General features: G+C 30.8%; 5 protein-coding genes and 1 long non-coding RNA gene across 8 annotated transcripts; 5 read left to right on the top strand and 1 right to left on the bottom strand.

The window, feature by feature from the left end:
* Positions 1-2,484: 2,484 nt before the first annotated feature.
* Positions 2,485-4,453, top strand: LOC130670563 (uncharacterized). Its single transcript, XM_057473983.1, has 6 exons — positions 2,485-2,633; positions 2,704-2,901; positions 2,984-3,305; positions 3,373-3,585; positions 3,681-3,749; positions 3,810-4,453. The coding sequence occupies exons 3-6, from the start codon at positions 3,269-3,271 to the stop codon at positions 3,983-3,985; spliced, it is 495 nt and encodes a 164-aa protein (XP_057329966.1). The 5' UTR covers positions 2,485-2,633; positions 2,704-2,901; positions 2,984-3,268; the 3' UTR covers positions 3,986-4,453.
* A 131-nt stretch (positions 4,454-4,584) lies between these two features.
* On the bottom strand, positions 4,585-12,398 carry LOC130669408 (uncharacterized). 2 transcript variants are annotated; one of them, XM_057472306.1, is made up of 6 exons: positions 11,911-12,398; positions 9,470-9,695; positions 9,228-9,382; positions 8,653-8,940; positions 6,406-6,606; positions 4,586-6,337 (listed from the first exon to the last, which is right to left on the bottom strand). In XM_057472306.1, the coding sequence occupies exons 1-6, from the start codon at positions 11,975-11,977 to the stop codon at positions 5,538-5,540; spliced, it is 1,737 nt and encodes a 578-aa protein (XP_057328289.1). In that variant the 5' UTR covers positions 11,978-12,398; the 3' UTR covers positions 4,586-5,537. The 2 variants fall into 2 exon arrangements, with proteins under 2 accessions (XP_057328297.1, XP_057328289.1); XM_057472314.1 differs by lacking the exon at positions 11,911-12,398 and having other exon boundaries at positions 4,585-6,337; positions 9,228-9,377; positions 9,470-9,685.
* Positions 12,399-18,194: 5,796 nt separating this feature from the next.
* On the top strand, positions 18,195-20,737 carry LOC130669418 (uncharacterized). Its single transcript, XM_057472327.1, has 3 exons — positions 18,195-18,711; positions 19,178-19,242; positions 19,325-20,737. The coding sequence occupies exons 1-3, from the start codon at positions 18,691-18,693 to the stop codon at positions 20,574-20,576; spliced, it is 1,338 nt and encodes a 445-aa protein (XP_057328310.1). The 5' UTR covers positions 18,195-18,690; the 3' UTR covers positions 20,577-20,737.
* A 9,469-nt stretch (positions 20,738-30,206) lies between these two features.
* On the top strand, positions 30,207-32,415 carry LOC130669428 (uncharacterized). Its single transcript, XM_057472336.1, has 3 exons — positions 30,207-30,362; positions 30,438-30,538; positions 30,621-32,415. Exons 1-3 carry the CDS (start codon positions 30,339-30,341, stop codon positions 31,819-31,821), a joined length of 1,326 nt encoding a protein of 441 aa, XP_057328319.1. The 5' UTR covers positions 30,207-30,338; the 3' UTR covers positions 31,822-32,415.
* Positions 32,416-53,836: 21,421 nt separating this feature from the next.
* Positions 53,837-60,631, top strand: LOC130664970 (methyl farnesoate epoxidase-like). Of its 2 annotated transcripts, XM_057465192.1 has the most exons (8): positions 53,837-54,269; positions 54,362-54,517; positions 54,629-54,908; positions 55,151-55,386; positions 59,732-59,940; positions 60,022-60,108; positions 60,194-60,335; positions 60,405-60,631. In XM_057465192.1, the coding sequence occupies exons 1-8, from the start codon at positions 54,182-54,184 to the stop codon at positions 60,584-60,586; spliced, it is 1,380 nt and encodes a 459-aa protein (XP_057321175.1). In that variant the 5' UTR covers positions 53,837-54,181; the 3' UTR covers positions 60,587-60,631. The 2 variants fall into 2 exon arrangements, with proteins under 2 accessions (XP_057321175.1, XP_057321166.1); XM_057465183.1 differs by having other exon boundaries at positions 53,838-54,269; positions 54,362-54,908; positions 60,405-60,629.
* A 3,052-nt stretch (positions 60,632-63,683) lies between these two features.
* On the top strand, positions 63,684-67,084 carry LOC130675007 (uncharacterized). The gene is made up of 3 exons (XR_008991194.1): positions 63,684-63,997; positions 64,545-65,386; positions 65,448-67,084. It is a non-coding gene; the product is annotated as an uncharacterized LOC130675007 (long non-coding RNA).
* Positions 67,085-72,089: the final 5,005 nt, after the last annotated feature.

Here is a 72,089-nt window from a genome sequence, read left to right as displayed (position 1 = left end):
AAAACAAAAATGATTCCATCAACATTTCAGAATATTTCGATCGGCACTTAGGCAGTGAAATGGGATCGTTGTCACCTAATATTTTTCAATTTTCAGGTAAATGAACGTTAATTAAGTAAATCGGTGAAATATTAACTTGACAGTAAATAATTTTGTAATTATTCAATTAATTTTGTGGATTATACCCACATAACAATCTTTTTCGATTCTTGAGCAAGTCTGCTCTCAAAATCGATAAGTGCTAATGTCTACGTATGTGTTTTGCTGCAGATACTTGTGACCAAATTTAAATTGCAAGCCTAGTGTAAGCCTTACATAAGAAATTCGTGACAGATTATAACTCAATTCTGGAGGAAGACTATAGTTGAAAATACTTGTGCATGGATTGCTCAAGATCTGCTCAAAGCTAAAAATTTATCTTGAGCCTTGAGCAGATCTTGAGTAAGCCATGCGTAAGTACGTACTATAAATAACTGGTGCAAGAAATGCGTCAGACATTTTTCATTGCACCGTGTTCAAGATATCTTTCATATTCTTCCGTACGATAACATGAGCAAGTCATACACAAATCTTGATATAGGTTTCTTGATACATAATCTTGCGAAAGATACATACGTAGAAAAAGATACTAGCAGCTACCCAGATAGCAAAATGACGTCTTGATGAGTTCTGAATGAATTCCTATTTATGATTTGGACGTCTCATCAACGTCTTAAAGAAGTCTTTAAGAAGTTCTCAAGATGTCGAATGAGCCACCTAGCGAACTCAGTAAGACGTCTTTAAAAAGAGTTCTCAAAGAGTTATTTTTTCTAAATTCGCAAATAAGACTTCAGTATGAATTTACCATGACGTCTTTAAGGAGCTCCTAATGTTGACTTCATAAAGAAGTTTAAAAAAGAATACATTTAGTCGTCACAAAACTGACGTCTTATTTATGGAGTCTTCAAGAACTCTCAATTAAGAGTTCTTAAAAATTACACCTTTAAGAAGTCATTATAAGACTGCTTGAATACGCCTTCAAAAAGACGTCGTAAAGCAGTCATTCCGACTTGAATGCTGTCTGGGTAGGGGTCTTGCTCAAGATACTTACTCCAAAATCTTGCTCAAACACGGGTTACAAGGGTACAAATTGAGAAGTTCCTTGTTTGATGTACTGTACTTTTTTAAAGTTCTAATTTTTATAAAAAAAAAAAGGTTTGAGCTAGACGATAAATTTTTAATTGATTATCGAGTATAATATTTATAAAGATAACAATATTGGTAATGTTTTAACAGAACGATTAAAAAGAATTTGCAATGAATCACTGGATATGTATTCAAAATTAGAAAAAGGTTTCAAGTTTGAATTTTATGAAAAAAATTCTTTAATAAAAATTAATAGTAAGATTTCAAAACGTTTGGAGTTACTGGCAGATGGAAAAATTTCGTTAATTGATTATCTTGAAAGTGCAATCGATGAAGACATGTTTAATAATATCATGTACATGTTAGAAGCACCTCAATGTAAGTATCTAAATTATTAAAATTAATTTTCAAGTTATTGTAAATTTAGCTGGTTCGATTTTTTTTATTTTGTAAAGATAATTTTTTTTTTTAATTACTTTCTTTACTCAAAATTAAAATTCCTAAATTATATTTTATTGATTTTTTTTTAATTATAAAATTATGTATTTAGTTAATGGAGACGATGGCAAGTAACATGAATTATAAATCGGATGACGGATCAATTGAGGTAGATAATGAAAATCACAACCACCCAAAACCAGAAAAAAAATTACAGGATGTAATCAGAAATGAACTGAAACGAAGAGCAGTAGAAGACCTACATCCTTTAAACAGTATTGCTAAGAAAGTATTGAAAAGGTAAAAGTATCTTCACTGAAACAGTAACTTTGTAACTTTTTTTTGTATTAAAAATATTATTAAGTATGGAAATGATGCTGAGGAGGAGTTAAACCTATTTTATACCATAAAAATTAAAAAATTAATATTCATTTACACCTTTTTTTAAATTCTCTTTAATTTGATGACAAATTTGTAAATATTTTATCGAAAGGCAAAAAATATCAAACGAAAATGTTCGGAATTTTAAAAGAAATATTAATAAGTGTAACTCAGCAAATAACAAAATAAAAATTTAAAAAATGGATTTTTTATGGTTGAAAATAGGTAGAGATCCACTTTGGGCATAATTATCGATGCAGTGATTATAATAATAAAAATAATAATAATAACATTGTTAGTTACAAAAACTCACCGATATCCTTGAATGCAGCAAGAAAAATTATTGATTTAACTATCAAACAACATCAAGTTTACGAACCTGCAACATCATTACAATTAATGCAAATGCTTGATATTAATATTTTATATAAAAATATTTACCTTGGGTTTGCGACAGCATGCGATGAAATGAAATCTATTTCTTTTTTTTTTGGATCGACCACCCTCCACAATATTCTTAAAAATGCGGAAGACATCACCATCGAAGGATCTTTCAAAGTAGTTCATATTTCAATAATATAAATGATGAATTTCTAAATAAAATGATTTCTTATTTTCATTTGTAGTGTCTACCACAAATACCAGTATTTAGCCAATTGCTATCATTTCACCTGAAAAAATTTGACAAGGTTAATTGAAATTTAACTATATTAAATTCTAAGCAATAGTTTAACTTAATCTTATAAAAATATTAAACAGGGAATCGCTTCATTATTTGTTCTCTGTGGTGAAAGAAGCGAAGCAGTATATGAAAGTGTTTTCAAATTCCTAATTACGGATCTTGAAATCAAGAATTTAAAGTGCATAACATGCCACTACGACGCAATATTAATAAATGGTATAAGACGAGTTCTTCCAAACGTCGTTATTAGAGGCTCTCTTTACCATTATGTTAAAGTAAGTATTGATAAAATTTAAGTATTAGATGGTACTAAAAAAGCATGTTATAATTTTCAAAATATATAATAAATTTATTTAGTTTCTTAACCGAAAATGGAATAATCTTAATCTGCCTGCTAAAGATGAAGATGAAGTGTTTGACCTGAGCTCAATTCTAAAATTGATACCAAAAGAACTGATTAAAAGTGGCATTGATCTCCTCATATCAAAAGGAGAAGCGTTATCGAAAATTAATGAAGACTATATAGCATATTGTAAATTCGTGGAGAAAAGTGAAGTATTCATTAGTCATGAAACTTTCATTGATGAGAACGTTAAAAATGCGATTCATTACTCTGAAAGTTTTATCCTCAATGAAAGAAGAATGCTTGGCACTCACCCAACGTTGCATGTATTTTTACGTAAGTTTGTGGGCTATTAAGAAAAAAAAAATAAGTTAGAAAATATTAATGATATTACTGCTTTCAGAATCAATTAAAAAATGCATTTATGAAAGTGAAGTAGAATTTCGGACAGTCACAAAAGAAACTAAAATTTCACATGAAGTTAAAATTACTTCATCGTTAATACAAATACAAAATAAATTGAAGAAAAAAAAAATAACGATTGAAGAATTTACAAATAACTTAGCTATAAACAATTTAAAAATAAAAATTGGAGTTTCGTTGAACTGGCCTCAATGTAAGTAAGATGTTCATAAAATTTATAACGTAATTAATAATGATTATTTTTTATTAATAATAATAAATTAATGTTATGGCACACTTCTTTTTTAGACCGCAATGATGATTGTAAATTAGATTCTTTCCCGAATCCCAGATTATATTTCTCAAAGGATGAAAATGGTGAAGTACAAAAGAAAATTAAAAATATTAATATTAATTAATTGAATTTTATACTTACAGAAGAAGAACTCGAAAATCCATGCTGCTATTGTTTCAATGAGGAAGCTTCCATCCAGGTAAGAGGCTGCAATCATTTCATTGGATGCTATGCGTGCTGGTTTGAAGCTTCAATTCGGTACAAAAAAAAAACGTGTCCCAAGTGCAGAGCCAATTACCAAAAAGTCAACATTTATTAATTGTTTGCATTGTTTTTGTTTTTTTTTGTTATTAAATTAATTGCAAAAAAAGTTGTAATGGAGATTATAATAATGTTCAAATTTATAATTAATTATTTAAAATTAATTAATGTTTATTGTAAAATAATTAATTTACTAGAGTATATTTTAAATATAAGTTTTGTTAATTATTATTTAATGTAACAATTATTAATAATGAAAAAGATATATGTATAGTTACCTGGTAGCGTAAATAATTAATTTAAAAATGTAAATGTAACTCTTTATTTATAATTTATTAAAAATATCTTAATGATAAATAACAATAATAGTAAACAACCACACTGTCCTGTGACTGTGCTGTTGATCAATCAACGCAAGTCAACGGCACATTGTCATGGAGAAAACTTTCAGTAAGCGTAATAAAGCAGTCCCGTAATAAAAATAATTTTGTAAATTTCAAATATTTATAAAATAAAATCATTCATTTGCTGTTACTTACATTTTTTTTATTTACATTCCTAATTAATACATCAAACGATATATATATATATATATATATATTTATTATTATTAATGTAATATGCTTAAAATTTTTTTTATTAGTATAAAATAATAAATTATAGATCATGATTGCTTGACAATGAAATAAAAGTAATTTTAAAATTAAAATGATCATAATTACTATTTATTAAATTTTAAATCGCTTTCAAAAGTTTATTATAACATATTTCAACGGTGAAAAAAAAATAATCGATGAATTTTATGAAGCGATAAATTTAGAAATAGCAAATTTTTTAAATCACTGGGTTTAGAAACGGCGAAATTTGATAAATTTTCAGGTTTACAGGCCGTAATTTTTATAATTCTCAAGGTTTACACACGGCTAAATTTATGAATTTCCAAGTTTAGAATTAGCTGAATTCACGTGGCTAGGTTTTAGATTCGCTACATTTATGATTTTCCAAGTTTTATAGTTCATTTATTTCAATCCTACTATTTTTTAATTGTTTGTATTTTAATTTGAATAAATTTCCAGGATTCTCTCTTTTTAATTAAGCTATTCTACGATTAGCGTTATTTTGTTTATGTCAACTTTTTAAATTGCTCATTTTCCAGATGACTTTATTTTAGAATTTCTCTTTTTACCGTTGAATTTTTTTTTCTTTGTCATATTTTACTATTAGCTGAATTTACTTTTTACAATATTTCAATTTCGTCAAATTTAGGGGCGGAATTTTTTAAATTTAGATAATTTTACAAATATTACAATTTCCAAATTTTTAAATTTAAAGTTTAGAAACCGCCAAATTTACAAGTGGCGAAAAAACTATGAACATGGAAACCTGCCCGAATTAATGCACGCGATTGTATATACATGTATTATATTTATAAAATTTTTATTGTTGTTGAGTTTAATGTTTCAAAAAGTAGAGTCTTGTGTTTAAATTAAATAAAGCATTCAAAAGTATGGAGATCAACTGCATCCTTGACCTTTGATTAAAAGTAACTAGTAAATATTAATGTTTTCGGAAACTGGAAAGGGAGACGTATTTGCTAGTTTCAAACTTAATTATTCAGTTGTTTTATTATTATTCGAATCATTAACAAAAATTACAGGAGAATTAAGATTTACATCATTTTCAATTTGTAAAGAACTTGGACCCGCTATTTCGCAACTTGAATCAGGTGAAACTGACGAACAAGTATCAAGCTTATGAGAAGAAATAATCAAAGAATTAGAATGTAATTTTCGTTGATCAGATTTCGAAATCAATCCCTCATTTCTAACATCTCCTAATGAAAAGCTCTTGACTTCCAATGGAGAACGCTGATTAGTTTGATTATTTTCGTGATTTAACCAAACGTTATCGCTTATCGCATCACTAAAATTTTTTACTAGCCATTCAGTTTTAAACTTTTCGTGTCGATTAGATGCATTCCATACTGTTTCTTTGGAAATCGACATTTCATTGTTTTCCGTTAAAAGTGCGTCTGTGTCTGCATACTCTGGCTCAAGATCTTTAATTTTTTCAGCAATATCATCATTTAAATTATCATGACTCTGTGTACCTGTTGATGATAAAGATACTGGCATGCATAGCGGAACTTGTCCTGAACTAGGCGTGTCTGTTGTGTCACTACGGTATGAATTGCGATTATTGATGATTGCTGGAAGAGTGGTCGATTGACAAATGTTACGAAGATCATATACTCTTGAAGCTAAATTTTCGTTAAGATCCTCGCATGATACATAAAGTGGTGGAGGCTCTTCTCGTGATGGTAAAGCTATTACTTCTGAATATGACGGAGGTCCCATGGGTCGATCCACGAATGATCTTACGCCATTTATATTATGCATAATATTTCGCTCTAAAAAAGTTATAAATTAGTATGTCATTAAAGTATTGTAGATTTCGAGAGTATTGACAGTATATTACCTCGTTGAAGATCATCTGTCGTCATATTTGTAGCATTAATATCAGAATAACGTATATTTTCTGACAAAGAACGTCTTGTTTGATGATACATACCACGATTTTGTTGAGTGTGTCTTGTTGTGATCATTGCACGTTTGAATTGTACACGACAAACAGCTATTGCTAATATTGTAACTATGAACATAAACGCCATTGCGCAACCTGTAATCAAGTTGATATAAATATTTTTTATAACTCAACTATTGGTTAAATTGAATTTTAATATCTGGTGCCGGTGAACTTTTAGATGGATTAATTTCTGTGGGATGATAAAAAGTTACATGTTGGGTATCATGAAATGGGGATATAGAAAAATTATAATCATAATAAAATCCTTGAGGATTATTTAATATCATTGAACGGTATTGTAGAATTGCTAGTTTATTTTGTGATAGAAGAAGACTGGACGGTAGGGTGTAAAAAAAAACAAGAAAAAGAACATTTTTTTCTTAATACCGCGAGGTGTTTCATTAAAATTTAGAAATAAAAAATCATTTCTTGCTTGGAAATGAGTAATATTCCTGATTAAAAACTCCAATTGAATGCGATTGAAAAATTCGAATCGGAAAGTTCCTACCCTAGCAGACCTGATTTACCGTAAATTTACGGTATTTTTACCGCAATATACCGTTAATAGGTAAATTACCGCAAAATCGAGCGGTGAATGGGTAAATTACGGTGGATTTGCCGTAAATTACGCGGTGTTTAGCACAAACTACGGTATTTTTACCGTAAATTTATCACAGGATACGGTAAATCTATCGTAAAAATTCGGATGGATTACCGAATTACCGTTATTTACGGTGAATTACCGTAAATTACAGCAAACCCACCGCAAATTAAGGTAAACCCACCGTAATTACGGTAAATCGGTATTTTACGTTGGATTGCCGCAATTTACCGTAATTTACGGTGGGTTTACCGTAATCTACGGTCAACCCACCGTAATTTGGGCCCGTTAGAGTAGTAAATATGATTTAAAGTTAGTCGGAAAAAAAATGATTGTATTCCAATTGAATCTGATTACAAAATTTCAATCGGATTAAATTGGAAAATAATTGAAAAAAAAAAATTATTTTCCAATTAAATCTGATTAAAATATTTCTATAGGATTCTATTTGAAAAGAATCGAAATCCTGATTAAAAACTCCTATTAAATCGGATTGAATCTGATTGAAACTCAACCGGATTTTTTTCAGATTCTGATAAAAGAAGATAATAAATTTATTTTTCGCTTATTTTCCGATTAAATTCGATAGAAATATTTTTATTGGATTTTATTGAAAGATAATAATGGCCCGAAAAAACCGACTATTTTTTTTTTGAATCTATTATGAAAATTTGTTGATTTAAGATATTTTAAGAAGCTTCTCCAAAAATCAGCTCGATGAAAAATTTTCAAGAGGTCACTCACGAATTTTGAATATAAAAAAAATGATCGAAATTCGGATTTTTTTGTTCTAAATTTCTTCTTTCTCGCGGCAGCTATAGTTTATATTTAATGAAATTATGACTACACCAAAAATTTCAGCCCAAAATTAAAATATTTAAACGTCGCTCAAGAATTTTGAATGTTTCCGAGTACTGTCTCTTGGACGTTTTCGAGCGACACTTAAATATTAATAATAAAGTTTCTCAATTCTTTCACCATCAATTTGTATCATAATGAATAAATAAAAATACAACCCGATAAATAGAAATAATAAGTTATTTACATACTTTTTTATTTTTTAATTCAATTTTTAGGTTTTTTTGCTTATTCAAAACTTACCCAATTTTATTTTTTAAGACTGTCCTGTATATTTTCAGTTATGCAAAAGTTATATTTAAGTGAAATGACAATAATTGAGTTATAAAAAAATACAAAAACTAATTCAAACTATTAGTTACATATATCAGTTAATATTCAAAATTCTTGAGCGCCGTTTAAATATTTAAATATTGAACTGAAATTTTCAGCATAGTCATCATTTTACAGATATAAAATATTGCTGCTACGAGGAAGAAAAAATTTAGAAACAAAAAATCCGAATTTCGATCATCTTTGATATTTTCAAAATTCGTGAGCGACCTCTTCAAAATGCTGATTTTTAGAGAGGCCTCTTAAAACATCTTAAAACAACAAATTTTCATAAGAAACTCGAAAAAAAAAAAGTTGTTTTTTTTGGGCCACCCTAGTATACATACAATAAAACTGATTGTACTTACCAATCACAACGTAAAATGCTGTTTGTATGTAACTTATTTCATGAGATTCTGTTGGCCATGACCGTAATCCAAAATTTGTACTACAGCTGCGACGATTACAACACCATTCCGGTGGTACACAACGATCTTCACAAAGTATTTTACCATAACAGGGATCATCTCCACATCCAGCCGCTTGGCTCTCATCTTCTCCTTCTTCACAGTCGTCTTTACCATCACAAAGGTATCTCTCCATAATACAATTATTAGAGTAACATCTAAACCATTGCGCCCCGCAGAACGTTGGTTCTGAAATATAAAATATACAATTATTGTTTCCGTTATCAACTTATTTTGCGACCCCAACGGACCTGAGTCTTTGTAGATTACGGTAGTGAAGTAGTGTACCGTAAGTACAATAGCGTGCCGTTGAAGAGCTGTAATTACCGCATTATACGGTATAATTGCCGTGTTTTACGGTAGCGTACAGTAAAGTCCAGTCAAGCGTACCAATAAATATGGTGGTGTGCTTATAAGTTTAATTAATATTAGAACAGGATTAAAGCAATATAATCATCACATATTTACATACTTACTTTTTTTAACAGACAGATGAATATTAACAGAAAGATGTGGTTGGACAAAATGTTTGAAAGTAATAGCTATGCACGTGTAATTGCCGTCATGTTTTTCAGATAATTTTTCGAACCAAAGCCAAGCTACATTTTGCCTTTGTCCTCTTTCAACTTTGCTAAGCCGAAAAAAATCACATATTTTGAATAAGAATAATCTCTTAAAAATAATAATAAGTTTTTATTAAATTTGTTGTCAAACTTACAGAGTATGATTTTCATGAAATGGTGTTTTCCAATCAACAATGTAATCATGTAACAAATCATTTTTTTCTCCATTAGGTTTCACCACAGTACAAGTTAAGTTTAACGACTCTTTGTCTCGTTTTAAAATGAATTTTCGCCCCATTCCTATCGTAAATTGTGGTTGTATCTCTATCTTGGCTCTTGAATCCATTGGTAAAGTGGCTATCGTCCCATTTACTTCTTCAGCTTTTAACAAATAGAATATGTAATGAAACATGCGAAATTATAATGAAAAAGAACATTTTGATAAACAAATTTGAATCAAAATTATCTAGTATCATCAGTTTAAAGTTTTGAAATCGAGTTTTTTTTAGTTCAGTAAAACAATAGTTACTATACAATTTATCAAATCATTTCTTCTTAAGTTGTTTAAGTTTTATTTAAAATTATATACACTGTAAAAAGAGCGGTGTTAAAAATGGACTCGTTTTAACTCCGCCCGGTGTAAAAATGAAATTACACCGGTGTAGGAAAAGTAATATACCGGTGTTAAAAAATACCGGTGTAAAAGCGGGGTAAATTGCGTCCGCTTGGAGTATTAACTTTAAAAATTATAAAACACAAAAAACGTCAGTTCTTTATAAAAATTAATAAAAAATATCATTTATTAACAAGTATAGTGATCGAGTAAGTAAAAATATTCACAAAGTAAAATATTTCAACACCGGTCTAGAATATTTACACTGGTGGCGGCGTTATTTTCACACCGCTTTCGGGGGTAAATTTAACACCGATAATTTTAACACCTACACCGCTTGGACTTACCCCGGTGATTTTTTACAGTATATAAGAATTCGTTTTATAGATTTATGCAGATTTATGGAAAAATATCTACGTTTCTATAAATCGATTGCTAAAGCAATTGATACACTGTTAGAAGTATTTATTTGAGCCAAATAAGATTTATTAATAGTTAATAAATGATTTATTAAATGAGATTTATTTGAGCCGAATAAGCCATTTCTTAATAGTTAATAAATGGCTTATTTGAATAGAAAGAAATGACACATGAAGTTCAGGTTATAACTTTGAATGGAATGAGTGTGATTGTTAGTAAAAATTTATTATAATATTTCATTTTTTTTATATCTTTTGTATAATAATTTTTATCTTCAATTAACATTAATTGTGTGCATTATTTTCTTTAAAAAAATAAAATTAAACAGTCCTATAAATTATTTGTCATAACCTTACTTAATTAACATCACGTGTCATTTCTTTCTATTCAAATAAGCCATTTATTAACTATTAAGAAATGGCTTATTTGGCCCAAATAAATCTCATTTAATAAATCATTTATTAACTATTAACAAATATTTATTTGGCTCAAATAAATACTTCTAACAGTGTATATTGCAACCCTAGTGGATGCGAATTATGGTAATTACTGCAATTTACAGTATCCAGCAGAATTACCGTAATTTACAGCAAAAATGCGGCAATTTACCGCAATTTGTGGTATTTTGTCGTAAATTGTCGCAATTGCGTTAAGTTACGGCAAGATGCGGCGAAATACCGTAATTTACCGCAGATTGCGGTAAATAACCGCATTTTTACCTTAAATTGCGGTAATGCTGCTGGATACCGTAATTCCGATCCGCTAGGGAAGATAATAAAATAGCCTAATACAAATATTTACTACCCACTTTATTGACTATTTGACAATTAAATTTAATATCAAAAAATAATTTTTTGGTTCGCTTGATATCATTGAATAAATGTTCATTATTTATAAGAACTAGTTTTCAATCCCCAATACATTTATGCTCTAAAATTAACCTATCTAACTCACATTTGAATTTCCGCGCGTAAGTATTCTAATTTTTTCATTCAACAGTGTATAAGTTTTAAAAAAAAATGGTAAGAACCGTTTTCGCGATGTACAGGAAAGTTTGCGTTTCTTTCATACTTGATAAACCTCCAGCATGTTAACATAATCAATTAATTATGCACTTTTTGATTGTTAATATTTCGTTTCACAATCGGCGAAAAAATTTCGTTTTCGTTCATTAAATTCATTATTAGATATTTTTGTTAATCACATATTTTAATTTCATCACATTTTTAAGAACAGTCGTTTTGCGAGTGAAATATCTTAAGGACTCAGTGAACTTGACTCACATAATAACAGACGACGAATAGAAATGTAAAACGCGCAGTTTAAATCGAAGAACACATCGCGCCAAGTGCATTCAAGACTCAAAGGCAGTATTATCATTGGCTGTACGAGAGCGCTCCCTTAGGCCAGCTGAGGAACCAGCAGAAGGAAAAAAAAACAAATGAGAGATACTGAAAGTTTCATTCCCATATACGAATATACAAAATAAATATTCTTTATAAGACTGTGTAAATACTTTACTAACATATTAATCATCATTACTATTTAATAATATTAACTTACTTGGTAAATTCGTGACAGCTTCCGAGACCACAAATAAAAGTACAACTTGGACGTAATTATGCATCATAATACCATAATTTTTTAATTAAAAATACTAATGTATAATAAGGATTTTAATATCAATGTAAAATTTTATAATTGATCAAAAAGCTCGATGTGATAACTTTATTAAAGATTATTAAAAAAAAAGTTTTAGTAGTTGAAATCAACTTTACTTGTTATATTTAACATAACCAAATTCTATCACTGTTTGATGTACCCGAGACAGTAAAGTTTTCTTGTGGAGTTGGCTCACTGTTGTTACCGACTGTTGTAGTTTTTCAATAAAAATTATAAACATTTTTTACTTCCCGCTAAGAAAATCGACGATTTTTGAAAAATTCGGTAAGTTATTGTTTTCACCCCGATTTTCGAAAATCGAGTTTCCATCAGATGTCGACGTTTTGAGGTCGCAGGAAGCTATTCTGACTATTTTCAGATTGATGTCCGAGTGTCTGTACGTATGTATGTATGTGTGTGTGTGTGTGTGTGTGTGTGTGTGTGTGTGTGTGTGTTGTGTGTATATGTATGTAAACTCTTTGTAACTTTTTAACTAATGGACCGATTTGGATGGTTAAGGCGGCAATCTAAAAAGCTTGTTGGCCATCAACTTTCTTGAAAATTTCAGATCATTTGATCAAGTAGATTCGAAAATATTGGTGAATTACGAAAACAAAAATTATTTTTTTTTTTTTTAGTTTTTTACTGATTTCTTAGAAACGACTCGAACGATTGACTCCAAAATCCGATCAGTTCTAAAACTCAATAAAACACGCCGATTGCCGCTTCAACCATCAAAATCGAGAAATAAATGCTAAAAAACGGTTTTTTTCGAAAACAATGGCATACAAAAGTATTTTCGAGTTCGAAAATTTATTCACAACAATGTTTTTAAGCTCAAGGAACTCGAAAACAGCGGGAAGTTTTAGGGCTGGCCCGCAGGGTCAACCGATAGACAGATTTTTTATTGTTGCTTAATAAAAAAAATTGTCTTTAATTCAGAGAAACGCTGATAATATTTATTTCATTCATTAAATATTAAAATTATATTTGTAGATGGATTGGGTATTTTTAGTCACGTGACTTAATTAAGTAGTGCTTTTTTTTGCCACTTGCCAGAACTTCGTTCATAAAAATGGCTGAGTATCAGAAAAAGATAAGATTTATTTCTTTTAACATGAAAATTTGTATTTTGCGATCTTACTTTACAGAGTGATTTTCTCATCTACATAGTAACGTAGATATGCGTATAGTCCCGAATAGCCACTTTGACTGCAAATTGTCGTCAACTTGAAAATTCAACTTGCCAAAATCTACAACCGGTATTAGAGAGAAAAATACCGGTCGTAGGTTTTAGTGAAGGGTAGAGATACCTCTAGCCTTCATATGCTTCAGGTGAGTTGACCCTATCCAAAAATTTCAATCGAATTCACTCAAATATGGGTCAAAACCCACATAGAATCTAATAAAATAGCATTGGTTTCTATGCGGTTTTTGAACAATTTAAGTAGATTCTATGGGAACTTTTGGATCGAGAAATTTCAAATTTTTGAGCAAATTCTCTCCCACAATTTAACGGCAAATATACGTCAACTTAAGATTTGTTAATTTTTTACTACAACATGCAGTAAAAATTGACAGAATGTAATATTTTGTTCTTAATTGTTTATTCATATTTTTGCTGATAAAGACAAAATATAATTGACAAAACGTCCAAATAACTAATGGTTTAATTCTGTTACCTAAACTCGTTCGAATTCCTGAAATTTATAATTATCTATTGACAGAAAGTTGGGCGCAAATCATGCTCTTTAATTTTTACATTCAATTTAACGTCCAGTATTAGCCATAGTTCCCGGGCTAGTTGAATTTTCAAGTTGACGACAATTTGCAGTCAAAGTGGCTATTAGCCTTTTTCTCAATCGCACTTACAACGAAATCCGCCAGGAGTAGTAGGGTAGGAAAGGACGGGACCAGAAAGCTCGAAATAAAACAAAACAAAGTCTAAAACTTTAAACTGTTACTGGAGCGTGGCCCGATCGGGGCGATAGCCAAAAAGGAAAAAAAACCTTAAACTGTTACACTTGTCATTAAGACTGAGCTGTACTTTTTTGAGCTGAATTTTATATTTCTATAAATTTCTATAAAATTTCTATTAATTGATTGTAATCACAGCGATTTTTTTAGCTTGACAGAAATTTGCCGCCGGAATCTCACGTTAACTGCAAAAATTTTATTTCTATGAGTTGACGCCTACTTCCCCTCAAATTTCTGTTAAATTTAAAGTGCAGTCCGACCCCGTTATAAAACTCCCCGTCATAAGACTCTTAATTTTTTGAAAAATGTCTCGAACGCTGTCCCTCCTAGCCACTTTATTTAAATTTTTTCATTCAATCCTTGTTTATTCCAGTCAAAGTAAAGGTTTATTTACCTGGCAAAAATTCTTGGCAAGCTAGTTTTTTCACATAACTTTTCTAAATTTACCGGAACTACGACAACTGGAAAAATCCAACAAAATAATGCGTCGCAAATATTTTTTTTTTTTTTTTTTTATGAAAAAAAGGCCCAAGTCTAAATTTGTACAAAAACATGTAACGTACTACAGTTGTTGAATAAAAGAAACGGTAATAATATTAAAAAAAAAAAAAATCATGTATAAAAGAGTCTAATTTTAGGTTCCCACGAGCTGCAGTTTGAAAATTATTCATATATCTATCAATTTTCTCATTGATTCAATGTTTTGTTTTTTTATAAATATCAGCTGGCTCCACACTGGAATTTACAATGCGCATGTCAGAGCTGCCCGCGCAATCATTCGATACGTTCAAAGCCTGGAAATTATTTTAATTTCAACACAGAAAAAATTTTTTATTTTATTATAACAAAACAATATACCAGCTAATTAATTTTTAACTTACATTAAATAATTGAATGAATCAATTTTTACTTTAATGTTAAGTTTAGCAAATGGATTCATATATACTCATTTGTGTAGCAAAAAAAGATAGACGAAGAAATTATTCTTGTTTGAAATGTTATGGTGGCATAGTAAAGCCGAGTCATATCGGCCATCTGCAGAAACTAAAATACACTTGGAAAAATTACTATGTACATAGTAAAGTAGACAACGATTGCACAACAAACTACTCTGTAATCATTGGAAATTTTACTATGACCAGCTTAAAAAATCCAATAGATTCTTATATAGCTGCATGTATGTTCTATTAGGGTGTCCCAAAAAAAAAATAATTTTTTTTTTAACGCCTTATGGACTCAAAAGTTACTTCATATCATAAAAAGAATCCTCACAAAATTTCAGCCAGATATCTTTAAAATTGAGCTATCACAAAGGAGGGAGTCCCCTTTCCCATTTAAAATACACGCGAAAATTATTCATTTTAGTTATTCGTTATTAAGACTATGAAAAACATTTTTTTTTAAATTCCGCCTGGTATAGTTTTGTAGGGAATTAAATTCTCTACAAAAAAGTGCTGATGCATTATGTACGTCAAACGAACTGGGAAAAAGTTATGGGGCTTGAAAAATCAACGAAAATTTAGTTTACTCAGTGTTAAATTTTTTTTTAACTTCCCGCTAAGAAAATCGACGATTTTCGAAAAATTGGGAAGTTATTGTTTTCACCCCAATTTTCGAAAGTCGAGTTTTCATCAGATGTCGACGTTTTGAGGTCCTAGGAAGCTATTCTGACTATTTTCAGAATGATGTCCGAGTGTCTGTATGTGTGTGTGTGTGTAAACTCTTTGTAACTTTTTAACTAATGAATCGATTTAGATGGTTAAGGTGGCAATCGAAAGAGCTTGTTAGCCCTCAACTTTTCTGAAAATTTCAGATCATTTGATCAAGTAGATTTGAAAATATTGGCGAATTACGGAAAAAAATTTTTTTTTTTTTAGTTTTTTATTGATTTCTCAGAAACGGCTTGAACGATCGACTTCAAAATCTAATCAGCTCTAGAACTCAATAAAACACGTCGATTGCCGCCTCAACCATTGAAATCGGTCGATTCGTTCGTGAGATATCGTGGGAGAAAGAAATGCTAAAAACGGTTTTTTTCGAAAAGAATGGGATACAATAGTATTTTCGAGCTCGAAGAGCTCGAAAATGTACTCACAACAATGTTTTCGAGGTCAAGGAGCTCGAAAACAGCGGGAAGTTATGGGGCTGGCCCGCAGGGTCAACCGATAGACAGATTTTTTTATTATTTTTCATTCTTATTGCATCAAAAATTTTCTTTTTCAAATTTTGACGAGCATGCTTGTGTAGGAAATTGAATTTCCTACAAAAAGTATCTGATATCATATATACGACAAATGAATGAGAAAATAGTTACAGGGCTTTGAATATCAACGAAAAGTGAAGTTTAAAAAATATTAATTTTTTGAACTTATATGTCAACGGGAAGTGAACTTAATTTTTTGGCGGAAAAAAGAAATGAACTTTGAATCCCGACTTAATTCTACACCATGTCACTAAACTAGTCAAGTCTTCTGTTGGGAGATAATATTCTCTCTCTCCCACTCTCTCTTTTTTCTCGAGAAGTATAGCTTACTAATTCTTTATTATGCTGGCATTATAAATAATAAAAACAGATTGATAGAAAATGTTACGCAAGAATGTAAAAAATAAAATTAACCACTACAATAGAAGTTTATCTATCGAGTGCGATCGTGTTTAAGACGCGAGGTGTGAAGATTGGTGCCCGAGCCGAAGGTGATTGAAATCGGTACCGGCTATCGAGTGGTAATCTTTATAACTATTTTACCCTGTGACGTTTTGTTTATTTTTGAAATGAACGTCCATTTTATTTTATATTTTTTCTAAAAAAAAATTCTTCCTTTAGCTGCGACAGGATTATTCCTGAGGCTGCAATAGGACTAGTCCTGTTGCAGCCACAGGACTAGACCTTTAAATATTACAGGACATTCCTGTTACAGCTACATGCTTGGTCATGTAGCTGTAACAAGAATATCCTGTTGCAGCAACAAACTCATGCAGCGACATTTGTTTTTTTTCCATGTAGACTACAAATATTATAAGTACAGATTACACTAATTAATTTACAAATTACACTATTAGTATTTCATGCATTTTTTTCCGCGTGGCCAATATAGTCCGGCTTTACTATGACACCATAGCATTTAAAACAAAAATAACTTCTCCGTGTGAAGGAGAGAAGTTCAAAAGTTATTGCGATACTCTGGCGCAACTTACGGAAGTAAAAATCCGTAGCAATAATTATTCAATTCTTGTGCAAAAAATCTATTCCAAGGCTCTTGTACAAAAGCATTGACTAAACTTTTAAGTTATAGACTTATAGTTAAAAAAAGCGTTTGATGCCCGAAACTTACATCCAGTGAAGCGTGCGGGTAACCACTACTATGTTCATATATTTAAACATTTTATGTACACACAAATTAATATAATCAGTATTTTTTAACAAGCAGAAGAGTTCAGGATTAATTGATTTAGCAATATGTATTTTGTGTGTTTTTTTTTGTTGGTTCGAAAATTCTTTTTCAAATACTATCTACACATTTAATTTTTCATGTAAATTGTTAAGTCAAACAGCTAATAAACTAGCTATTCAAATCAATAACAACAGCACAGACTTAGATGGCTTGTGTATCCAGTGAAGAATGGAGAAAGTATTTGGAGATACTTTAATATATTTCGGATCGACCTTCAGATTCATTACATACTTTTTTCCCACTTATGATAATAATTTTAATAATTGAGTTGACGGAATCTGTTTTTATTCGCTCAATGTTTAAATAGCTAATTCAACTTTCTCCTCTTGCCAAATTATGTCTACACACATATATTTATATACATGTATATATATAAACTTTGACATTTGTAAAAATACCTAAATTTAAAAATCTAAATTATTCAACTATTGTCTTAAACTCTTCATTTACGGTTCGATAAGAAAGTGCTTTAATATATTATATAACCGTCTAGCCAACATAATTATATCGAGAAAAAGTAAATTTCTTCCTAAATTATTTTTGCTTTGATTGTTATTTTCTATTAAATAATTTTTTTTAATTGTCTTTAGCTGCATACCCGCAGTTCAAGCAAGAATGATAAGATGAGTCCTTAATTGCATGTTGTAAGTCTTTCTTTGTCGCTAATGCTCTGAATCCAACTTTCTCCATGCGCAGATGGTGATAATTTAGTTTTTAATTCTGTAAACTGCATTGAACTTTAGTTCTGTTATTCAATTTCCTGAAATTGAAGTACTTTTTCAGTTGCATATTTACAGAAATGCACTATATTTCAATCAACAATGCAAGGAAATATATTAGTTATCATTGACAGTGGCTTGAATAAATTGATTTAATTATTTTTGTCATAGCATTAATGATGTTATTATGTTTCGCTCAACGTTTTTGTCTCTACCGGTCAGGCCCAGCCGGGCGTGTATTGTGTACCCCTACCTCACCCAAAGAGAAGTGCCATCAATTAGCCCGCGAGTGTCTCGTAGCCATGGGCGCTCTCTTCCCTAGATTTAACCAACATGCATGTTCAAACGATTAGTCCCTCCTTAGTATAAAAGCTACGTCAAAGACATCGAAATTTACCAGAAGAGGATTCACTGATTTCACAGTAAGACGCGATCGCGTCATTTTTTGGTGATAAACAAAAATTACATACATGTATATACATATATATTTTTGTATGCCGGTGAAAAATTAACAAAAAAAGAATAAAAGTTTGATGATGGGTTATTCTAAGCAGGTTGGTGTTGGTGATTTTTGTCTGTGATAAAAATTAATTCTTAACGTTACAATAAAATTGCTGTTTTTTTATAGCAATAATTTTGAAAATTTACCGCTAATTTAGATAAAATTATTTCATTTCTTCTAAATTGTGAAAGTGTCTGATTTATTTTTTCCTATTACACATCCGAGTTTTATTTTTTAATTTCATTTACGAGATAAAAAATTTGCCGATATCAAAGGAACATTATCGTAACTTAAACATTACGACCAAAAATTATACTCCTAGTATATTTTGTTTCGAAAATTTTCGAACTTACGAAAATAATGTATCTGATTATAAACAAATAACTTAAATAGATTTTTGAATCGAGAAACTATTTTTTTTATAAAAAAGCTATTGAAAATAATCGAAAAAAAATTAAGATAAGTCATTGAAACTATTTTCAGTATAAAACTTGATGGATTATTTATGGTGATTTCAGGTAGTGTTGCAGTTACTTCTTCTTTTTGCATACTCGATTAATGCTGAACCGATCGGTAAAAGAGAGTCAGTAATTAAACCATTAATATTTCGTACATCAATTAAAAATTGTACTCAACTAATATGTGTTATTTTTTTTTACTTCTAGAGCACCTTCATTAGATTACGGACCTCCACCACCACCACCACCACCACCATCATCGTCGTATAATTCTCCACCATCGTCGTATGGCCCTCCAGCACCTTCATATGGGCCACCAGAACCTTCATACAGACCACCTGCACCTTCATACGGACCACCTGCACCTTCATACGGACCGCCTGCACCTTCATATGGACCACCAGCACCTTCATATGAACCACCAGCACCTTCCTATGGGCCACCAGCACCTTCATATGAACCACCAGCATCTTCCTATGGACCCCCAGAACTTTCGTATGAATCCTCAGCACCTTCAGCTCCGGCTGGTGAATGGAAAAAAAAGCTGACATGGAAAGAAGAATGGAAACAAGTCTGGCTAACTAAAAAAAAATTAGAGTGGAAGCAGGAATGGAAAAAAATTAAAGTACCTGCCTGGAAAGAAATTAAAGTCCCAGTATGGAAAGAAGTTAAAGTCGAAGCTTGGAAAAAAGTTCAAAAGCCTGTTTGGGAGAATATACAAATTCCCGCTTGGAAAGAAGTTCAAGTTCCAGACTGGAAAAAAATATGGAAGCCAGTTTGGAATGTTGTTCAAGTGCCAGTATGGAAAGAAGTTCAAGTAGCCGATTGGAAACAAATTTGGATACCTGAATGGGTTGAAACTCATGAGAATACGGTTCAAAGCTACGAACCATCGATTTCAAGCCACAGTTCTCCAACACAAAGTTACGGTCCTCCAGCTCAAAGTTATGGCCCTCCAGCACAAAGTTACGGTCCTCCAGCCCAAAGTTATGGTACTCCAGCATCAAGTTATGGAGTTCCTTCTCATGATTCTGGAAATGGATATCACTATGATGCTCCAATTCAATCTGCTCCCCAAAAAAAACTTATTTGGAAACCAATTTGGAAAAAAGTATGGAGAACGGAAAAAAAGCAAGCTTGGGAATCTCAGAAAAAAATGGAATGGAAAGCTGAATGGAAAAAAGTTTGGAAAACTGAAAAGAAACAAATTTGGCAAACTGATAAGAAACTTACCTGGAAAAGTGAAGATGTAAAGGTATGGGTACCGTCAAAAAAACAGGTGTGGATACCACAAAATGTCAAGGTATGGAAAGATGAGTGGAAGAGTAAGAATGTACCCGTATGGAAGAATGTGCAGGTGCCAACATGGAAGAAAGTCTGGAAACCTGTATGGGAGAAAGTTTGGGTACCAGCAGATTCGCATCAGCATCAAGAAGAACATCCTGGATATCAACGATGAGCTCGCTTTTATTTCTTATTTTGAGAGAAGGTAGAACAGGAGAAAAAATTTTATTTCCCCTGGATATTTATTGTTATAAATAGAAGATTTTTTTCTTCTTAGTTATAAGTTGTAAATATTATTATATATATAAAAATAAAATAAAAATATATTTCTACATATTTCTTTTTCTCTTTCTCTCTCTTTCTCGCTCTATATATACATACAGATGTATAGAGAGAGAGAGAGAAATTTATTTTATTTTTGGATTGTAAAGTAAAATGATTTTTTTTCATAAATTTTATATTTTATTACGAATATCAATTAAACTTTTATGATAATATTTCCGTTAAGAGGTATGGTATAATATATCAAAGTAGGAAGAGAAAAGAGATAAAAAAGAAAAAAACAGAGGTCTCGGAGGTCGCGAAACTAACTCACGGCCTTTAATGCGAAACTTTCTCCACGACTTTAAGTGGGAGAAGTTATGACTTTCCCATTCGGAAGTTGTCCCGTAAGCACGTGGTCATCATTTGCCTCGAGCTATAGTAGTTTTTCGCATTAAACAACAAAGGTATGCTCAAGTTGATCATACAGTTTCTCTGTACATCCTTTCCTTTGGTTTAAAATAATTTATTTTTTATCATCATTTATTGAATTTTAAAAAGATGCCACGAGGTCTTCTTGGAATATCACTTCCGGGTGAAGGACACGCATGTAGACCTGAGGTGTAAAATGGCCTGGGGACTTCCTTGGCAGTAAGAGAGAGTGAAAGTTGTGTTCAAGGCTACACAAGAATAATCCGATCTTCTTTCTCGTTGGTCGTTTATTTTTTATTTTATTTCCACACACTCCTGTTGTATTCTTGCTAAATACACTAAATTAAAGTTGAAAGTGGATTGAGAGTGAGAGTATTCATATACAAGTTATGTGTATATATTAAAGAAGGTCTAGGCATATTCGACATACATATTGAGTATACGTATCACGTAACGGAGAGACTGCAGCTTTTACTAAGATACTTTTGCTTTTCTTTTTTCAATGATAACAAATAATGGTGATGATGTGAGCGTGTTATACTTACATCATAATATAGATCGAAACTTTGCTCAATGAGCTAATTATTTCAAATAAATTATATTATAATTTTTGAATTTCAAAAATTTCAATGAAAAGTGTTATACACTGAACTAAATTATTCACGAATTCAAATAAATCATGGATTTTATCAACAGTATTTTGAATTAATAAAATGTTTGTTGGATTAAATGCGTATTTATGTAATTTAACTAAATATATTTAAACAGGAATGGAAATTTACTTGAATCAACGATATGTCATTGTCTCAATAAAAGTATACGACAATGAAATCTATACATCGAGAAAACGAATTCGAAAATATTATAATATTTAATATATTTTAGTAAAAAATACTGATGCGAATCAATGATTGCATTATTTTTATTATTTGTTCCCAAATATATAGTAAAAATCACAAAATGCTAATTGATACATATTTATCTGAAAAATTGCTACATCATTACTTTTATTAATATTTTTCATTAATGACATTAATAACATTGAGTAATATTCATTATACGATTTAACGATTTTTATTTTGTAAAAATATAAAAATTAACTGAAAATGTGGATTAAATACTATACAATGTCATAAGGTTACAATCCGTATAGTAACTTCTGTAAATCAGATGAATAGTGGAGTATTGAGTATTATATAGCAACTAACAAATTACTAAACGATTTGTAATTTTCTGAAAGTAGATCGATAAAATTAACAATTGGTAGCGATTGCGTACATGAATATCTATTACAAGTTCAGAGACTTTCGTTCAAAAGAGACATTGGTCCGTCAGACTGAGAACGGGATCCGCATGCGGGAGATCGAGGTACGAATCTCGGTCTAGTCAAGTGATTTATAAATATAAAAATTGACGCCGACACTATTACACATATGCCATGAATAATAATAAAAAATTGATTTTATCTATTTCCATTCTAATATAATAAAATTTACTAAATTGGATACTAAAATTTAATATATTGGACAGTAAATGTCACTATAAACATATAGTCAAGTTTACTAATGAGTTGATATTTATTTGCATACTTAAATAATAAAAACTACTAAATTTAATTCTTAAGGAGTAAAAATTACACTTTTTCAAAAGCGTTTTAAGCTTACAATATAAGTTTAGTGATTTTGACTTGTATTTTTATTAAAGTTTCCTATATTTTTTTCTCTGTGTACCATTTAAAATTTTTATAATCTAAAATTGTCTATGTATTCACCATTCTGAACCTTCTCTGTTAGAAATTTTGTAGTGTTTATTCTTAGTAGTGAAGTTTTTAAGTAGATATGTCGTAGCAGTTAATTTTTGGTAGAGTTCTTCTACTGGTAGGGTTATGGCAAAGTCGTAAATTGCCGTTTTGGATGAAAAACAAAAGTTCCCTTATAGGAAAAAACAATAGGCCCAAGCTTGGCCGAGGCTTGGCGCGACTTATTAACTCTAGGAGAAACTTGAAATCCAAGCTTGGTCCAAGTCTGTCTAAGCATCGGAATGATAACACCGAGCCAAGCTTGAGTGACAGTGTTGTGCCAAGACTGCATCTTAGTATTGGCTCAATTTCGAGAGCCAGTATTTTGCCAAGACTGTTGCTAAATAAGCACCTATACTTATTAAAAATAGATTAAAAAAAAAAAAAATATTAGTATAGACATGTGCATGATGGTAACATGGAGATTAATTTGTACACAGAGAAATCAGGTAGATCGATGAAACTAATTTTTTTTGCATTTGCTGGGTCTCGAACCTGGTCCTTCATGGCTGCTAGTCAAGTGTCTTATCCACTAGGGTGTTACGCTATTCATGGAAGCCAGAGGTTTTTAGGTACCATTTGTTATTTAGACTGGTAAACCAAGGCTTGTTACTTGAGTAGTGGCTGAATCTTGGCCCACGATCGGCAAACCGAGGCTCGTCACTTGAACGTTGGTCGGATCTCGGACTAACCTTTGGAACCCGAGCCTGGGTAGCCCAGCGTTGTGCCGAGACCGGCCCCGTTTTCAATATTTTTTTCCTACAAGGGTTGTTGACAATAGAGCAAAACTACACTGATAGGAGGATTTCTTAGCATTTAAAAAGATTTCTTAGTATTTAAGAAATCATTTCTTAAACATCATTTTTTTGTATTTATCAAATATTTCTTACTATTTAAGAAATGATTTCTTAATAGTTATGAAATTATTCCTTAAATCGTATTTTGACGTCTACCAAACATTGCGATGTTATACAATTTCTTTGAATACCTATTTTTATTGAATGCAGGTATAGGAATAGGAATATGACTTTATACTTGAAATTTCAGAAGTTAAAAGCCGCGTGCTGTATGATTGAAAAAAAAAATCTGGGCAACGGTTGGCCCTGCCCGGGTCAAAAATAAAACTTGATTCAGGCTCGCTTCGCCTTATTTTCTTTTGAAGTTATCGATTTGCCGACGATTTTTTGATAAGATCTCGACTTTTTCGACTTAAATTTAATTTTTTTAAGCTTTTTGAACTTTTTTAATCTTAGATTCAACTTATTCGTCTTTACTTTAAGCACGATAGTCATTCACATTACTTTTGACTTGCTAAACCAAGTTGAAAAAAAGTCATTTATTCGCCTTACTTTCGCCCTAATATATAAAAATTATTTCACCTTAGTACTGACTTTTTCGACTTATAATTGAAGTTGAATAAGTCTACATCAAGTCAGCTTCGACTTGATTTAGACTTTTTCGCCTTACATTTTAAGTCGAATAAGTCTAAACCAAGTCAATTTCGACTTGATCTTGTCTTCAACGTCTTAAAATTTAAGTCGAATAAGTCTAAACCAAGTCAATTTCGACTTGATTTCAACTTTTTCGTCTTAAATCGTGACTAAGTAAGCCAGTTAAGTCTAAACCAAGGCGAAAACTTAATATATTTCATACCTCCGTAAAAAAAGTCGAGTTTGTCTTGTGAAAAACGGCTCCAAATTTCGACTTGATAAACCAAGTCTAAATCAAGTTTTATTTTTGATCCGGGTGCGGGACAGTTCCAAAACTTCCCGCTGTTTTCGAAAATATTCTTGACAGCATTTGTTTTTTATGAACTTTTCAAGCTCAAACAAGTCACCTTTTATGTTAAAGTTTGAAAATTTAAGAATGAGAGTAATTAATGAACAAGCGTTTTTTAAATGTTTATTTCCGATTATGTTGAATAAAACAAATGTATTCAAGCAGAAACCAATGTAAGCGATCAAAATAAGGATTTAAACGGGTTTTGACGTGGATCAGAGCGTTAACATATGAAATACCCGAAAAAAATGTTAAACGTGCTGTTTTTTCATTTTTTTTTTTGATAATATTATTTCAATTGAAGAACGAGTTCAATTTTATTATTTGGTAATCGAGATAGACGACAAAGACAGAGAGTTGGTATAATTTTGAACACATTTTAGTATATTATATGATTATTTATCCGGGAAAAATTATATAAAATGTCATTTTTTAAACTTTTCGTCGTCGGTATCTTTTGAACTAATTAACTGATTTTGATATTCGATGTGGCAATCGGTGCGTTTTATTGAGATCTAGAGTTTTTCTGCAAATCTGAGTTCAGAAGAAATCTTTTAAATGCCGTAAGAACCGTCTAAATCGGTTCATTCATTAAAAAGATATGAGAGGTTTACACCCACCCATGGGTGCACTGACACACACACACACACACACACACACACACACACACACACACACACACCTACACACACACACACACACACATACACACACATACAGACATTTCTCTGAAAACCCGACTAGAATTTCTTCCTGATTTGCCTGAAGTACCATAAGGACCTTATCAGGTAAATATAAGGTTTGCCATATTAGGGCAAGCCTGACAAGTTCCTTGTCAGGACCTCATCAGGATATCCTTATTAAAAAAAAAGTCATTTGCCATCGGGTCAACCTGACAAATTCCTGATCAGGACCTCATCAGGATATCCTTATTCAAAAAAAATTTATTTGCCATCAGGTCAACCTGACAAGTTCCTGATCAGGACCTCGACAGGATATCTCTTTTAAAAAAAAAGTTATTTGTCATCGGGACAACCTGACGAGTTCCTGATCAGGACCATATCTGGATATCCTTATTTTAAAAAAAGTTATCCCATCCCTTCAAATATTTCATTTACAGGCTAGAAATTAAAAAAAGTACCAAAGAATATTATAGAAAAATCACGTCAATCATTGTAGCACAGATTTTTTACTTCTTCATCAGTTATTCTTTGACATCATAATGAATATTATATTTACACTTTCAAGATCACTTGTGTATGTCAGCTCAGTGGATAGCATTGAGGACTTTGAATTGGAAGGACGCAGGTTCGAGCCCAGCAGTTATCGGGATTTTTTCATCAATAAAAAATATGTTTACTTCCTCTAATTAATGCTCTCAATACAATAGATAACATTCTCGATCGAATTAAAATTCTCTCATTTTTTTTTGCAATTTAATATTAATTTAAAAATAATTACTAATAAGGTAATCCTGATAAGGATTTGATGAGGATATCCTGGTAAGGACCTGATACGGCAATCCTGATAAGGACATGATGAGGATATCCTGGTAAGGTCCTGATAAGGCAATCCCGATAAGGACCTAATGGGTCTTAAGCGTTACATACATATCAGGATCCTTGTCAGGACACCCTGATCGGGACCTTATTTGAAATAAAGTTAACCCGATAAGGACCTCGTCAGGCCCTTATGAAAAATTCTAGTCGGGAATATCAGAATAGCATTCTAGCACCTTCAAACGTCGATATATGATGACAAATTTTTAAAAATCGGGGTGAAACCAATAACTTCCCAAATTTTTTGAAAATTGTCGATTATCTTAGCGGGAAGTTAAAAACTCAAAGAATTAAAATTCGGAATTATATAAAATCTAAAAATCTCGGTATTTTACCAAAGTATTTATAACATTAATTTAAATATAATATTATAAACAAACACACTTATCATAATAGTTGGCAACTTTCTTTATCCGAAAGTAATATCCCGCAGGCATTGAATGACATCTTTTTAAAATTCATTATATCATAATAAGGAAATTATTTTGAAATCAGAAGAAATAATGTGCAGAGAAATTTTATGATACATAAATAAACGCATGCACACAAATACACACTATTTTAAAGAAATCTTTAAACTCAAAATGTGTATAACGAAGTTAATAGTTTTGACTTTTGAGAATTAATTTGTAACTGTCGAAGTATCCCGTAAAAAAAGTTGATTTCGGTTATTCGTAATTATTTTGGATGACTATCATCAATATCCATCAAAATCATATTATAGTTAATAGACCAATTACGATGATTATTGCTGCAATCAATCCCGATTACCAAAATAGAAAGCCCACGTTTAGTTTATATTTTAGGCTACTTTGGTCAAGACAGTAAATTGATCAATGAAAAATTTTAAAAAACTATTTTTTTCTAAGCATTCCCTACATGATCTCTCGTGGACGAATGAACAGATTAAGACAAGATTGTAGGCCTTCAAAAGCTTTTTTTGTTTTGGAGCTGAACAGATATTGAAGTTAGTCGATTAGGTTTTCATAATATCTAAAGAAAACTGAAAAAAAAAAAAAAATTTTTTCGAATTTCTGTAGTTACTCAAAACGTGCGTGACTGATCGATTTCAAATTTAGAGAAATTGCGATGGCTCTTTCGATTACCGTATAAACAATCTCAATTGGGGAAGCCGTTCCCCGCTTAAAAATAGTCAGGATATATATTTTCCTAGGGCTTCCAAACACCGAGACTTGCAAAAACTTGAATTTCTAAAACTAGACTGGAAGCAATATCTTTTCTATACTTTAAAAATTTTGAATATTTTAAATCTTAGAAAAGCTGTACGTTATATTATATTAAATAGGAAGAATTAAATAAATAGTTGGATTCAAAGATGTTTAATTATTTTGCTTGAAATTGCTCATGTGTACTTCTTATACTAACAATAATCTATACATTAATATTGAAATTAGATATTTTTGAAAGTTATTCTGATAATTTAATTTATGAGAATATAACAATATGTAAAATTACCCGCAATAGTAATTTGTACACTTGGTATAATATCGTATGTTATTAATTTCTCGCACGACTAGTGCGTTTCACTTTTTCTCGTGAGTAATATCAAGCCCTTGACACTCTCTCCCTCAAACTCAATTTACTTGAACCTTTTAATGCACTATTACGCTGTAAGCCTGTCGTAAAAAAAATTATTGACCGCTGTACGAACAAGTTATGTTACTAGACAAGACTAGTTACTTTCACATACATAGTCACTAAAAAAGGCTTGTTATTTACGTTTTCTTTTGATTTTTCAAATTTGAGAAGTAATGAGATTTATAGAGTTGAATCTCAGATTAAAATAAAAATTCCTATATAATCCTTCTGTTCGAAATGTGAATGACATTATTGCGATGATAATGAATGATTGTAGCTTATCAGATTAACTCTCCACTTGGAATTTTCATGTCTCACTACTAAAAATTTTTCTCATAATGAAAAAGACTTTTTTTTTTTCTTGCAATTATAAAATTTTTTACCAAGAAGAAATATTTATCTTTCTTTTTTTTTCATAAATACAAAATAGACTCTCGCATTAGAATATGTGTAAACGCACTTTCATTTCTTTTTCCATAATTGGACATCGTAGTTCACTTATGATTAGCGATTAGTGTTGCGTATTTTGTATGCCACAATCAGAGCGAACACCGAATATCAATTTTTATTTCGTCCATCACTCTTTACTCAAATTACTAATTGAAATACTCGTTATACAGGGAATTTTTAGATATTCTATTACTTATGCGTGTTGATTATAGAACCACATGATACTAAAACGATAAATAAATCAATGATGATCTTCCTTTTTTTAATTTCCCGCTAAGAGAATTGAAAATTTTCAAAAAAAAGGGAAGTTATTGGTTTCGGTCCGATTTTAAAAAACCGAGTTTCGACCAGATCTTGACGTTTCAGGGTCCTAGGCAGCCATTCTGACTATTTTCAAGAGGATGTCCGAGTGTATGTATGTGTGTACGTACGTACGTACGCATGTACGTCCGTCTGTATGTAAATATTCCGTAAAAATGTTTTTTTTTTGATAACTTGTAATGTACTCAATGGGTTGATTCCAAAATGTAATCAGCTCTAAAACTTCATAAGCCGCGTCGAATGCACCCTCAAAATTCACCATCGAAATCGGTTGATTAGTTTAAGAGAAATCGTTAACGAAAGAGAAAAAAAAACTATTTTTTAGTTTTTTTGGAATTTCTCAAAAACGACAAGATCAATCAATTCCAAAATCTAATCAGCTCTAGAACTCAATAAAACGCGTCGTTTGCCAACTTAGCGTCTTAATCGGTCAATTCGTTCGAGAGATATCGTCGGAGAAAGAAATGGTAAAAAAAGGTTTTTCACGAATATCTTTAAAACGACTGCACTAATTCTTTCCAAAATTTAATTAGCCCAAAAACTCAATAAAACGCGCTGATTGCTATATTGAACATCAAAATTCGTCTATTAGTTTAAAAGATATCGACGACGAAGAGTTGAAAAAATAACATTTATATCATTTTCCCCGGATAAATCATGATATAATGTACTATAATGTGTTCGAGTTTGAAAAGCTCATAAGAAAACAATGGCATCCAAAAGTATTTTCGAGCTCGAAAATGTATCCACAACAATGTTTTCGAGTTCATGGAGCGGGAAGTTTTGGGGCTGGCCCGCAGGGCCAACCGATGCCCAGATTTTTTTTTTTTAAGTTGGAGGAAGATATTAAGAAAAGAAAGTAGAACAGATGAAGGACTGACCGATTCTGAATAAACGTAATAAGTTCTGTAAATTATGTAATAAAAATTATAAGACAGTTGTGACATGATGATACGCTTATTAATTTTCACTTTATTCCATCACTATTGTGTTTATTGATAAATATAATATCTGGGAAAAAGAAATGTCGAATTCGATCTGTTGCGAAAGCTACCTTTCCGTATACTACTTTACCTTCCAGAATTCACTTTCAACTTGTTTTTATATTTCTGTCTCCTTTTTTTTTCGAGAGAGTTCCATTATTTACGATTTATCGATATTTTGATAGCTGAAAATTTATTGTAAAGAAATAAAATAATATAAAAAACTACAATAGAAAAGACAAAAGCTGTAACCTTGCTGCATAACCTTGTCGTTGACTTCCAAAGTCGCATTCCAGAGTAGCAAACATAGTCACGCAAAGCCAGGGAACAAATTTAAAATCGTTTAATGAGTCGGTGGTAGCGCTGAAGAGGTAAGTGGGGAAGTACGACGTCGATCACTTTCTCCGTACGACATCAAAGAAAGATAGAGTGTACTTCTACTTAAAGAAAAAAGAAGAAAAAAATAATTTCTTTCCTTCTTTGCTAATTCCTTTCTTCTTCAGGATCCTTTATACCTACTTTTCTGCCACCACTACATCAGACATCCCCGCCAGCAAAACTGCAATGATGTTTGCTTTCGTTGAGCGATTCCAATTCGCCTCAAGTTTACCCAGACCTGCATTTACTTTCATGGGGGAAGATACATGCCTATATAACCACGGTGTTCCGCTTATTGGACCAAGTAAAGCGAGTTTTCCTACAACAAGGGAACAAGAGTTTGCGCCCGGTCCCCACACGGGTGGCGTTCGAAAATCATGAAATTTCGCCCGAGATGCACAGTGAGTCGCGTTAATTTTTTCATTGTGTTGTCACATATTATTAACAATTAATTTTTGTTTATTTATTGATTATAGATTGCACTTGTGGCGCTACTGCTTCAAGTTGCCCTTGTTAGCAGTAAGGCGCTTCAACAAAATGCCGGGATTATACAGAACCAATGGCAGAATCAACAAGGGTATACTAATAATTATTTTATAAAAATGGATTAGTATAATACTTTTAACTTCCATTAATAGTAATAACTGTTTTATTTATAGGAACACAGAGGGAATCCAAAAAAGATATGATCCGGGAGCAGGTTCAGGACATGACGATCATCATGATCATGGATACTGGAAGAAAAAGTTAATCTGGAAACCTGGCTGGAAGAAAATTTGGAAGCCAGCTCAAAAACAAATTTGGAAACCCGCATGGAAAAAAATCTGGAAACCTGTTTGGGAGCCAACGCAACGAGCGATTTGGAAAGAAATTCAAGTGCCGGCTTGGAAAAAAATTTGGAAACCAGTTTGGAAAGAAATTCAAGTGCCTGTGTGGAAAGAAATTCAAGTGCCTGCATGGAAAAAAGTTTGGAAACCTGTGTGGAAACCAATTAAGGTGCCTGGATGGAAAGAAATTCAAGTTCCAGACTGGAAAAAAGTGTGGAAGCCAATTTGGAAAGAAATCCAAGTGCCTGCATGGAAAGAAATTCAAGTGCCTGCATGGAAAAAAATCTGGGTTCCTGAGTGGATTAAAGTTGGAGTTCCTGGAGAGCATAACGTTGGGACAGATCATAATGGATGGCAATATACAAGTCATGATCTTTGGAAGAAAAAACTAATTTGGAAACCCCTTTGGAAAAAATACTGGAAGCCAGCAAAAAAACAAATTTGGGTGCCAGACAAGAAACTCGAATGGAAAGAAGAATGGAAACAAATATGGAAACCGGCAAAAAAACAAATTTGGTTGGACGATAAAAAACTTGTTTGGAAAGAAGAATGGAAACAAATTTGGAAGCCTGACAAGAAACTTATTTGGGTCCCAGACAAAAAACTTGAGTGGAAAGAAGCCTGGAAACAAATCTGGAAAACAGAAAAAAAACAGGAATGGATACCAGATAAAAAACTAGCTTGGAAAGAAGCCTGGAAGCAAATTTGGGTGCCTGCATGGAAAGAGATTTGGGTACCAGATTGGAAAAAAATTTGGAAACCAGTTTGGATCTCAGAATGGTTTCCAGCAGAAGATCATCATCATCCTCATCATGGTAGTGGATGGGAAGATCGTAAGGATAATGTAGCTGAAGATCAAAGACAACGATTAGCTAGACAAAGTCAGCAATTCGAGTCACAGCAGCAACAGGGTGTTCAGCAAACTCAACAAGTACAATCACAACAAGGCTCTATTCCGCTTGCGTCTATTACCGCTGACTTGGTTCCTCCACCATCGAATCAACAAACAACTTGGAAATTTCCAAGTCGTTAATAATTAGTACTTCTTTTATTCCTCAAGCAGGAAATGTAATATAAGCCAATGTACATATAATTACTGAGATTTGATAGCGAGAAGAAGTATAAGAGCAGAAGAAACGAAACTTCTGCTTTGTTCATTCCTTTCAAATCAGTTATTAATGTTATTATTATTATTATTATTATTGTTATTATTATTACTATTAATTTTTTATTGTTTTTTTTTAATTTACAAAAACACGTTATTTGTTATCACGATTGTTAATTAATTATCTGTTATACGAATAAATTTAAATAACGTTCCGTTTATAAATATTTTAGTATCTATTTAAACCATCATTATCCAGTCTTTCAAAATATTATGTGATATTAATTATTATTATTATGAATTCACGGATGGGAAATTGCTCGTGAACTCGAGAGAAAGTGCAACACTCGTACATTAATCGTTTAAACTAGGGAACTGTATAAGACAAGTTTTTATAAGAGAAAGTATGAGTATATTAAACCACCTACACTATCAATCATTTCACATATTAACAATGCACAGGAAATATAATAAAATAATCAAAACTACATGAAATAATTCAAAAAATAGTAAATAGTAAATGAGCAAAAAAAAAATATAAATATATAACTTTTTAAAATATCGTATTCGTTCATTCATAATATACTTGTAAAAGTGAATTAAGAATAACTCATGAATTCATTATTTTTTAATTTAGTAGTATTTAATTTTATCAACATAAAAGAATATATATCTTTCAGTTAGTATTATACTTCGATTATGCTTTAAATAGAATGAAGTAGTTACGTTACTGATTAAATCCTTCGACTAAATCCAATTGAATCATTTGCAATCGGAAAGCAATCGAAAAAATTTATATTATCCGATTGCCCTAATTAAAAACTCAGGTTAAAATCTTTCAATCAGATTTAATCAAAAGAGAATATTTTTATTTTTTAACTTACCGCTAAGAAAATTGTAAATATTCAAAAATTCGGGAAGTTATTGGTTTCGGTCCGATTTTCGGAAATCGAATTTCTAAGAGTTTTTGACGTTTTGAGGTTCTAGCAAGCTATTCTGACGCATTTCAAGATGATGCCTGAGTGTATGTATGACGCGTGCTTAAAGGTAAAGGGAAAGGGCTTAGAACAATTTATGCGCCCTATTACCTTTGCAAAGGTAAAAGGGCGCATATTTTTTTTTTTTTATTGCCAATCGAGTAGTAGACTTTATTATTACTTATGTTATTATTTATTTATTACCAATCAATGTAAAAATGTTGAAAATATTAAAATCTATGAAAAAAACGAAAAAAAAAAATTTTTTTGTTATACGCCCTTTTGGTTTTAAGAAAAAATTTTTTTAAAGTCATAAGGGCGTATCCTGTTTTATCGATTTAGAATCAGTTATAGGTCAGAGTAAGAAAAAAAATTGCCACTCCAATCAAAATTACCACTCCACAATTTAATTTATAAGAACAAATATTTATTGAAGTGAAAAAACAAATGAAAAATGAAAAAAAAATGAATTCATCACACGGAAAGAAAATTATGGCAGCGGTTCCCATAATTTTGTGAAATTTTTTCCTATACCATCATAGGAATTACGACCATAAATTATGGGAGCGGTTCCTATAATTATAGGAATGTTTCCCATAATTATAGGGATAGTTCCTATAATTATGGGAATGATACCCATAACACTATAGGAATGGTTCCTATAATTATAGGAATGGTTCCTATAATTTATAGGAATACTTTCTATAATATTATAGGAACCATTCCCATAAATTCTAGGAATGATTCCCATAATATTATAGAAAGTATTCCTATAAATTATAGGAACCATTTCCATAATTGTAACAGGGTAAAATAGATCCCAATAACTATTTAATTATTTCTAAAATTGGATTTGTCCACGGTCGATAACGGGCCCTAATTATAATTCGGTTTATTAAATTGAGTGATTCGACATGTCACCGGGTGTCGCTAATCAGTGAGACCCGAACATCCGCCCCTCTCTTTTGCTAATTAATTTAGTAGGGATGAGTTTTCCGGGGGTGAATCGAAGAGACAGGGATCGGCGTTATCGATATTTTCGGTAATTTAATTACCACTAATTACTCTATGTTTGAAAATTTGATAATTTTCAAGTCAATATTACTCATTATTAAGATACTCAATAATTAGGCGCTAAGAAATTTGTAATTATCAAAAATTTGAAAATTTATATTCGATTACTATCCAATATTTTGATAACTTATGATACAGATGAAATAATTTCTGAATATCCTAGCAATTTATATTTTGCTCCTGCATATTATTGATTTTTCATTTAGTTAGGAAATTATTCATTTCAATTATCAATTATTTGTATAATTACATAATTAATTGATTTAATTACTGATTGTTCAAAAAATTAGTTAATTATTTTTTTCAATTATTGATTATTCGAATAATTAGTTAATTATTTTTTTCAATTATTAATTATTCGAATAATTAGAAAAATTATTTTTATAATTATCGAAGACCCTAGTATTTATTCGTAAAATTACATTGTAAAAATTCTTATTCAATGATTCTCAATCAATTTGATTATCCTGGAATGACATAGGGGAGAGAGGGGCAAAATGGGGTACCCCAAAAATTTCGTAAAAATGTATTTTTTTTTTAAAATCGTTTTAAAAATGTTTACAGACAAATTTCAATATCGTTCGACAGTCCTCGAAGCGAAAAAATATTTTTGTTTCAGATAATGCGACTGCATTTATAGTATGTTACGCATCTAGGGAGGAAAGTGGGATATTTCAACCCGCGCGGTATTGTCACCCGAGCTGAAGGCGAGACAATACCGCTCGGGTGATAATACTGCGCGGGTTGAGATGTCCTATTTTCCTCACTAGGTGCGTATACAATTTGTTATCATACTAGGACCGAAAGTTTGACAATAATTAAGATAAAATTGAAAAAAGCATGGCTATGACGAATAAACAGACTATTAAACTTCATTTGTTTTGTATTCACAATGAAATCTGCAGTAAAAAAATAAATAATTTGAAGAAAAAATTTAAATTAAAAAAAAAATGATAAATACTCAAACAAAATGCATACTTTTTTTTATTTAAAGAGTCTTGTAAATAACATGTGAAATTTAAATTAAAAAAAAAACGATTGATAAGTTTTTATTTTGACTGAAATTCTTTTTTTTTAAAGATAAATTACTATAAGTATGACAATTAAGGGAAAATACGACTGAGATGGCTGAAAAAAAGATGATTTCCGGAAGCTGATTTTTTTAACAGGGAAAATGATGGAATTTGGGGGTCGTTTTTTTTTATTTTATTGTAGGGGAGACCGAAGTGAATTGTGACAGAGATTTTTTGGAACCTATTAACTGATAGCGAGCTCGCAATAGCGCATATTTGTTAGTTCAAGTCTCGAGCTAGCAAACGCGTACTATTACAAATTCGCTAACAATTAATAGGTTCCAAAAAATCGGCGATGTCACAACTCACGTCGGTCTCCCCTATCCATGTGTGATAAAATATAAATATTGATACCTTATCTCCTATAAATTTTCTAATATATTAAAAGAATATTCATTACATTTTTTGCTTGAGATAATACTTCAGATGAGATCGAAGATCAGAGAAATCGGTCGAATAGTTTAGAAACAGTGGCCATTTTAAATTTTCAAAATCGAAAAATGAAGTAAGTTTGGTGGTTTAAGGACTGAATAACTTTTAAATGAGAGGTGATAGTAAAATTTTGGAAGATTCATGTTAGAGCTCATGAAATTTTCTTTAATTTGACTGATAAGTCATTGGAATTTTCAATATAATTACTGAAATTGTTAGCTTAGTCACTTCCTTTCAACCGATAAGTTTTCCTTTTACGAAAAATTAATACATACTTAGGATGAAGTTGAGCAAATTCATACAATATAGTTACCTAGAATAATTGAAAGAAAAAATGAAATCTACCGTCCATTTCAGCGGAGACTGATTGGTATTTTTTTTTTGTTTCAACCTGATTTAAAAAACCTTAAAAATCAAAACTTTTAAAATCCTGTTCGTACAACGATAACTACATCCATACAGATTAAAAGAAGCAATTAAAATTTGTAATTTCAGATGATCTGTTTTTAAGTAATCGATGCAATCATGGAGGAAAAAATTTTCCACGAGATAGTTTATAACTTTTTCATATATAAATATTTGTCAATAAAAATTGACGGTAATAACCTTCAATAATAATAGTACCCGGGAAAAAATAAATTAGATCTTCGTAGATCTGAATTTTGGCGCTAACTAAAGTACGCTACATATCTATATATTTATTATTAAGCACGATGTAAGTAGATCTACAAAGATCCAAAAATTTTTCTTGGTTATAGGAGTTCGTAATATACGTAGATCAACGTTCATCTAAGTAGATCTAAGGAGATCTACGTATACCTCCACGCGCCATTTTTTTCATCAACGTAGATCAAAAAAAAAAAACCCGATCCCCAAATTCCTTCATTTTCCCTTTCAAAAATATTCGAAAAGAGGTTGACCCTGCAGGCCACCCTGACAACTTCCCGCTCTGCGAGCTTAACACGTTGAAATCGAAGATTTTTGAGCTCTTCGAGCTCAATAATTTTTTTGTGAACTTTCGCAACAACAATATCTTACAAACAAATTGACCAATTCTAATTTTCGAAAAGTCATTAGACGTAATCTTTTGAGTACTAAAAATGTTGTAAAGAACCAAAATCGAAAAGTCTTAAAATTTCAAAGTTATGATAAAAAAACTTTTTTTTTAAATATTTAAAAACCCATAACTTTTGAACGCGTTGTTCGATTTCGACGTTCAAGACGGCAATCAACGCGGGTTTTTGAGCACTTAAAATGTTGTAAGAAAAACAAAGTCGATAAGTCTCAAAATTTCAAAGTTATCTTGAAAAAACGTTTTTTTTTTGAAATTTTTGAAATGCCATAACTTTAAAACACGTGGTTTGATTTCAATGTTCAAGACGGCAATCGATGCAGTTTTTTGAAGCCTAAAAATGTTCTGATGAGAGCAAAATCGATTAGACGTAAAGTCTCTAAGTTATTCTATGAAACGCTTGTTTTTTAATTTTTTCGATTTTTTGGTTTTCGATATCTCACGAACGAATCAACCGATTTTGATTTGCAAAACGGCATTCGACGTCGTTTTTTGAGCTTAAGAGCTGATTAGGTTTCCTTATTGAGAGGTTTGCATGTTTAGGTTTCCACTATATTTAAATGGTGTATTACCGTACGAAGGACGGTGTGGCTCAATAAGTTATAGATCAAATTGAACGGAATATAGTATAGGGCCGGATAGCTCAACTGGTAGAGCACTCGGCGCGATACCGAATTGGTCTGGGTTCGATTCCCAGTTCGGGCTATCTATATTTTTCTCAATTTATCTATAAATTGTCTTATTGAGAGGTTTGCATGTTTAGGTTTCCACTATATTTAAATGGTTTCCACTAAATTTAAACAACAAAGTTGAGGCCTGAATAGTTTATCTTCATTAAAAAATTTTAAATACCCATGTAACAATTTCCAGTACAAGTCGCTGGTCAAGGCACTTTTCTCAAGAATCTTTTGATAGATTCTACATAGGCTTGCTCAAGATGTCGTACACAAGTTGATCTTGTGAAAGTCTTGCGTAAAGCCTGGTCTCAAATCCCCTAGTTGTCTATGTCTTTATATGACTCTGTATCTTGCTGCAGACACTGGTCCACAGATTTATATTGCAAGTCTTGTGCAGGACTTGTATAAAAACTTTGTGTTATGTTATACTTCAAGAATTGTACAAGATTCTTGAATATATCTTGCTCAATATGTATTGATACAGTTAACTTGAGCATATCTTGTACCAGAATCTATCTGCAGATGCTTGGGCATATCTTGCGCCAGATCTGCTCAAGACGTGTCATATTACACTGTCTATCTCACTCTTGTCTCTCTCACTTTATCCCCTCCATCGGCACACGTTACCAGAGCTCAGTGGTACTCAATTGAAGTTATAATCGGATAGAAAAACATTTTTAATCCGGAGTTCATTTGCAAAATTAGAAGCGCCGTAGTAATCACAAGTAAAATTTAATTCATAACCTATAATAAGATATGTCTTTTGATAGATGGTTTGATTTTAATAAAATTATTTTTTTTAATTTTTTTGAGGATAACACGAAAAATGAGATGAAATTCGATAATGAAATGTTTTAAAATTTTTTTTTTAAATTGTAATCAGTTACTTTGATACTAAAATACAGATATTGATTGTTACGAACCCGGTATCATTCATCCCTTATACATGTATATATATATGTGGGTACACACATATATATTAGAGTGTTTCAAAAAATTGACTTTTAGGTAGATTTTTCTAAAATCTAACTATTGTATTTGTCTTCATGGTCGATTCTTCAAGGAATTTTGTCACAACCTATCATAATTAGTTGAGTAGGGTTCAAAAATACCATCCGTTAAAAAATTTATATATGTATGTATTAGGGTGATCCAAAAAAATAAAAAAATTTTTTTTTTTCTTCCAAACAGGTTCAAAAGTTTCATTTAGATAAAAAAAGACGCCTGTAAAAATTAGAGCTCTTAATATTAACATTAAGAGGTTCCTCATCGCACTTTTCTATTTTCCATAAGAATAACATGGGAAAAATTTTTTTTACGTCTTGTGATTTTTATAAGTAGCTAACGATGCGTCATAGGAATAATTGGCAGGCATATTTTTGTAGGAAATTGAATGCTCTACAAAAAAAGATTCTTATCATTTTTTGAGGAATCTATTTGTTCAAAAGTTATTTGAGGTTGAAGTCGAATTCATATTAAATTTTGAGATTTTCTACTTTTCCGGCGAGACTATCAGACTTATTACAAAATATCATCAGACCTTTTTTGTAGAGAATTTTATTCCCTAAAAGTTATTTTAAATAAAGTTTTTTCGAATTCCGCATTTTTTTCTAGTTATTTTATTTTAATGTCATGCTCATAAAAAAATAGTCTTCTGATCGATTTTAAGAGCTTGACATTAAAATAAAAATAATTAGAAAACAATGCGGAATTCGAAAAAACTTTATTCGAAATAACTTTTAGGGAATAAAATTGTCTACAAAAAAGGTCTGATGATATTTTGTAATAAGTCTGATAGTTTCGCCGGAAAAGTAGAAAATCTCAAAATTTAATATGAATTTGACTTCAACCTCAAATAACTTTTGAACAAATAGATTCCTCAAAAAATGATAAGAATCTTTTTTTGTAGAGCATTCAATTCCCTACAAAAATATGCCTGCCATTTATTCCTATGACGCATCGTTAGCTACTTATAAAAATCAGAAGACGTAAAAAAATTTTTTCCCATGTTATTCTTATGGAAAATAGAAAAGTGCGATGAGGAACCTCTTAATGTTAATATTAAGAGCTCTAATTTTTACAGGCGTCTTTTTTTATCTAAATGAAACTTTTGAACCTGTTTGGAAGAAAAAAAAAAAAATTTATTATTTTTTGGATCACCCTAGTATGTATATATATATATATATATATATATATATATATATATATATATATATATATATATATGGGATATAACGCAGTTTTGAGGACACGATTACGCCTACAATTCTTATCAGATCTTAATGAAATTTTTCACACTTATTCTATGGGTGATTATCACGGTTAAGTTCGAAGATGGGCAAACTCGGTTGATTAGTTTAGAAGTCATGGCTTTTTGAAATTTCCATGATTTTTTGAAAAAATCAATTTTTTTCCACATTCAAGTTCATATAATTTTAAAACTAATACTCATAGACAATTTCCGTAAAAAGTATCTGAAAGCTTGTCTAATAAGCTTTAATTTATGACCTTAGACTTTATATTTCGACCATTTCATCCTATAATTTGATGACCTTGAAAATTTTAATGGAATCAAAAAATGTTGAAAATATGGGTTTCATTCCACATAACTTATGAATTTTCCATTATAATCCGGTTTCGTCAGTTGTATTTTATTGTGCACAAAATAACCTGTAAATTTCACTGCTATTTTATATTTTAAAAGTATTTCTTTTATTACTTATGATGTATCAAATGTACCTCTACTCCCTATGATTATCACTGGTCTTGTCATTACGACAGCAGCTACAGTTCTTATCGGATCTTAATGAAATTTTCCACACTTATTCTATAGGCGATTATCTTGATCAAGTTTAAAGATGGGCTAAATCGTTCGAAAAGTTTTGAAGTTATGGCTGTTTAAAATTTTCACGATTTTTCGAAAAAATCAGTTTTTATCCACTTTTAAAGTTTATATAATTTTAAAACTGAAACTCATAGATAATTTCTGTAAAAAGTATTCCAAATTTTGACTAATAAGCTTTAATTTATGACCTTAACCTTTATGTTTCGAGTATTTCTTCCAATAATTTGATAGCCTTGAAATTTTCATGAAATCAAAAAAAGTCTAAAATATGGTTTTCATTCCACATAACTTATGTATTTTCCATTATAATACAATTTTGTCAGTTGTACTTTATTGTGAACAAAATAACCTGCAAATTTTACAGCTATTTTATATTTTAAAAGTATTTCTTTTAATATTTATGATGTTTCAATCGTACCTGTAGTCCTAAAATTATATCTGATCTTGCCATCGTAATAGCAATTACAATTATGATCTCATACTAATTAAAATTTCTATACTTTTTTACGTGAAGGTTAGTTTGGTAGATTACCTATATAATGCTTTGTCGAATCAACTATCTGAAGTTCTCTATCGAAAATAGTCGTTGTCTTTTTTTACCCTCACTCTAAGAAAACGAGCCTAATATCATATCATGTCTATACTAACATGCATCACAAGATATGTATGTATGTGACTTTTTATAAATCTACCTTCCATTTCGGCTGCCGAATGGCCTTTTTTTTTTTCACGAAGAACATTGAAAAATCGACAGAGTATCCCTAGACAAAGACCCTGTTAAAATATGAGACCTTAATACTAATATTTAAAGGTGGCCATTCACGATTGTCTATTTTCCATTTAAATAACATGGGGAAAAAAAAATTTTAAGTTTGGAATTTTATACCTCGGCGATGGCTTATTGAACAGATAAGTCCAGGATATCTTTTTGTAGGGAATTAAACGCTCTACAAAAAAAGTTTCTTATCATTTTTTGATAAATCCATCTGTTCAAAAGTTATTGGAGCTCGAAGTCAAGTTATAATAAATTTCGAGGTCTTTTTACTTTTCCGGCGAAACTATCAGACTTATCACAAAATGTTATACTATCTTTTTTGTTAACAATTTTATTCTCTACAAATTATTTCCGTTAAATTTTTTCAAATTCCACATTATTTTTTAGTTATTTTCGTTTTAATGTCGAGCTCTTGAAATCGATCAGAACACTAATTTTTTAAGAGCTTGGCATTAAGAGTGTAATTGAAAATTAAAAAAATTTATTTTCAATATAATAAAAACAAAACAAAAATGATCGATATCTGTATTTTAGTATCAAAGTAACTGATTTCAATTTTTAAAAAAATTTTAAAAACATTTCATTATCGTATTTCATAAATGGAGAGAATTTTTCGATAAAATTTATCCTGCAATTTAGAGTAAGCCTGGGCCGAAAAGATAATAAATACGGAAAGAATAACAACAGATTTGTTTTGTTTTATTTTTTATTTTTTTTTATATAAAAATTACTTGAAATTGGGTGTTTTTACCCCATAATTGAACACTATCTAGAAACGGACAAGTAATTGTTCATGCAGGCCCAGTTTGATTCACAATTAACGAGTAAAATTTATTAGATAATATTTCCTGTGTAGAATTTTTCGTGTTATCCTTAAATAATTTTATTAAAATCAAACCATCTATCAAAAACATATGTTATTATAGGTTATGAATTAAATTTTACTTGTAATTACTACGGCGCTTCTAATTTTGCAAATGAACTCCGGATTAAAAATGTTTTTCTGTCCGATTATAACTTCAATTGAGTACCACTGAGCTCTGGTAACGTGTGCCGATGGAGGGGATAAAGTGAGAGAGACAAGAGTGAGATAGACAGTGTAATATGACACGTCTTGAGCAGATCTGGCGCAAGATATGCCCAAGCATCTGCAGATAGATTCTGGTACAAGATATGCTCAAGTTAACTGTATCAATACATATTGAGCAAGATATATTCAAGAATCTTGTACAATTCTTGAAGTATAACATAACACAAAGTTTTTAAACAAGTCCTGCACAAGACTTGCAATATAAATCTGTGGGCCAGTGTCTGCAGCAAGATACAGAGTCATATAAAGACATAGACAACTAGGGGATTTGAGACCAGGCTTGCGCAAGCCTTTTACAAGACTGTTATATGGGTAAAACCCTTGAATTGGAGTAATTCCATTATTAATTAGTAATTAGTAATTTTAATATATATATTACTAATTAGTTTAATAATTGATAATTTAAATATATAAATTTCTAATTATTCAAATAATTGATAATTTAAACATATAAATTACTAATTATTCGAATAATTGATAATTGACACAGTTAAATTAATAATTATTCTAATAATTAGTAATTACAATAATTTAATTACTAATTATGGCAATAATTAGGATTTAGAAAAATACAATTACTAATTTTCTAACAATGAATAATTCATAGAATCCCAGTATTAAATATCCAAATAATTCTCAATATTGACGCTGAAATTACTGATTACTAAAGTATCAAAAAAAATAATGAACAATATTATTAATTTTTTAAATAACGAGTAATTAAAAATCTAAAATTTTTATTTTGCCGATCACTGCGAAGAGTTATAAGGGAGTGCTGTGCCAAAAATCGAGAGAGTTCGTTGGACACCGAGAGAGAGTCAATCGGACGACCGAAGGCGATGGACGCCTAAGTGAGACTTAGTGAACGACTAGAATGATTGGACGCATCATCTACACCATTTTATACGAGGCAAGACGAGGACCTTAATAATCTGGAGCAAGAACAACCGGACAATCGAGAACCAGAAGAGCAGATTCACCTGTAAGGAAAATTGGACGACAATTGGAGAAATAGCCGGACATCAGCTATGAGTCTCATCTGGTTGCTGCTGTAAAATTCATCAAGGTAAAATTATAATTAATTAAGGCCGGAATTTATATTCCAATGGCAGAATTAATTATAGTTAATTTAATTAATATCTTTCCGTTGGTCCTCGCGTATATAAATTGGTAGTTGTAGGCCGTTGGCCATTACAACCACGCGCCTCGTCTTTTCAAAAGTGTCGCGCCGCTCTCATTCGCTATATTGTGTCTATAACTCTGAATTTATTTTATCCGAGGCCTTTGGCTGGAATAAAATAATTTTCCCGCGTAAATATCTAATTAAATAAATTATTCGATAACGTCAGTAAATTAATTGAGGCCGGAATTTATTCCAGTGGCTGAATTAATTCATAAATAAACTTCAATTTACTCGAATCCGTCAGTAAGATTCAAGACCCGAGTGACGCCAACTCAATGGCCGAATTTCTAGTCAATTCATAACGAAATTCTAGTCGTGATTTAATTACAAATTAATTTTAAGTTAATTAATTAAAATATCTAAATAAAATGAAGTCGTAAAAAGGACGCTAGAGTTGTGATATATTGTTATTGAGTAAAATGGAAAGAAACGGATTATTTTACTGTGAAGTAAATTAATGTATAAAATTACTGGTAAAATTATTAGTGGAAAATTATAAGGAAATATTAATTAATTAATACTTAATTTAAACAATAAATTAATTAATTAATAGGTGTAAAATCAGTGAGTTAATTATAGATTAAGGAAGTGATAAATTGTAATCAAAATGAGTTAATGTGGGAAATTTATATTGGAATTTTAGTTGAATTAGAGTCATGAAATTTTGGGTGAAAAGATTGTGATGATATTGAAAATACAAAAGAAAATAGAGTTTTAAATAGAGTCAAAGTAATGTTAATTAAAAGAAATTGTGTTTGTGATGTAAGTCCGGTGGACAAAATATAAGTTAGGTTTAAGATAGGTCCGGTGGACACTAGAATTAAGGAAATGCGGGTTAACGTCCTGTGGACAGTTTTTTAAAAGTAGAAATTAAGGAAAATAAGGTTTAACGTCCGGTGGACGGTTTTTTATCGAGGTTTATTAAGGTTAAAGGTTTAACGTCCGGTGGACGGTTTTTTAAAAAGAGTGTGTGTGTGTGTGTGTTACGTCCGGAAGACGCCTAAAATACGTGTGTGTGTGGGAGTGTGGAAACGTCCAGGGGACGCATTTAGTTTGTCATAAGAATTTAGTTTGTCATAAGGTTATAATTGTCATCAAAGGAAAAATATAAAAGCAAGGTGCTTATAATTATTAAAATTGAAAGCAAAGTCTTAAATAAATTTATTTCAGCCTGTTCATCATTCCTCTCCTCTCTCACAAAATTATAAAATTTACGAACGACCCTGAGCATATAAAATAATTACATCAACATCCGGTTCTGGAAGGCCGAGTCCATCTTCCAGTGGCGCCCTAATATTCGACTATAATACTTAGGTGCGACCAGACTTGGCAAGCTAATCACTCTGTCATATAATATTATGGGAATAGTTCCCATACTATTATAGGAACCATTCCTATAATATTATGGGGATGGTTCCCATATTATCATGAAAAAATTAATTTAAAGAAGTGTGGTAATCACTTCTACAATACACAGAAATATTATTTAACATAAAAACAAAAATTCAAACATTGAAAAAAAAATCGTATTTGGCAAAAAAACATTAAAATTTTTAACAAGAATTTTTTGTCAGCACAAAACATTCAAGAAAATTCAAATTATGGGAAATTTCTACACTATTGTGCAAAAAAAAAATTTGATGATATTATAGGGATGGTTCCCATAACATTATGGGAATAGTTCCCATAATATTATAGGAATAGTTCCTATACCAATATGGGAACCATTTCCATAATAGTATGGGAATAATTCACATACCATTATGGGAATGGTTCCCATAATGATATGGGAATGGTCCCCATAATACTATGGGAACCATTTCCATTATTATGTCCGACTATTATTTAATTAATATTTTGTTGCGTGGATTGGGGCGTTCGGACTAACGCATGCAATTTTCGGCTTATAGTCCAGTCGAGTTAAGGATTTGTGCTGGTGATAATTCCTGGCCGACTAATTTTTTCACAGAATGATTCAGAATATGCTAAAACTACGACAACCGAAAAAATCTACAAAAAAAGTGCGTCGCAAATATGTTTTTTTATAACAAAATGGTCAAAATTCCGGTTTAACGCAAATATCTAACAAACTATAGCACATGGATAAAAAAACCCTTTATAAAACTTGAAGAAAAAAAAATAATGAATAAAATGAGCCCTCATTTACGTTCCTACGAGCTGGAATTTGTAAATTATTTAAATGTTAATTAATTTTCTCGTCAACTCGATGTTATTTTTTATCCATCAGCTGTCCCGACACCGAAACTTCCCGAAGTGTGACGATGAATGACGAAGCTGCTCGCGCGCTCGTTCGGGACATTTAAAATTTGAAAAATTACTTTTTATTTTCAAGCTGAAAGTCATTAATATTTTATTTAACGAAAAAATTAAATATTAATTAAATTTTTATTCCTATTAAAAATAATTAAATGGTTCAATTCTTAGCTTTAATGTTTTCAAACAATATTAAAAATTTAAAATATGTTCTTTTCCGTAATTTATTTTATTTTTTGTTACAATCGATTGCCTAATTTTTCAAATTTCTTAAAATAATTAATAAAAATTACCTTATAATTAAATATATACAATTTATACTTTATAACAAAATTTAAAATATTTCCATAAAATTATTGATTCCAACAACAGTATTAATGTAATATAATTACATTAGTATTTTTATCATTATAATTATTATTATCGTTATTTTGATTATTATTTTCATTCCAGTTGATGGTCAGCTATATAAGAGCTATATATAAGAGAGTTTTGTAAAAAAATAAATAAATACTTGCAATGAAAATATATTAAAATTTTTTTATTAATAATTTTAAGAAATTTGAAAAATTAGGCAATCGATTGTAACAAAAAATAAAATAAATTACGGAAAAGAACATATTTTAAATTTTTAATATTGTTTGAAAACATTAAAGCTAAGAATTGAACCATTTAATTATTTTTAATAGGAATAAAAATTTAATTAATATTTAATTTTTTCGTTAAATAAAATATTAATGACTTTCAGCTTGAAAATAAAAAGTAATTTTTCAAATTTTAAATGTCCCGAACGAGCGCGCGAGCAGCTTCGTCATTCATCGTCACACTTCGGGAAGTTTCGGCGTCGGGACAGCTGATGGATAAAAAATAACATCGAGTTGACGAGAAAATTAATTAACATTTAAATAATTTACAAATTCCAGCTCGTAGGAACGTAAATGAGGGCTCATTTTATTCATTATTTTTTTTTCTTCAAGTTTTATAAAGGGTTTTTTTATCCATGTGCTATAGTTTGTTAGATATTTGCGTTAAACCGGAATTTTGACCATTTTGTTATAAAAAAACATATTTGCGACGCACTTTTTTTGTAGATTTTTTCGGTTGTCGTAGTTTTAGCATATTCTGAATCATTCTGTGGAAAAATTAGTCGGCCAGGAATTATCACCAGCAAGAGTTACTTTTTAGACCTAACTCGACTGGACTATTAAATGTTTAATTCAAGCCTTATTTTATTTTATTTTAGGGATACGTTTCGATGTAAGTTTTTCCTTTAATTCTTAGTTAAGTAAAAATGAATTAATTTCATAAGTCGATAAATATAGAATATGCAAATTGATTCATACGATTTAGATTTATAGCATCCTTATTTTCAATTAAACTTTGAGGCCGATCGAAAATTTGTTAAAGAATTTAAAAGATAAAATAGTCACTTAAAAACTTCCTACCTTTGCTGTGATAGTTCTCGTTGATTATTTTTCACCTTTTGAAGACTCCTTTGTAGTAGGCCCTTGGACTCCTGAGATGTATTCCTTGGACTTGGTTGACAATTTCTCTTTCTCTCGTGCAAGCGATGACCAAGCGAGGAAGGATGATCAATATTGACTAACTTATTTTTAATTAATGAAGCACAAAAACGGTCTTTCACTTTTATTTTCCTTTTATTTAACTATTAGACTTTAATCCTTTACAAACAAAAAATACCTTTATTTTTCTTTGTAGAAATTAGAGATGATACTCTTTAAAGGCTTTTATTATTATGCATAAACATTTGTTACACTTTAATATACACTGATATTTTCTTACTCTTTATTAGGTTAATTTTGTTTTTTATTCTAATGGAACAAAATTCCTTTAATTTTCCCAAAGGAATTAGAGATGATACTCTTTAAAGGTTATTTCTTTTTTTTTTGACCATGTATTCACTTTAAGTTACAATATTTGCTTTTCAATTTTTAATGCAATGAACAGTGCTATTAACACTTAACTACCCTGATTAAACAAAATGATTAAAAATGATTTCACACGTTAAATGTCCATAAGAGACAGGATTAGAAATGATTTGAAGGATTAAAAAGTATTTAAAATGATTAAAAAACAAATCATTTTAAATCATTTTTAATCATTTTGTTTAATCAGGGTACTGACTCACAACCGATAACAATTTTTCTTTATTAAACTTTTCTTTTCTTTATAAAATTTTCTTCGCAATGCGATTTTATTTTGCTCTCTTTGAGCGGTATATTTTATATATATATATATATTTCTTTATTTCACTGCTATAACTCTTCTTGACTTTTTACTTTTGTATATTTGTTATAAATATATAGTATATATATTTATTTTTAATGGTTTGCGAATTTTATTTCCTGAATAAAATTATACGCGGTTTGTTTTTTTTTTCGAAAGATACTATGTACCAAATTGCGACTCTTTGCTGAAAACTTTGAATTCAACTAGTGACCGGAAAGCAAGCCTGTGCTCGGTAGAGTGATTGCTTTGTTTTGTATATTTGTTATAAATATATAGTATATATATTTATTTAATTGGGTTTTGATAATTTTATTTCCAGAATAAAATTATTTGAGAGGTTTGAAAAGATACTATGTACCAAATTGCGACTCTTCGCTGAAGCTAATCAACTGATAACCGAAAAGCGAACCGGTGCTCGGTAGAGTAATTGCTCTTGAAAAATTTTGTAGATGCAACCATGGGGGTCCGAGTTTGGAAAAGAGGGGGTTTTGATATCTTTCATAGTGTGAGATGTCCCGTTGACAGAACTTAATTTAAGTCAATGCTAATTGTGGGTGTTACCACGCATTAGAATAATTGTTGTAAAAGTAAGTGGGGAACTTAAGAAGGATAATGGAATGAAAGACAGAAGAAAGAAATCTGGTATGACATTCTGTATCGCTCAATTAAACCCATCCTGGTTTCTCTTATGAGAAAATGGAATATTTATTCTTTTGGAGCGTTCAACATGAATTTAAAAAAAGTTTGCAAAGTCGGACATAACACCATAATGGTATGGAAACCATTCCCATATCATTATGGGAACCATTCCCATAATGGCATGGGAACTATTCTCATACTATTATGGGGATGGTTCCCATAATATATGGGAACCATCCCTATAGTAGTATAGGTACTATTCTCATACCATTATGGGAACCATTCCCATAATGCATAGCAAAACTTCCCATAATTTTCTTTCCGTGCAGGGTATTAGTCCTATGCCATCGCCATCGTCAGGATCATCTGTACCTAAGATTATAAAAAAAAAATCTAGGCATCGGTTGGCCCTGCAGGCCAGCCCCCAAACTTCTCGCTGTATTCGAGCTCTCAGAGCTCGAAAACAGTAGAATAACTACATTTTCGAGCTCTTCGAGCTTTTCAAGCTCAACAGAGTTACATTTTACGTTAAAGTTTAAAAATTTAGAATCTGAAATAATTCATGAATGAGCGTTTTTTGTATTTGTTCACAATTATGTTCAACAATTAGCTCAAAATAAGTATTTACAAGATACGTTGTATCTATATCGTGTAAGTATATCGTGATACGAGCGAACATGACGATTTTTAGGAAGTCACTTCCAATGACTAAAGTGAATGAATAAAGTGAATGAATAAAGAAGAACATATTAGTTTTGAGTAATTTTGTTCAGTAATTATTATGTTATTCAATGAAAAAAACAGATATTGATTAAACATTTATTATTCTGTCGACGATATCTCTCGAACGGATTATCCGATTGAGACGGTTGACGTATTTCTTAAATATCTCAGAGTCTATTCAACTAAATGATCTGACATTTTCTGAAAATCTAAGTTTAGAAGGTATCTTTCGAATGCCGCAAGAACCATCTAAATCGGCCATCTAAACACACACACACACACACACACACACACACACACACACACACACACACACACATACATACATATAGACATCGCTCTGAAAATGTCAGAATAGCATCCTAGCACTTTCAAATGTCGACATATGATAAAAACCCGATTTTTGATAATCGGGGTGAGACCAATAACTTCCCGAATTTTTTGAAAATCGTCGATTTTCTCAGCAGGAAGTTAAAAAAAATCGGTCTACCAGTTAACCCTGCGGACCAGCCCCAAACTTCCCGCTGTTTTCGAGCTCGTTGAGCTCCAAAACATTGTTGTGAATACGTTTTCGAGCTCTTCGAAAATACTTTTGTATGCCATTGTTTTCTAAAAAACCATTTTTTAGCATTTCTTTCTCCTACGATATCTCGCGAACGAATTAACCGATTTTGATGGTTGAGGCGGCAATCGACGCGTTTTAATAAGTTCTAGAGCTGATTAGATTTTGAAATCGAATGATTTAATTTTTTTGTAGATATCCGAAAAAAAAACGTTTTTCACTATTTTTTAAATCAACGATATCTCGTAAACGAATTGACCGATTAAAACAGTTGTGGTGGCAATCGGCGTGTTTTATCAAGTCCTAAAGCTGATCAAATTTTGAAATTGATTTATCTTGTCGTTTTTGAGAAATTTCCAAAAAACCGAAACAAACAATTTTTTTGAATTCATTCGTCAACCGTTTTTTCGGGAAGTTATTGGTTTCACCCCGATTTACAAAAACCGGGTTTTTATCATATGTCGACATTTGAAAGTGCTAGGATGCTATTCTGACATTTTTAGATCGATGTCTGTATGTATGTCTGTATGTATGTATGTATGTATGTATGTGTGTGTGTGTGTGTGTGTGTTCGTGTGTGTGTGTGTGTGTGTGTGTGTGTGTGTTTGTGTGTGTGTGTGTGTGTGTGTGTGTGTGTGTGTGTGTGTGTGTGTGTGTGTGTGTGTGTGTGTGTGTGTGTGTGTGTGTGATGTAAACCTCTCATATCTTTTTGATGAATGAGCCGATTTAGATGGTTCTTGCAGCATTCGAAAGATATCTTCTGAACTTAGATTTTCAAAAAAATTTTAGTTCATTTAGTCAAATAAACTCTGAGATATTTAAGAAATACAAGAAAAAAATTTTTTTTTTCTCTTTTTTTTTGGCTATTGTGAAAACTGTTGGATCGATCAATTCCAAAATCTAATCAGCTCTAGAACTCGATAAAAGCTTTCGATTGCCACCAAGAACGTCTCAATCAGATAATCCGTTCAAAAGATATCGTCGACGAAAGAAACAGTAGAAAACGGTTTTTTGCAAATATCGTCGAAACGACTAAACCAATCATTCCCAAAATTTTATCAGCTCTATCTAGACCTCAATAAAACATGTCGATTGCTACCTCAACTGTCTTAATTGGTCAATTCGTTTACGAGATATCGTTGATTAAAAAAATAGTGAAAAAAGTATTTTCGAGCTCGAAAATGTATTCACAATAATGTTTTTGAGCTCAACGAGCTCGATTTTTTTTCTTACTCTGACCTATAATTGATAACAATCGAAAAAACAGGATACACCCTTATGACTTTAGAAAAATTTTTTCTTAAAACCAAAAGGGCGTATAACAAAAATTTATTTTTTTGTTTTTTCCATAGATTTTAATGTTTTCAACATTTTTACATTGATTGGAGCGAAAAAAATTTTCTTCATACACCCTTTTGATTCTAGTAACGCATTATTTAACATTTGGTATAAAAAATACAATTTTTTTTATGCGCCCTTTTACCTTTAAGTAGTACTTTTCTTAATGGTGAAAGGGCGTATGTCTTGAAATATGCCCTTTCAGGTAGTACTACCGGTTTTAGAATTGACGTTCAGAATTTAATGAAACTTGGCATATTGGTACTTTATAATATCATAATTAAGGAGTTAAATTTTTGGAGGCCTACAGAGCACTGAAAAAAAGATATTAATATTTATAAATTTTTGCGTTTAACATCGATCCTTACGGGAAATCACAGACTTTATTTTATTTCACAAAACTGGACGTTGAGATTTCTATAATTTTGGTATCAATAGAAAGAGAAAAATTTATTGAATATTATGTGCAAATAAAACCATAAACTCAGAGCCTGTGATAAGAACAATTAATAAATGATTGAGAAAAAAGTACTAGTCGACTTAAATGTGGCAACGCCGCAGAAAAGGTTAGGACGCGCGCGAAATTCAAACATGCACCAATGCGGTATGTGAGAATATCAGTGTGACTTGTTTCAGATTTTTTTTATATACCTTTTCGGTAGCTCTTTTACCTTTCCAACGAAATACTTTTTTTGTGCAATTTGTTAAATTTAACTCCGACATTTTTGATAATAAACATACGCAAGTGATAATTAGTGTAAAAATAAACAAATGTATGCGCAATAGATTTCCGCGCATAAACTCATATGTTGAGTGAAACAGAATGTATTTCTGTCTCTTAAGTTTTTATGCGGCGTTGCCAAATGAAAATACTACTCTAGCCAAATTACACATAGCACTAATTTGACACCTGTGGTAACGGTAGTACTACCTTCAGCTTTAGGATACCAACTTTTTTTTTTCTCAGATTTTTACGTTTCAGACAATTTCAAACCGAATGGAAAAAAAAATTTTTTTATATATACGCCCTTTCACCACAAATCCCTCTTAACCCTTAGCTATAAGCCCTTTTACCTTTAAGCACGCGATGTATGTATGTACGTACGTACGTACGTATGTAAATATTCTATAACTTTTGAACGGACGAACCGATTTTGAACTTTAAGAAGTCATTCGACGAGGCTTGTTAAAAACTATAAGCTGTGAAAATTTGAGCTTAATCGGTAGGGTGCGTTCGGAGATATTTCAAAAATAAAATTTTTTCAAACATGTTTTATTTGGATAACTTTTCATTTGCTCGATGGATTGATTTCAAAATCTAATCAGCTCTAAAACTTTATAAGCCACGTCGAATGCCACCTCAATTATCAAAATTGGTTCATTCGTTCAAGAGGAACCGTTAACGAAGGAATTAAAAAAAATTTTTTTTCTAGTTTTTTTGAAATTTCTCAAAAACGACTCGATAAATCAATTTCAAAATTTGATCAGCTCTAGAACTCAATAAAACGCGTTGATTGCCACCTTAACCGTCTCAATCGGTCAATTCGTTTGAGAGATATCGTTGGAGAAAAAATGGTAAAAAAACGTTTTTTTTTCGAAAACAACGGCATTCTAAAGTATTTTCGAGCTCAAGGATCTCGAATATAGCGGGAAGTTTTAGGACTGGCCCGCAGGGTCAACCGATAGACTGATTTTTTTTCAATTATATTCCGGTTGGATCAGATTAAATCCAATTAGAATTTTTCAATCGGATTCAACCAGAGTTTTAATCAAGGTTAATACATCCATAAGCACACGGGAAAAAATGCTGGAGTAGAATTTACCACACCAAACTAGTAAAAATTTTACTACACTTTGTGGTCGCCGCAATGACAACTGTAGTAACATAAGCCACAGTGTGCGTGATATTTTACTACTATAGGAGTTCTGCTTACTACTGTAATGTGGTAAAACTTTGTAGTTTCCACAACTACTCAATGTAGTATAAAATACTTATTTTGTGGTTTTGGGAACCACACAATTTTATATGAATTGGTATCTGTTACTATTTTTGGAGTATCCAATACCAGATTACTTGTACAATCTACTCCAATATGTGGTAAAATGATTGAAAGAAGAAAATAACAGCGCCACCTATAACTTTTTTACTCCATTCTGTAGGTATTCTCAACTTGTGTCATTGTATTTATTATTATAAATAATATTATAAAACATTATAAATAATAATATATATAATTAAAAATATTTATATACATAATTAAAAATCGAGGCGTGCAATTATAATTTATATAATTTAAAAAAAATATATATATAACAAATATAATACAAAAAAATTTGTTTTGTATTACCTGTCATTCTTCCTTTTGCTTACCTCACCTACAACTTCTATTAAATTTTATTTCTATGCTCTTATCAGTGAATCGTGATTTTAATGCAATTTTTCTAATCATTGCCTATTGAGTATTTGTTATTTATTAGAATTATAACTTTTAAATCGATGTTTTTTATATTTTCTATTAATAAAAATTAATACTTAATTATTCTAAGTTTATGCTTATACGAGAATTTATTAACTACAAATATATTTTTAAAATTATCATTATCGGGTATTGATAAAAAGTAGGCTTTTGAAATTTAAGTCCTTATTATTTTAAGTTATCCATTTATAAATTCATTTTTATATCATTTTAATTTGATATACTATAAGTCTGAAGAATCTAAGATTAATTTTTATATTTTTATAACGTTTTCAATATCATAAAAACTAATGATCGTTATCTAACAGATATTTAATTAATACATTACGAATAAAATATATTCTACTATGTTGTGGAGTAAAATGAACCACAGTGGTTATTTAATGCTAGTTCTTATTACTACTTACTGTAGTAAATGGTACTACAGGTTGTGTACCACAGTGTACTAGTAACTGTTACTAAACGTGTAGTTATCCTATATATTACTAGTCAGTGTAGTAAATGGAACTCCATTTGTAGTAAATTTAACTACACATTTTTTTCCGTGGCACAAAAGAACTGAATAAAGCTTATTAATTAAGTAAATTTACAGTCGGAATAAAGTATTTTCATAAATGTTGAATTTTTGATAAATGTGAAAAAATCTGAATACAACATTTTATAAAGAAGTATTTTTACTGTGTGTCGTCAAGAGGTCAAGTATATCTGAGGATCATCAGGATAACTATAATTAGATTCTTTTCAAATAAATCGAGCATACAACGTAGCTATATAAGCAGAAGATTAGGAATGAAAACGATCACAGTTAAATGTAATTGGCAGAAAAAATGTTTATTTTACTCTTGTTTTTATTCATCATGTTAACGAGTGCTTTTTTAATTTTAAATTGCCTAAAACCTTACAAATTTCCACCAGGTAATTTATTAAATTTTTTAATAATGAAATACTTAAATATTTTTGTTACAATATAAAAATTAAATATATTAACAAATTTACTACTTTAATAGGTCCAAAATGGTTACCAATTATTGGTTGTATTCTCGAATTTCAAAAAATAAGAAAAAAATTTGGTTATACTTATCTTGTTTTTAATGAATTGACTAAGAAATATGGACATATTTTAGGATTAAAACTCGGTAGTCAAAAGTTTGTAGTTGTGTCAGGTAATAATTTAATAAGAAAAACCCTCATGAGATCTGAGATCCATGGAAGACCTGATGGTTTTTTCTTCCGAGTTCGAGCATTTGGAAAAAGAAAAGGTATCGTATTTGCAGATGGTCCACTTTGGTATCGAAGCAAACGTAATACGATAAAATATATATCACACTTTGGATTCGGACATGGTTTAGGCAATAAATATTTGCAAGAAGAAGCCGAAATTTTAATCTGTCATTTAAAGAAAAAAACTCTAAATGGCACTAAAATGATCGCCATGAATAAAGTTTTTGATATTGCTGTCCTGAATTCCTTATGGATTTTACTTGCAGGATATCGATTTTCTTATGACGATTTTAAACTTGAAAATATTTTGGCCACTGTTCATGAAGCTTTCAAGTGATTTCTTTGAATTACCTGCATCAGAAAATACGATTCAAAATCACGAAAAATTATTTAAAAGAGTATATTGCATAAAACACTTACATTTCATAAAATTTAATGCTACTAAATTTTTCCAATGCAACTTCTGATGAGTGTTAGACATTATAAATCGTTTTAAATCGTATTTTCTAGACAGAATTATATATTTAGAGGTCTATAATTATTAATGACCGAGCTAATAATTGATTATTTTTCAGATCGAATGATACTTTGGGAGGAATTATTTCTCATTTTCCGTTTCTTCGATTCATTATTCCAGAATTATCAGGCTACACTAGTCTTATGAAAGTTCTTCATAAGCTTTGGAACTTTATCGATGATGAAATAGAAAATCATTTAAAAGAATTCCAGTTTAATCAACCTGCAAATAATTTTATTGATGCTTATCTTCTCGAATCATATGATGAAAATTCTAAACAATGTTTGTTTGATCGTAAGATATTAATATTATTAATTTATTATTATATAAAGTGACCTGTTAGATGATGGAGTAGAGGGAGCTCCCGAATTAAAAAAAATGATTTGGAACGGCTTACAATGTTAAATGTCTATTAGAGGAATGATTTAAAATCGTTTGAACTATTCGAAATAATTTCCAATCATCTGCCTTAATATCACGGAGGTCCCTTACCCTTGTAGCAATTTTGTCAAAGCCTTGTACCAGCCTGGATCAAGATACTTTAAAAAGATTTTCAATCAAGAATTGTACAAGAATTGGTCCAGATTCTTAACCAAGATTATTGGTCAAGACTTGAGCCAGACTGTAGTCAGAATTTGTCAAGAATTTGATTAGAAATCTGGAGCTGTCTATTGCTAAACTTTGGGACTATCCTATATAGAGGTTCTCATTCTACATTAGTTTCATTTATAATACTGTAGTCGAGAAATGAGTTCTCTGTAGAAAATGAATCTAGTTTTTTTAAAAATGCGAGCGACAGCTTATTGAATTCGTCATTAAATTTGACAAGACATTTTTTTTTACAAATAAAAATAGCAATTTTTATAAGTCAAAATCAAATAGAAAAAACGAGAGACTCTGATTATTAGCAATAACTCAAAAATTAATAGAGGAAGCGTAAAATTAAAAAACGATTATTAAAGAAGAAGCAATTTTCTATTTGTCACAACTTCCGGAATTCTATTCCCATTTTTTATAATTTTAATCATTTATCTTAATCTATTCAAAAACTTCCGAAATTTTTTAAGTGCTAGAAAATTCTGAAAGCAATTTTTCTAGGCATTACTACAAACTCAATGCGTAATTTAAAAAAATAACATTTTTAAACTTGTTGACTCAACTATAAATGAGAACCACTGCAATACTATACTTTTTACATTCAAGTGGAAAGGAGGGAAATAGGTGCGCGCTCGTCGTCTTTTGCGTTTTTCGCGCAAGTCTATGTCAAAACTCTGGGTCAAGAATCTGGTCAAATTCTGGTCACAGACTGGCCCAAGTCTGCAGCCAGTCTGGATAAAGATTCTTGATCAAGTGTCTTGGTCGAGAATTGTACAATTCTTTACAAAGTGCTTCTCTAAGTATCTTGCCAAAGAATCTTGCCCAATTCCATTGCTACTAGGGTACTCTTATCCAACTGGATTAACCTTTGCAGCCTTCATCTCGCAGGAAAAATTCCTTCTAAAAGTTTTTTTTTCGATGTGTTCAATGATATTTTGACACGGAAGTTAGAAAAATAAAAATGCTCATTTCAAACGAAGCAGCCTATTATATATATATTAGGGTGCTTTTTTTTTGCGACTATTTTTTTTTTCGCTCCCATCCCGAAATTTTGTTGGAAATACCCCTAAAAAAATTCCCTTAATATGAATATTAAGTACTCGACCACAGCGTGTGAAGATTTCCCATTTAAAATACACGTAAACTTGGGTTTTTATTTTTTAAACTTCTATAACTCCCCGGCATTTTATGATATCATCTCGCCCAAAGTAGCGATTTTCTCAGAATTAAATGTTCTACAAAAGTGCCCATGCTCGCAAAGTCATAACTCATACGGGTGGGGTAGTACGGACCGCTAAACTGAATTTTTTCATAGGATCCTTGTTTTTTCTCTCAACAACAAGACCTACAGAAAAAATGTGAACAATAATTTTATAGGAAATTTAATTTCCTACAAAAAAGATGCTTAGCACCGAATCACTCAGATTGACATTTTTTGAGATATTAATTATTGAAGTTTACGTAGCATTGAATTCCCATAAAATGCCGAATCAAATCTTAGAAAATATTGATTTTTTATTTGATAATATCTCAGAAAATATCAATCTGAGTGATTCGGTGCTAAGCATCTTTTTTGTAGGAAATTAAATTTCCTATAAAATTATCGTTCACATTTTTTCTGTAGGTCTTGTTGTTGAGAGAAAAAACAAGAATCCTATGAAAAAATTCAGTTTAGCGGTCCGTACTACCCCACCCGTATGAGTTATGACTTCGCGAGCATGGGCACTTTTGTAGAACATTTAATTCTGAGAAAATCGCTACTTTGGGCGAGATGATATCATAAAATGCCGGGGAGTTATAGAAGTTTAAAAAATAAAAACCCAAGTTTACGTGTATTTTAAATGGGAAATCTTCACACGCTGTGGTCGAGTACTTAATATTCATATTAAGGGAATTTTTTTAGGGGTATTTCCAACAAAATTTCGGGATGGGAGCGAAAAAAAAAATAGTCGCAAAAAAAAAGCACCCTAATATGTATGTACACATTTAAAGTATAATTTAACTATCGGTCTATGGCTTGGGCCAATGGATACTTCCCAAGGCTCAGTTCCCTGATTAAAAAAAATGATTAAAAAGTATTTAAAATGATTTGTTTTTTAATCATTTTAAATACTTTTTAATCCTTCAAATCATTTCTAATCCTGTCTCTTATGGACATTTAACGTGTGAAATCATTTTTAATCATTTTTTTTAATCAGGGTTTATAGTCAGCATCGAGTTCCTACACTGAGAGAAAAAAGTGCATATTTTCAAGTAAAAATACTTGATTCAAGTATTTTAGATACTTAAATATTACCGAGTAAATAATTTCTTAATTCTAGTAAAAATACTTGTGAAATCTATTAATACTAAAAACTTAGGTTTAATAAAAAAATACTAATGTTAAATAATAGAAAACTAAAATTTAATATTTATAATACTTGAAATAAATGATGAAAAAAATTTAATTTAGTAATTAAGATACTCCAATTAAATAATAAAAAGTCACATCTAGTAGTTAAAATACTCAAGTTCAATAATTAAAAATTAAAGATTAGTATTTAAAATACTCGTGATCAATATTGAAATATTTTAATTTAGCATTTAAAATACTTTAATTTAATAATTATAAGTTTTTATTTACTACTTAAAACACTAAAGTATAATAATTGAAAATTTTCATTCAGTATTTGAACGACTTAAGTTCAGTAATTAAAAATTTATATTTAGTAATTAAAATACTTAAATTTAATAATTAAATCTTCTTATTTAGTATATGAAATGATCAATTCAATAATTAATTATTTATATTTAGTATTTAAATTTAATCCGTATGGATGCTTCTTCGGATTCCCCTGCGCTGTTATAGTTATGACTGAAAAGCATTCCAAAAATCTACTCACAAATATTTACCTCAAGAGTACTTGTACTCTTCTACTAGGATATTATCCTGTTGGGAGTAGTTGACAGAGTGACTTTTTCACTCCTTTGAACGGAACTTATAACTTCTATTCTAACTGACCAACTAGGAAAATGTTGCAGCGCTCTTCTGCGCCTAGCGGTGACTCCTGGTACTAATTTTTTCTTTCGCACTCTGCGTTTGCACACTTTGTTATTTTCACTCGCCTTATTTTTTCTCTATCTCTTTATTCATTTAAATTTATTTATTTTTATTTATTTTTTTTTTACACGCATTATATTTTTTTGCGTTTATTTTTTTTTCTTTTAATAATTTTTTTTTTTTATATATGAAAATATCGTGACTCTTCACACCATGATAAAAAATTCTTTAAGTTGAGAAAAAAATATTCTCGAACTGGAAAAAAAATCACTTGGGCTGAGAAATTTTATTACTTAGTTTAAAACTTTTTTTTTGTTTTAGTTCGAGAACTTTTTTTGTTGACTTAATACAAAAAATGTCTTTAGCCAAGAATAAAGATTCTTGACTTGAGAACAAAATATTCTCAAACTGAAAAAAAAAATCATTCAAGATGAGAAATTTTTTACTAAGTTTAAAATTTTTTTTGTTTTAGTTCAAGAACTTTTTTATTTGACTCAATACGAAAAATGTCTTTAGCCAAGAATAAAGTTTCTTGACTTGAGAAAATATATTCTCGAACTTGGAAAAAAATTGCTTGGTCAAAGAAAGATTTTTCTTGGCTTACGTAATTGCTTTCTTGAATATAGAAATATGTCAACTTAATTCAAGAAATAATTGCTTGTTACAAGTAACTCATGTATCTAGTAATATATTACTAGATCGAAGCAATAGTTGCTAAAAATAAGAAATATTATACTTCAATTTAGGAAAAATTTCTTGTTTTAAGTATTCACAGAAATAAGTAAAAAAAATACTTGAAAAAAATTTTTTTTTCTCTCAGTGTACCTGGGTTTCTTATAACAATTGTAATTTTAGTCACCAAATATTAATTTTTCGTGACATTTATCTAGATTTCATTCTGAATCAAATGACACATTAACCGTATTTTTATTCGTCGCTATTTGAATTAAAAACCTTGTCAAAATGTAAACCAGCACATCATCTTATATTTTTTTTTTTCAGGTAAAGAATTAATTGTAATTTGCTTGGATCTTTTCATGGCTGGTTCAGAAACAACAATTGATTCTTTGACAGCAATATTTGCACTTCTCTTTCATCATCCAGATTGGATGAAAACTTTAAGGAATGATCTTGACACTGCTGTTGGGCACAGTATACCAACACTCAATCATATTCCAGCATTGCCTCGGATTGAAGCGTTTTTGTCCGAAGTACCCTTAATATATTTCAAATTAAAATTAAAAAATTTTCACGTAAAATGAGATATAATATTTGATGAATTTTTGTCATAGGCAATGAGAGTACTAGTTCTTGCACCTTTAGGCCTTCCTCACAGAACAACTGAGAATGTTTCGTTAGAAGGTTATCACATTCCGAAAGTAATAATAACAAAAGTTATATATAGTAAAAGAGGATTAAATTCCCATGAAATTCACTTTTCATTTACGCCTTATTGTTCTTTAGGATACTGTTATTCTCTTTAATCTGCACAGCGCAAACAACGATGAATCGTGTTGGGAAAAACCAGAAGAATTTCGTCCCGAGCGGTTTCTTGATGAAAACGGACGATATCATCGTAGGAATGAATTTATTCCATTCGGATTAGGTAACTCAATTGTTTATATTTTTATTTCTAATTTTTTAATTAATAAATAATTGTTTTATTATATAATAGGAAAACGAAGATGTTTGGGGGAAATTATGGCGAAATCATTACTTTTTTTGTTTTTTACAAATGTAATTCATAATTTTGATCTGGAAATACCAAAAGGACATAAGTTACCACCATTAGATGGTATTGATGGTTTTCTTATAACTCCGAGACCTTATTTTATTAATTTCATGCAACGTAATTAAATAAAATTGATTTAAAGATGTTCTTGCGTGGTTATTACTATTGAAGAAGTTTTATACTTATCGTACACGGAGAAAAGTGCCGCTCAAAATTAAATAGTACCCACATATACAGGAGCTGCCAGAGTTGAACGACGGGGCTGTACTTGGCCCAGTACTGAGAAACCTAGCTTTGGCACACCTATATTGGCCCATGCTTGGCTCAAGATTAGGTACTCGGTCCTGGCCGTTACAATGATTACCCGAGCTTGGGCCAAGACTGGGTGCCCCTGACTTGGCCGTCCAATGGCAACTCAGACTTCGGGCAAGGTAGGATTACGCAAGTTTGGCTATACCTATGGTTTAATAAGTAGATCATATAAATGTATCAGTTCAACGTTAGGTTCGTTCAATGGCTACCGTTCAGGCCCAGCAATCAGAAGGACGGCAGTTCGCGCCCAAAGCCCAGCAGAATTTTCACCGATTTTTTTCTCATCATTTACCTACCTTAGATAGTTTAAACGTTAATGATCATGAACTCTACGAGTTCAATAACAATAAAATTTTTTTGTGACAGACACTTGAAATCTACGACATTTAGCGCCTATAGCCGGCAGCTAAAAATATTAGATAAGATACAGCTGGTAAAAAAGATACCTAATCGTTCTAATAGTGACGTCATCATCGGATCAAAAAATATTTTTTGGTTACATGTGCGACAGCAAACGACCAAAAAATATCGAAGTAACTTAACGAGCCATCTTGTGACAAAATTTATCATCATTTGAATTCGTCCACTTACCGACTTCTCTCTAATTTTCAACAAATAATCAAAACAATCTTACCAAATAAATAAACGCGGATTTATAACCTGCCATTTATAGGCACTAAATGTAGTAAATTTCAAATATCTGTCACAAAAACTAATGTATTTATCTAGTACAATCGAGTCTAAGACGCTCGCACTCGATAGATAAACTACTATTTTTTAATCAAATTTATTCGTTTTCTCGATGTATGAGCCAGGTCTGGCAACCAAACATGGGCCAGGTTTAGCAACCAGGACTGGCCCTGTGTTATCATTCTAGACTTCTACCAAGACTGGGCCAAGGCTTAGTTACAAGTTTGGTCCAAGTGTCTACTTTTTTATAAAAAAAGATTTAAAAATATGACGTTTTTAAAGTTCTTATACACAGGCTCTTATAGCGGACAAGCTTTCGTCATGATTTATTCGTTTTTTTTTTTTCATTATTAACCTCCCAAGCTTAAGAAATAAAAAACCATATGTCATAAGCTTGAATATTTTTAGAATATGATAAGATTTAAACAATACAGTGTTATCGTTGTAGTTTGTTATGCCGTGAGAGAAAAAGTTCAATTTTCTTTTAAATAACTGACACAACAACTTTTTACTGTCTAAAACTAAAAACACTTTTCAATTGTTCATTTGATAACGTAAAGTTTGCACTTCAACTGTTAAACTAATCATTGTCTGTTAAATTTTAAGATTAGATTTAGAGTTCAATATTATATTGCAATTATTTATTCTAGAATATATTTTATAACATAAAATATATTAAGATCATTAAGTTCAATTCTATAATAGATTCTTAAACTCTCTGTAACTGTGAATGCTTTATAATCTGTAGAACAATTTGTCGCAGAGATTTCAGCCTTTCTATATTAAGTAGATGTCAAGTAGACTTGAAAATATTGGCGAATTGTTTAGCAAAACTTTGATCGATCACCCCCAAAAAATGGTTTGATAGATCAATTTGAAAATTTACAAGGTTATTGGGGGTACATTAAGCTAAAAAATTACCTGGCAACATAAGTCTTTTCATCGATATTTATAGAGTAGCAGTAGATTTAAAAAATTAATACTTTTTAAATCTAAATGCAATTCTGAAACTAAATCACTACTAAAAAACCAAAAAAAAGTCATTTTTTTGTACTTACTTCTAATGGATGTTAAAAATAAAAAAAAATTTTTTTTCAAAAAATGATGAAAAGGTCTTGTAGGGAATTTGTTCAAGTTTTTAACGCCGTCCTCAAATTTACTGTGCGATCAGTGGTACCTGAAATATCGATGATCAAAGACAAAAAGATCATTTTTTGTTTGAAGGCTGATATCTCTGCGACAAATTGTCCTACAAGGTAAAGAAAAAAAAAAAAACAAATTGAAGCTGGATAAATTTGCTAAACGACTTCTGCATTGGTTAAGTTGAAAAAATTTTTCCACGGTCCGTGGGCTTTTCGGAAAAAAAATAATTTAGAAATTTTTTATCTCGCGGTATTTCTCATGTTTGCGCAATAGCCGGAGCTCTTAAAAAATTTTTATAAAAATGCACCGAAACTAGAGATTTCAAGTTATAAAATGCTTTTTTCAAAATCTCGATACGATTATTTTTCACAAAGTTACAGCCTTCCAAAAATCAGTAAAAAATTTATAAAATTTTTCTGTTCCTTTGATTTTTTGCGTTAGTGTATAATATAATAATATCGAATAATAATAAAATATAATAATATAATATAATATTATTTCGAATATTTAAAACATATTGATAAAGATATTTTTCTCTTTATATTTGTTATGCACAAATAAACGCTGACGCCTCGAGTTTTTATAGAGACGTGCAGCTGCACAAATACCTATTTTGTTCTAAGATAACTTTTGTTTATAGATAAGTGACTCATTTATTAGCAACAAAAACGGAGAGAGCGTGAGAACGGAGAATGGATCATTCGAGAATATTGCTTATCTCGATCCACCCCTCTATATCGAACGATGCGCGGGTCTGATGCCCAAACGCCACGTATTGATAACACACTCTAGTTTTCTCGATCACAAGAAATCAGTCTGAAGTATAGAATCATCGAGAGCAGTCAGGCTCATAAAGACTTAACTTCGTTCTCACCCTCTTGAAGTTATTGTTATACGTAACAATAAATTGACTACAGTGATAAAGTGTTGTAATTTTTATATCTGAAAAAAAGAGTCAGCTAATCTTTTCGAGTGTGAGATTCATAATTGGTAAGACTTGAATGAGGTGGAAATAAATTTTGAAATTTAATTTTTTTAAATTCCGCGCCAAGTTGGCGTTGGCTCTGTGCGGCAAACGCGCGCAGCGAATGTGGAATTTGCCTCATGTCATAGAGTGGGGGTAGGGATATCCGGTCATCCGGTGCGGAGCATGCTGAGATCGATGAAATGTTCACTAGATCATTGGTAGCATGTGGCTCAATAGGGATTATAGCCAAGAAGGAAAGAAAAGAATTGTTACATTGGTTAATGGTGGATCAAGACGCTTTGTAATAAAATAAAATGTATTAATTATTATAAAAAAATAATAATGTCGGAAGATAAAGCTGAGTTTTGTGCTTTAACTCGTCTACGGATAAAATTTACCGAGGAACAGCGAAAGATTATTGATGGTATGTTATTTGATTATTTATTTATTCAACGTATCATAAAACAAAATGAGTGCTAGTATTATTGTAGCAGACACGTGATAATTTATAAATTTTTAGTAAACAAATAAATTAATTAAAATAATGAAATTAAAAATAATGCGCCTACTGATTTTTTAATTATCTAAATACGCATTTTTAAATTTTTATTTTATACTTACGTTTGATACTTTTGAATTGCCCTTCTTATGGGCATTTAACATTGCAAATCGTTTCGAATGGTTACTTTTAATCAGGGTTTTATTTATTTATTCAAAAATTTAAATAATTGTCAGCTACATTCACACTCATGATACTGAAAGCAACAGACACTTAAAAATATTTAGTTTTTTTTATAAATATATTACTCGTGATTAAAGTATCGGAAAACAATTTTTTTTTTAATTTTTGAAAAGTTTTTTTTTTTCATATTTTATTTTATTAAAAAAATGACTGATATTTATAATATAAAGTAATTCATTGTAGAGTAATTTGCATTTTTATTTTGAATAAATTAAATATATTATTATAGGCATAAAGGCTTCTAGAAAAGAGAGGTTACAACCTCGGACGAGAGGATTTAATGAGGAACCGAAGCATCATACGGCACGAGTTAATTTTACAGAGGGTGTCATTCAGCAAGCGGGAGAAACAAGTGAAGATAAAAAGTCGGATGAAGATAAAAATTATGAAGAAGATGACGCTGATCAAGATGTATCAAATAATTCAAGTGATTTAGAGGAAGAAGTACCACGTACGCCAGTGGGTATACTCCCTGGGCTGAGATTAAAACGTCCGCCAGCAATTCCGTCTTTAATGAAAATTGAAGGAGGTAAATATAAAATACACAGTATACACCAAAGACATTGAAGCCATGCTGCTGCTCTAAATGGGTTTCGAGCCAGGTAAAGGATTGGGTAAATCTTTACAAGGTATCAATGCTTCAGTCCAGTCCAAAATTACCGGACGAGTACTACAATGATTATAAAACATGAGCTGGGTAAATTAGGGAGCAGTGTGGTTGTGCCGAAATTCAAGAGTTGTCTGGCTAGTTGGAACCTGCTGCTGGAGCCAATATATTATTTTAAGTCAATGAAAGAGTGGAAAGACATACTGAGCATTGGTAATAATGTTATACAAGCTAGGACTTCAATGAGTCCACGTGATCAGCTGACTTGGAATGCATGAATGCCATCGATTCACGAAGCAGTTCAATTGGTGCTGTGGCTTAATCATTCTCCAAATTATGACCAGATAACGCACTGGCACATGGAGTGGAAAAAATACTGAATGACGGACTCTTCCTAATTTACAAGTCTCGAGAGAACACAGCCAGTTCCTCAAATTCCTGCCTCAGCTCAACCACGTATTGAGGTAAATATTATTTTATTTATTATTTATTAATATATTTTTATTAATTCCCTTTATATTACAGAGATTCGCCGAAGCTGAACGTACTGCTTCGCAAATACCTCAAGGCTTCAAAGATCTTGTGCAAAAAGAGTACGAAGAACGTGGGATCCGTAAATTGGCAACGCACAGGTCTACATCAACGGAAACGTTCTTTTCTTCAATGATAAAACGACTAATTGGGTTCCTACTCATCCCAACGCCTTATTAGACATGGCAGGACTCTAATCAGTGATAAGAAATTTCTAATTGAAAGTATTTATCATTTTTTTTACACATATTATTGTTATTTAATTTTTTATTTTGTCTGGAAAACGGTTGATTGTTGGCCAACCTCATAAAGTTCGTTGCTTTTACGCCCAAAAATATTATTTATCTGTTTATTTTTTTTTTTCGTAAAATTAATTAGATATAAAAAAAACGATGCTCGATTAAAGTAACCAGTTTTAAGAATTTAATTATTCACGATAACTAGCAACGATATTAATTCATTTAAAAATTTTTATTAACGATTGATTCGATTGACCAAAGTTTAGTTAATACTTTTTAAACTATTTACCAAATACAGGGAATTGAATTTATGTTTTAAAATTTCGGATGAAAATATCTCCGAAACACACGAAAATTATGATAATTTTTGCGACAGTCAGAAAGGCCTATCATGATAAATGGATTTTATATTTAGGTTATTTCGCTATTTGGGTTAAGAGTTATTCAATGAAAAATGAAGAAAATCATTTTTATTTAAATCGTTTCCTTGTGACTCCCTGGAGTTCTGTCGGCTTTTGGTCTGCCGACGCGAATTATTCAAATTAGACGTGACTGTAGATCTTCTGATACATAAAAAAATTGAACATTAAAAAATTATTAGAAAGATGCTTTTATGTAAACATTTTTCAAGACCAAATGTTCGTGCTTATAATTAAACATAATTAAAGAATGGAAATTAAATAATAAACTTGAAAACATAGTTAGTTGAGTTAAAATAAAGGTAAGTTTAAGCAAGAGGAAAAAATCCTCGCTGGAATATATTCCAATATAATAATTTTTTAATATTCAATTTTTTTATGTATCTAATTTATTGAGAAAAAAAAATATCTACAGAATTTTGTATTGATCATTTCTTATGCGATAGAAATTGTTATAATAAAAATTATCTTCTCTATAGATCTAATTAAATTTTTTCATTATTTAAACAAATCAATTAGTTAGATATATGACATTATTTTAAAACACATGAAATCGCAACTAAAAAAAAAAACAAAAAAAAATTTATTTACAGTGTACCAGGATTAATCTTTAAATTATTAATTTAAAATAAACTTACACAATTAATTTACAAATTTAATTAATTAGTTCTTTTATAATTACAGCAATCTGTTTTCAAAACAGATTTTGTTTTTTGCTAACAATAAAGAGTACAATTAACTGTCGTCGGTATTATAGTTTTTGGTGTTATTGACTGTCCACGGAAGTTGGCAATGTAGAACTTAATCGATCTTTAGATAATAGAACTTTATATATACTCTATGTTTCGATGACAATGATTGTTTTCATTTATTTTAATACCACAAAAAAGTTAGCGGCGAGTATTTTTTTATGGAATCAAATGATACCTCAATTAATTGCTCCTTAAAAGCTCTTTCAGAATCTATAATTGCTCCTCTTTTATGATTATTAGTTAATTAATAATTAATTTTTTAAAAAATTAATTTTCAAAAAAGTAATTTTGCTATAGTTTGAAAACTATTCATATTTTATACATTTTTTTTTGCTTAAAAAATTGCTCTCGATGTGCTCTATCAATTAAGTGATAAAACTAATTAATATCTACAATGTTTTTAATAATTAACTTAAAAAAACTTTTTGCATACTAGACACTGCGCTATGACGTCATTAATGGTCGTTAGAATTCATTAAGGCTTTGTTTACATGTGTAGCTGCTGTGACTACTTTATATAAATGTTTGCCTTAATGTTTATTTGATAATTAAATTCTTCATTATTATTATCACAGTTGAGGTTATGCAGCTATATAGATAATATTGTTCTCTCATTAAGGCCATGCTTCGAGGGTGCCCCCCACTTTTTTCCAAAAAATGTGGCGCCGCCTGGTGGCCGCCAGCCGCTCTAAAAAAAGTACTAGAGCTGCAAAACTTTAAAATTAAATTAAAATTATTTAAAGTAATAAAATGCAACATATGTTAATTTTTAAATGCATGAAAAAATTTATATATTTTTTTAAAATCATTAGCTAATACTACAAAAATCTAAAACCCGAGATTGAAAAATAATATATTCATTGACCTTGACCTGTCAATATCACATTTATTTTCTATAAGTAAGTAAAAAAAAATTATAATATTTATCAAAAAAAGGGCTTCGTACAAGCAATTTTATAAACTCGTAGAATATTAAAAAAATTACTTACAGTAATTATAAATACCCAGTCGAGCGTAGTTTCTTTAATAAATTTCAACACAATATTCGCCATTTAGTAACTTTTTATTTTGACAGATGTAAACATCAGGTCTGTATAATTTTTTGGGTGCACGCGAAGGTGCTTGAATATAGTAGCGGGAAAAAATAAATTTAATAAATTTATTCCTTTCAATCAGAGCAATAATAGAGTTCTATATATCATTACTTTATTTAATTTTATTAATAAATAAAAATTTTTTTGATTCAAAGTATTAAATTAAAAAAAAGGTATATATATGTAATCGAATGTGATTACACCTGACTAATTGTCAGACCAGTGACCATACACTGTAAAATATTACGGTGTAAAAATTAGACCCGGAGGACTTTACACGGTCGTGTAGTGTAAAATATCGGTGTAAAACTTCTCTCGGTGTAAATTTTCCATCCGTGTAATCATAACCCGGTGTAATCTACTTCTTTTACACCGTTCCATGTTACTCGGTGTATTTTTGTTGAGTGATCATATACATTTATTTCAATTATACATATACATATATACATAGGGGAGGGGGGGGGGGCAAAATGGGTCCCCTAAAATTTTGAAGATGAAAAGTATTTGGGTGGGGAGAGGGGCGAAATAAGCCACTGAGCCAAAAAGGGCCACTGAGGCAAAATGGGCCCCCCCCCATAATTTTGAAGATGAAATGCGTTTGGGTGGGGGGCGGGGCAAAATGGGACATTGAGGCAAAAAGGACCACTGAGGCAAAATGGGCCCTACAAAATTTTGAAGACGAAATGTGTTTGGGTGGGGGGATGGGCAAAAATGGACATTGAGGCAAAAAGGGCTATTGAGGCAAAATGGGCTATTGAGGCAAAATGGTCCCCCAAAAATTTTAGCATGAAAAGTTTTGGGGGAAGGGGGGTAAAATGTGCTGACGGGCTTTAAAAACTGCATGCGCAGTTTATTTGAAACATTATATGTTATGGCGCGAAACATAAAACAAGCGAGAAACATACATTGAGTTTTGTTGGGGGCCCGTTTTACCCAACTTTTCAGGATTTTTTAATTTTGATAGACACAGCAAATTAACACCGAAAACTCAGCCGAAGAAAAAAAAGTGAAACAAGCTGAAAAACTCACATTATCAAAACTTTCTGAGGGGGGCCCATTTGCCCCACATTTTACGATTTTTTATTTTTAATAGACAGAACAAATTAAGGTCAAATACTTGGCAATGGAGTAAAAAAAAGTAAAACAAGTAAAAAAAAACTGAGGATTTGAAAATTTTTTTCCTAAGGGGCCCATTTTGCCCCTCCTCTTCCCCTATATATATAATTCAAAGTCTTCCGGCCCATTTTACCCCCCGCCCCTAAAATTTTCATGCTAAAAATTTTTGGGGGACCATTTTGCCTCAGTGACCCATTTTGCCCCTCCCCACGCCCCGAATACTTCTCATGTTAATAATTTTTTGGGGACCAGTTTGCCTCAGTGGCTCATTTTACCTCAGTGTTCCATTTTGCCCCTACCCACGCTCTAAACACTTTTCGTGTTAATAATTTTTGGGGGACTATTTTGCCTCAATGTCTCATTTTGCCCCGCCCCCCACCCAAACGCATTTCATCTTCAAAATTTTGTAGGGCCCATTTTGCCTCAGTGGCCCATTTTACCTCAGTGGTCCTTTTTGCCTCAATGTCCCATTTTGCCCCGCCCCCCACCCAAACGCATTTCATCTTCAAAATTATGGGGGGGGCCCATTTTGCCTCAGTGGCCCTTTTTGGCTCAGTGGCTTATTTCGCCCCTCTCCCCACCCAAATACTTTTCATCTTCAAAATTTTAGGGGACCCATTTTGCCCCCCCCCCTCCCCTATGTATATATGTATATGTATAATTGAAATAAATGTATATGATCACTCAACAAAAATACACCGAGTAACATGGAACGGTGTAAAAGAAGTAGATTACACCGGGTTATGATTACACGGATGGAAAATTTACACCGAGAGAAGTTTTACACCGATATTTTACACTACACGACCGTGTAAAGTCCTCCGGGTCTAATTTTTACACCGTAATATTTTACAGTGTATGGTCACTGGTCTGACAATTAGTCAGGTGTATTCACATTCGATTACACATATATACCTTTTTTTTAATTTAATACTTTGAATCAAAAAAATTTTTATTTATTAATAAAATTAAATAAAGTAATGATATATAGAACTCTATTATTGCTCTGATTGAAAGGAATAAATTTATTAAATTTATTTTTTCCCGCTACTATATTCAAGCACCTTCGCGTGCACCCAAAAAATTATACAGACCTGATGTTTACATCTGTCAAAATAAAAAGTTACTAAATGGCGAATATTGTGTTGAAATTTATTAAAGAAACTACGCTCGACTGGGTATTTATAATTACTGTAAGTAATTTTTTTAATATTCTACGAGTTTATAAAATTGCTTGTACGAAGCCCTTTTTTTGATAAATATTATAATTTTTTTTTACTTACTTATAGAAAATAAATGTGATATTGACAGGTCAAGGTCAATGAATATATTATTTTTCAATCTCGGGTTTTAGATTTTTGTAGTATTAGCTAATGATTTTAAAAAAATATATAAATTTTTTCATGCATTTAAAAATTAACATATGTTGCATTTTATTACTTTAAATAATTTTAATTTAATTTTAAAGTTTTGCAGCTCTAGTACTTTTTTTAGAGCGGCTGGCGGCCACCAGGCGGCGCCACATTTTTTGGAAAAAAGTGGGGGGCACCCTCGAAGCATGGCCTTAAATACAATAAAAATTTAAAAAATACAAATAAATAGTTTTTGATGTGAAACCATGAAATAAATATTTTTATTTTAGTATACAGCGATAAAAAAATGTTTATTACTTGATTAACGTTAAGTGGGGAGTTTAAGTATTTATTTCGATTAATGTATGTAATAAGTTCAAATAGTAATTAGAACAAGCTGAATCAAAGGTTAGTGTTAGAACGAAAGAAGATGAAGATTAGAAAGTTACTATTTACGAACATTTCTCTTGCGAGTTTACTGAAGGACACACTTTCGTTCAAGATAGGCTGTACTGTCATATTATTGCGACAATTGATCAATAAATTCCAGGACTTTATCCTTTACCAGATAAAGGTCAGCATTTAAACGGCTCGTATATTCTCCAGAAAGCCAGCGGAAAAAAGTTCAAAATTAATGTCAGCACTGACGAGTGTATGGAGATGAAGAGGATCTGTAAATATAATGTGTTTTCACACTAATAACTAAAGGTGGTTCACAGGTGTCTAAAGAGATTCATAATTAAGTGACAAGTAGAACTCTTCGATTGACGTTAATGGTAGAAAGGACTAATGCTACGGTCACTCTCGTCGTAGTTAATGATTCGCGTCATGAAACGGTGAGATGACCAGAGAGCATTGCTGTTGTACGATGAGTAAAAAGTCTGGGAAAGAAACTTTGACATCTGTTCACGAGAACGTTTTGAAAAATTCAAACGACGTCTTGATGGTTTTTGGGAGGGTCAACTCGAAATGCTCTACGTTGGCTCAGTTGGAGATTGTATCAACACCGATGAATCTTTCAGGTACGAGTGGCCATCAGAATACTCCTTGGACAAAATTGCAAGACGATGCGTGAATTTAAGGATGAAACTTTAAGTACTTGTGTGCAAACGAATTTTCTCTGAAAATTAATCATGTCTGGAACGAAATTGATTTTTACAACAGGGTAACCAGAGTACGTTACGCTGTCACAATACTTCTGGTTCGTTAAAATGTATTTCCACATGCAGATACACTTTTATTGTTGACAGAAGAAAATGTATTGATGTCAACGATGCATGGTCATCCTTGTCAAAGTAATTTATTTTTAGTAGATTTGTTAACAATTACTATGTTAAAGTAATCCAATAATATTAATTTAAGTAAATCATTTCTCAAGGATATCAATGAGTACGATGAAGTTGGAACAATTTTCATGAATACACTGTGAAGTTTTAAATATGATCTCAAATTAAACCATATTGGACACATTTGTATTGACAACAATTAATGTTTTGAGGACGGTTGTCTGGTAATCAATTTATTTTAATTTTTTAATGCAATTATTATTATTAAAAGAATAATGCATGAATTAATATCTTTCATTTCAGAATTTAATTGCAGTATTTAGGTGAAACTCACCAGCAGGATTCAACATTTATATTGCAACCAATGCATTGACAAAA

The sequence above is a fragment of the Microplitis mediator genome, chromosome 1 (assembly GCF_029852145.1).
Source record: "Microplitis mediator isolate UGA2020A chromosome 1, iyMicMedi2.1, whole genome shotgun sequence".
NCBI lineage: Eukaryota > Metazoa > Arthropoda > Insecta > Hymenoptera > Braconidae > Microplitis > Microplitis mediator.
This window is presented reverse-complemented; position numbering and strand designations above follow the sequence as displayed.

Bases quoted from the DNA above. Each gene is read 5' to 3' on its own strand.
- LOC130664970 (XM_057465183.1), top strand. From the start codon at position 54,182: ATGTTTATTTTACTCTTGTTTTTATTCATCATGTTAACGAGTGCTTTT. The intron at 55,387-59,731 runs GTAAGATATTAA...TTTTTTTTTCAG, and splicing joins TAAACAATGTTTGTTTGATC to GTAAAGAATTAATTGTAATT. The intron at 60,336-60,404 runs GTAACTCAATTG...ATTATATAATAG, and splicing joins ATTTATTCCATTCGGATTAG to GAAAACGAAGATGTTTGGGG.
- LOC130670563 (XM_057473983.1), top strand. From the start codon at position 3,269: ATGCTTGGCACTCACCCAACGTTGCATGTATTTTTAC. The intron at 3,586-3,680 runs GTAAGTAAGATG...CTTCTTTTTTAG, and splicing joins TTCGTTGAACTGGCCTCAAT to ACCGCAATGATGATTGTAAA. The intron at 3,750-3,809 runs GTGAAGTACAAA...TTATACTTACAG, and splicing joins TTTCTCAAAGGATGAAAATG to AAGAAGAACTCGAAAATCCA.
- LOC130669428 (XM_057472336.1), top strand. From the start codon at position 30,339: ATGAAATTTCGCCCGAGATGCACA. The intron at 30,363-30,437 runs GTGAGTCGCGTT...TATTGATTATAG, and splicing joins AATTTCGCCCGAGATGCACA to ATTGCACTTGTGGCGCTACT. The intron at 30,539-30,620 runs GTATACTAATAA...TTTTATTTATAG, and splicing joins CAATGGCAGAATCAACAAGG to GAACACAGAGGGAATCCAAA.
- LOC130669408 (XM_057472306.1), bottom strand. From the start codon at position 11,977: ATGATGCATAATTACGTCCAAGTTGTACTTTTATTTGTGGTCTCGGAA. The intron at 8,941-9,227 runs GTAAGTATGTAA...TTTATATTTCAG, and splicing joins TCATCTGTCTGTTAAAAAAA to AACCAACGTTCTGCGGGGCG. The intron at 6,607-8,652 runs GTAAGTACAATC...ACTTGATTACAG, and splicing joins AGCATTTTACGTTGTGATTG to GTTGCGCAATGGCGTTTATG.
- LOC130669418 (XM_057472327.1), top strand. From the start codon at position 18,691: ATGATGGGTTATTCTAAGCAG. The intron at 18,712-19,177 runs GTTGGTGTTGGT...TGGTGATTTCAG, and splicing joins TGATGGGTTATTCTAAGCAG to GTAGTGTTGCAGTTACTTCT. The intron at 19,243-19,324 runs GTCAGTAATTAA...TTTTACTTCTAG, and splicing joins GAACCGATCGGTAAAAGAGA to AGCACCTTCATTAGATTACG.